The sequence below is a fragment of the Anabrus simplex genome, chromosome 9 (assembly GCF_040414725.1).
Source record: "Anabrus simplex isolate iqAnaSimp1 chromosome 9, ASM4041472v1, whole genome shotgun sequence".
In the NCBI taxonomy this organism is placed as follows: domain Eukaryota; kingdom Metazoa; phylum Arthropoda; class Insecta; order Orthoptera; family Tettigoniidae; genus Anabrus; species Anabrus simplex.
This window is the reverse complement of record NC_090273.1, coordinates 111,632,570-111,704,658: the sequence shown is the minus strand read 5'-3', so window position 1 is coordinate 111,704,658 and position 72,089 is coordinate 111,632,570. Positions and strand designations below refer to the sequence as shown.

Sequence of the window (72,089 nt, the reverse complement as noted above, 5' to 3'; positions counted from 1 at the left end):
GAACTTGAAGCATTGGCCGTCTCAGCGGAAGGAGTTAGATACGCCGATTCTTTGCGTGTCGCGAAAGAACCCCCGCCTTCCTTTAGTAATACTCGGCCTCCACCTCGCCGACCAGTCAATCCCCGTAAATGTTATGCTTGCGGGTCGCCTGACCATCTGCGCAACAAGTGTCCACTGATCAAGTCAAGTGGGACAAGGAATGGAGCCGGGTCATCACAAGGCTGTTTTAAATGTGGGGCTTTCTCACATATCGCCAAGAATTGTCCCAATTCGAATAGCACCCCCTCCTGCTCAACTTCTGGTGCAAATTCCACCCATGCCAATAATAAAAAGTGACTAGTGGCTTCGGCTGAGTCGACTAATCCATCTTCCCGAGACTCAGCCCCTGGTAAACAGGTTGTAAATTCAGGGAACGAGCAATTTTCAAATTTATCTTTTGAAGGTCCCAAAGAGTGTCTTAGGATTGCGGCGGATTCCCCCGCACCGGTTCCTTTTCTTAAGATCGAGTTAAATAACGAGCCTATAACAGCTCTCTTAGATTCAGGTAGTGTTTGTTCTATTATTTCGGCTGAATGGTATTCTAAATTGAAATCTGTTTGTAAACTACCTGACTATGTCTCATCTCCTGTTCAATATGTTTCGGCTAATTCATCCCCATTAGAAATTCTAGGTTCCTTACATGTCAAAATTCGTATTTTTCAATTCACATGGAAAGTTAAATTGTTTGTGGCCAAGCATTTGTCTTGCCCCATTATATTGGGAGCGGACTTTATTTCTCACACTGGTCTTGTGCTCGATCTTCAGAGTAGGTCTTGCACTTTAAATTTGCCTCTAGTTGTAATATCCCTCTATTAAAGTGTAATTCTGCATCATGTTCTTCTATTTCGCCTACCCAGGATGAGATGTTGTTAGACCTTAGACATCTACCTGAGGAGCAGGCTGATAGTATTCGCAAATTGTGTCAGTCGTTTCCCGAGGTGTTCTCTGATACTCTTGGTGTTACTGATCTTATTGAATACAAAATTGAGGTCACGGATTCGATTCCTGTCCGTTTTCCACCTTATAGGCTATCTCCACCTAAAATGAAGGCTCTAAAAGAAATCATCGATCAGATGTTGAAGGACGGTATTATTAGGCCCTCTAAGTCAGCGTATTCTTCGCCTATTTTTTTAGTCCCGAAACCCCAAGGAGGCTTCAGGCCTGTCATTGATTACAGGGCTCTCAATCGGAAGGTGGTGTTACAATCTGTGCCCCTTCCCGACCTTCATTCTTGTTTTTCATGGTTTCATAAGGCCAAGTTCTTTACTATCTTGGACTTGAATCAGGCCTATAATCAAATTCCCCTTGCCGAAGAGTCTAAACATCTTACAGCGTTCGCCACGGACTGGAATTTATATGAATACAACCGCGTGCCTTTCGGGCTCCCCACGGGAGCAGCTGTACTCACTAGGCTACTAGATAGGGTCTTCTCCGACATCAAATTTGAGTACTTATATCACTACTTGGATGATGTCGTCGTATTTTCAGAGACTTTTGAAGAACATCTAGATCATCTGCGAGAAGTTCTCGATCGCCTTCGTAAGGCTGGGTTAACTGTTAAGTTGTCCAAGGTTGCCTTTGCTAAGCCCTCTATGTCTTTCCTAGGGCATATTGTATCACCTGATGGTGTAGCGGTCGATCATTCTAGAACACAGGCCATCCGTTATTTTAAACCTCCCAAGGACATTAAAGGTATCGCCAGGTTCATTGGTATGGTGAATTTCTTCAGGAAGTTTATTCCTAACTTCGCTAATAGAGCGGCGCCCTTAAACCTTCTTCGTAGGAAAGGCATCAAATTCGAGTGGGGACCTTCTCAACAAGCCGCTTTTGAAGACCTTAAATTAGCACTTTGTAATGCCCCTGTACTTGCTATGCCTGATTTCTCGAAGAAATTCATTGTCCAAACCGACGCATCGTCGTCAGCGGTAGCTGCAGTCCTTCTTCAAGAGACTGAACTAGGGAGGCGCCCCATCGCCTATGCGTCTAGGACATTGTCGGCTCAAGAAGCCAAGTATTCCATCTATGAGCTCGAAGGTTTGGCAGTCTTATTCGCCTTAGAGAAGTTCCGTCTCTATCTGGAACATGTCAAATTCGACCTGGAGACAGATAATCAAGCCTTAAGCTGGGTCTTAGGTAGGCCGCGTCGTACTGGTCGTATAGCCCGCTGGGCCATTCGTATTTCCGCCTTCCAGTTTGATGTTAGACATATCAGAGGTACCGAAAATGTTGTTGCTGATGGACTCAGCCGTATGTTTTCTAACGACGTCGAGACCCACGAACCGGTCGACAGTTCATCACCTTCCGAGTCCATACTATCTAAGGTTAATGCCATCCTAACAGATGCCCCCATGCTCTTTAGGGATATCGAGAAATACCAACGTGAAGATCCGACGCTGGCTCCGATAATGGAAACCCTTTCTTCTGGGGAACATGTTGTCCCTTATGTTCTGAGGAATGGTGTTTTATGTTGCCCTTCGAGGCATGACAAGATGATGAAAGTTGTTGTTCCAGCGGTTCTTGTACCTATGATCTTCAAGTATTATCATGAGACCCCATTAGGAGGGCATCTTGGTATCTTTAAAACTCGTGAAAAGATTCGTGAAATGTTCATCTGGAAAGGTATGGACGGTGAAATCCGTGAACTAGTAAAGGCTTGTAAATCCTGTTGGCTTAGTAAACCGACCATGTCCACCAAGGTAGGCCTCTTGTCTTCTCAGCAAGCGTCGCGCCCCATGGAACGCCTGTATATTGATTATGTAGGACCATTCCCCCAGTCAAAGGGTAATGCCAACAAGTTCATCCTTGTGTGTGTAGATGGTTTTACAAGATTTTCTTGGTTATTTCCGACTAAGCTGGCTACCGCTCAGTCTACCATTACTTGCTTAAATTCTATTTTCGCCTCTTTTGGTCCGTGCCAATATATTGTGTCTGATAATGCTAAGGCGTTCACATCAAATCTTTTTCGTAAATTCTGTTTTGACTTTTCCATCTCTCATGTAACTACTTCTGCTTATTACCCTCAACCATCTCTGGCTGAACGGGTTAATCGTAATCTTAGGTCCGCACTTATTGCCTATCATCATGAAGATCATTCCAGGTGGGACACGTCCCTACATTGGTTAGCTTTTGCTTTGAATTCGGCGGTTCATGAATCTCATAAGTTCACTCCAGCTTCTTTGATGTTCAAGTTTGTTCCCAACTCGCCACTCTCTAACCTCTGGTCTCTGAGTGACATTCTACCCGAGACAATAGATCCGGATAATATTAAAGATCTTTGGAAGAAGGCTAAAGCCAATCTTAAGGTATCTCATGAAAAGGTTAGGGAAAAGTATGATCGTGGACGGAGACCCACCACTTTGAAGGTAGGTGACCAGGTGATGGTCAAGAATTTTGTTCCCGCGGGCAAGCTTGCCCCCAGATTTCATGGGCCATGCATCATTCTCGATTTTCTTACGCCGGTTACATTGTTAGTAAGCAATCCAGCCACCGAGAGGATATTTAGGATTCACCTGTCCCAGGTGAAACCGGTGTAAATTTTGTGTCAACTTGCTTCATATAATTTGATAGGAATATGAAGGTTATATTTTTTTTTTGAGTTCCAGTCTTAAGGCTTTCTGCTCCTTCTATTATATTTCTCTATATTTAAGCATTTCTTGTAAACCTCCCCCGATTTGTTAAACTGCCATCCTGTCCTTGCCACGGCCATTACCACGCTCCCGTCTCCTGCTCCACTACACACAGTGGCTGGCTTAGATGTAATGCCATGGATTTCTGCACGCCGCTGGCCCCTCAATCTCTCTACATGCCTGTGCCCTCAAAAGAAACATGATGGTCCAACACAATTCTGCCGCCTAGCTTTAATGTTTCAGTGCCCCCGCAGCCGCGCGGCGCTGTGCCGCGGCTGGGTTCGAGGACGGGCCCCCTCGGCCCCAGCGAGGACGACATGTGCACGGCGAGCCGGAGCTCTCCTCCCGGCCAAGGCTGATGTGCGGCGCACGACCTGCTACTTGCCCGCAGCCTGTATATGTTCACCGCGGGCGCGGCGTGTTTCAACACCTCTGCTCCCCTCATAGTGCGGGCGAGCGGTATCTCAGGGTACTTGAGGGGTCCGAGCGGCCTCCTTTGGACGCAAGCTGCAACGGCCGGTCTGGCCATCCAACTTCATCAACCTCAACTACATGGACAGTTACGATAAGCAATGACTACACTCGGGAATTCAACAGCAATATTTGGTGGACATTGCAAAATTTTTCATAACTTTTAAGTATTAAAAGTTTATCCTCAGAATTCTACTTCTACAAACTTAAAAACTATTCTTCATCTGCAACAACAAAATTTTGAAACTAAATCAAACCAAATTAAGAAAGTCTTATAAATTTTTTTGGCAATTAATCTCCGTATCTACATCAAAACTTGGACTTTGTTTTCAAACAATTTCATGTGTCACCCCGGGAGGAACTTTTGGGGGGGGAGGTCTGTACCGGGCGGTACACCTCCACTCCGCTAATTTAAAATGTGCGCCAGTTGAAACTCCTCTGCTGGAGGAAGTCTGAACTTTATCTACGCTATTAATTCTCTACTTTCTCAGAAGATGTCACCACGTGGAAAATTTTGAGTTTTTGAACTGTGTCATTTTTGATGTGGTTTTGTTTCGCTTGAAGTAAGAAGTGTGAACTTTCTCTTCTAGAGGACACTACTGAAGATCAACAATAGTGCAACCTAGTGCGAAGTCAAAGAACTATTTTGTTGAAGAAATTTTTATTTCAAATGTTTGTCTTTGCTAAATTTTTTTTCAGTTATTGTTTAAGTTGGCTGTATACCCCTCTATTTCCCCTTGTTTTGCATTTAACCAATCCTGAATTTCTTTGAGTTATTTCCGACCAATCCGATGTATCTTCCCCCAACTTGGATATGTTTCTGTACCCGAGCCAATAAAAAGTTTGTGGGAGGGTGTTTTCATTCCCCTAACGCCTAGAACCTTCCGCGAGAGGATATAAACTGCTGATTTTAGGGTCTCCGTGCCTCTTCTGTTCCATCTTTCAGTGTATTAAGTACATTGCAGGAGGCGGGAAGCGCCTCTTTCCTCGGCAGCGGTCATCAATAAGGTAATGGCCGATTAATAAATTCTTTCTTTGCTAGCTCAGCAGTTTAACTCTCGGGGCGGGTGCGAAGCGTTCCTCCATGTAACCTTTTCCTAAAATGTAACGATCTTTTCTTCTATTCTCTTTTAAGCTGCATATTGGGATAGAGAGTGCTAACCCTCTCGAGCTCCCACTCACATTGTCTTGAGGTGAACTTATTTTCTCAACCTATTCTTCGTTAATGTAAAACAAATTGCTCTTCTCTAAAGTCACCTCGGTAGTATGGGATTAGCCCTTGTATTAGTGGCCTAGAGCCAGATTAGGTTTTTTAAAAACAAGTGTATTAGGAGTGCAAGTTCGCCTCCTCTCAAATTGTTATTTTAGAGGTCATGTAATTGCCCATTTTTATTTAATAGACCTCAGTAGGTTGGGTATTTTACCCCTGTGTCTATGTCCAGTGAGGACAACTTGAAGGTGGAGTTTGGTTTAAATTTTGAGAGCGAGTGGCTCTTTTGAAAAGTGAGTGTTGTATGCCTCGTGGAGGCTTTTCTGTGTAATTTGGAGCAAGGGCTCCTAAGTATGAATGGGGTTTTCTGCCCCTCTGTTAAAACTCGTGTTTGGGGTAAAACTGAGCTGATTGCCCAAGCAGTGTAAAATCAGGGCGCGAAGCCCAATTCCTGTAAATATTGTAACTAACCTTTTGATTTGCTACCTTGTACCTGCCATGCTTGTTATTTCTTTGTTTTTGAAAAGGAAATATAACCTTGTTAAATTTTAAATTAATTTTGCTTTCGTAGCTGGAGACCTATTCACACCCGCACCTTCTTTCACCTCTACCTACCACGGAAAATCTCCGTAACAGTTACCATCACAAAAACCAGGAGAAAGCGGCACCTTGGACTTTCCTCTATGCCGATGATGTTTATTGCCATTTGTAATCAAGACTGAGCTCCAAGAACAAATGCAAGCATGGAAACCAGCCTGGAGGTGTTCAGACTAGTCTCAATATTAAAAAGGTTAGGTTAGGTTAGGTTAGGTTAGGTTAGGTTAGGTTAGGTTAGGTTAGGTTAGGTTAGGTTAGGTTAGGTTAGGTTAGGTCCGAATGTTATGGATACCATCCAAACTGACGACATCGACCTGCAGAGAATAAAGGCCTTCAAATATCTTGGCTCAACCATCACTGCCGATGGGAAGCTCAGTACCGTGACAGCCAAGCGCGTCAGTAATGCCTGGCAAGTGGTGGTCCATGACTGATGTGCTCTGTAACAAGTAAATTCCTGAGCGGTTAAAGTCAAAAATATATCGGGCTGTCAAAGGTCCACTTGCACTGGTGCAGAGTGTTGGCCTGCAACAAAGGAAGTAGAACATCGAGTTGCAGCCATGGAAACCAGAATGTTTCGCTGGACATCGAGCCTGACACTCCATGATCATATCACCAATGATAAAGTAGATATGGAATTGCACCAGTCACAGAAAAAATGAGGAAAACCCTGCTAGGAAGGTGTGGAAACGTGCTTCAAGCAGACAGCACATCTGTCACAGGAAATGGTTTGATCATGGAAGTTGCGGGAGGACGATCAGCAGGAAGATCAAAGCAGCGACAGCTCGACACCCTCCATAACGACCTGAAGATCGTAGGTTTACACGTCGATCAGGCATATGATAGTGGCATGTGAAGATACAAAGCCAAGAAGGCGGACCCCGCCACAGTGTGGGACAAACGCTGAGAAAGAAGAATTCGAAGAAGTGATTATTATTATTATTTTTTTGCTAGGGGCCTTACGTCGCACCGACACAGATAGGTCTTATGGCGACGATGGGATAGGAAAGGGCTAGGAAATGGAAGGAAGCGGCCGTGGCCTTAATTAAGGTACAGCCCACGCATTTGCCTGGTCTGAAAATGGGAAACCACGGAAAACCATTTTCAGGGCTGCCGATAGTGGGATTCGAACCTACTATCTCCCGGATGCAAGCTCACAGCCGCGCGCCTCTACGCGCACGACCAACTCGCCCGGTATTATTATTATTATTATTATTATTATTATTATTATTATTATTATTATTATTATTATTATTCAGTTGTTGACCATCTGTTAACATAGTTCGTTTATCTATATACACTTAAATACAAGCGAAATTTCACTGACTCACTGAATGATCTCTGTATCTCCGAAACTTCCTAATGTAAGAAGGTAACATTTTGCAATATGGCTGTCCTTATGCATTATGTGCTCACCAAGAAAGTATTTGAAGAAAATACACTCCTAAGAAGATGAAACGGGGAATAAACCCTGGAAACCAAACTGTTTTCCGTACGAAGTTGACATTTCACATAATCGTTATTTTATGTTCCAGATCTTGCTTGTCCAGAAGATCCTCCGTAGGTACACCAAGTTATCTGAGGACGGATTTTAAACACTGCATTTGTCATCCTCAAACAGCATCTCTACAAGGTCAGAAACATCTTCCGTGCTGAGTTTTCCAATTTACCGCACGACAAGTTGTGGCAATTCATTCATACTTGTAACTATACGCTCCCGGAATTCCCTTTCCACTGTAATTCGAAATAAACATAGTAGAAATGTATTACAAAAGATATGTTGTATATGATACATATACTGAAGGAATTAGTATATTAATGTAACGTTTCCTTGTATTATAGTAAGTGTCAGAAATTTATCTTTGAATTTTAGCTATTATTTAAGTTTAATTTCTTAATGAATTATATATAATCAGAAATCTTAAAAATCTATAGTCTGTACAATGTAGCACATATACGATGGTTTACACTGAGACACGCCGCACAAAATGTCAATAAATCAATAAATAAATAAATAAATAAATAAATAAATAAATAAATAAATAAATAAATAAATAAATAAATAAATAAATGTTTAAAAAGTCAAGATTTGAAAAGTGCTTACTCCTCGCGTGGGGTAAGGAGGTTAAATGGGGATTAAAACTCGAAAACAAAGATTCCACTTTTTTCAAAACTGTTTGATCTACGAATGGAATATTTCACGTGATAGTTGCTCCTTAATGTCCCAGAGTGTTATTTAAGAAACATTTTTGAATCTTCACTCCAAATGGGTTTAAATGGGGGTTATCTCTTCTTAGATACTAAATAAGAAATTACCTTAAAACTATCCATCCCATAGTGGTTGTAATGGGGCTGAGGCCCGATAGCAAAGATATTCAGTTCTCTTCAACTGTTTAACGTAAGTCAAAATTTCACATGATGGATGTTTTATGTCTCAGATAGTATTTTAATTTTGATTATTCCATCCCAGAGGGGGTTTAAATGGGGGCGTATAAATCAGTGGCAAGGCATTAGTTGGACTATGGCTCCAGTGTAAGTGGCCCTAACCAATATTACTTGTTCCGAGAACTAGAACTGGCCTTTCCTTCGTGTCTGGCGTGACCAATCAATCACTCACTACTGATCTACATTTAGGGCAGTCGCCCAGGTGGCAGATTCCCTATCTGTTGTTTAGCTAGCCTTTTCTTAAATGATCGCAAAGAAATTGGAAAATTATTGAACATTTCCCATCGTAAGTTAATCCAATCCCTAACTCCCCTACCTATAAACGAATATTTGCCCCAATTTGTCCTCTTGTATTCCAACTTTATCTTCATATTGTGATCTTGCTTCTTTTAAAGACATCACTCAAACATATTCGTCTACTGATGTCCTCCCACGCCATCTCTACTCTGACAGCTCGGAACATACCATTTAATTGAGCAGCTCGTCTCCTTTCTCCCAAATCTTCCCAGCCCAAACTTTGCAACATGTTTTTGACATGCTCCAAAGCCTCCTTGTTTCAATTTGTGCGGTATTGAAATCAGTCTCCTGCTCCTCATCATACACTAAAGGCTACCATTCTCCTCTCAATCTTGCTGTTCTTTTAACTCCCTTGTAGTTTTTACATCCCATCAAATTTCTTACATGCTCGAAGTATGTCTTCCTTGGTCTTCCTCTTCCTCTCTTTCCTAGTATTTTGCCTTCAAAGACATTTAGTATGAAGTCATTATGTTTCAGGATATAGCCCACAAGTTTTATCTTACTTTTTTCCATATCCTTTAACAGTCACCGTTGTTCATTGATGACCTTTAGAACATCTTGATTCTTTTTTTTTTTCAGTCTAGCACGTCCTCAACATTTTCCTCCAAATCCATATTTCAGTTGATTCCTATGAATGTCTTTCCTTTTCTCCAATAGTCCAGCTCTCACAATCGTAAGGTAGTACCCTCCAGAGAAAGTATTTTACACAATCCTTTCTTGTCTCTAAACACCGTAATTCGAAAACATCCACTCTGCAGGTATCTCTGTTTACTTTCTCTCGTTGAACTTCCCCTTAATAAAGAGCAATCATCTACCATCAGCCAAGTATTTCGATTTTTGGAAGGGGCAGGGGCATCCAGGATCAATTGTCGATGAATTAATGGTTTCCCTTAATTTCATACATTCTGAATATATATTTTTAATCCTGCATTGGTCGCACTGAGTGTGAGAGACCCGGTTTGATGTCTTCTTATTGTTCCTGCACTGAACGCTTCCCCTTCCCAGGCATATTCCTGACTCCCCCTCTCCCCCAACGCAACACAATAACCAATTCTCAGACCATGTTGAGGGAATCACAAAATGTAGCCCATTGTGCGGAAAAGGACCGAAAGTCGGATTTTTAATTCTTTTTCTCCTGCTTCTAGGTGCAATACTTCAGTGGATATTAATTATTGACTGTTGCTATTAAGAAAACTGTATTTAGAGAAAAATGTAATGCCAGCTTTCACTAATTTTCTTACCAGTTGTAAAACGTTTTCAAGGCATCGAGTGGTGAAGACCGGAACTGATGCGTAAGTTAGTTTGTTAAAAAGACCCATAGGCAGCGCAAGAAGTCGAAACATAGAAATACAATTTTTACACCTCACACTTGTTCATCTTTACTGTAAAATTTCCATTGCCGACTTTGGGTCCCTTTGTACGCAGTGGTTCACGAATGAAGACGTTCTAGGTGGAGATGAACGTGGTAATGTTACTGATGTGACCGATGAAGTAAAGATAGTCATCGTCAGTCTGTCCCAAGTGCCAAAATTACATTTGCAGAGAACATGGGCAACTTGTTTGCAATATTTCCATAGAAGTTGATTGAACTGATGTTGTCATGTCCATGAATGCGTTTCTAGCAGAATGTGACAGTTTTTAAATATTGTGCCACGAAATTCAGACATAGGAGAAACATTCGTATTTGTTTTCTATAATTTAGTATGCAAACATTCAAAGAACATCTTTTCAACTTGTCGAAGAAACTGAAAACCCGAAACAATATTATTCAGAAGCTATGTGGTACTACTTGGAGATCTACTGCCAACATCCTGCGCTCTTCAGCCTTAGCACTGGTTTTCTCTGCTGCTGACTATTGGGCTCCAGTGTGGATTAATAGCCCGTATACAAAGTATATTGACCTGCAATTGAATACCAGCATGCGTCTTATATCTGGCACCATCAGATCAACTCCAGTTCACTGGCTCACACTGCTGTCGGTAATAATGCCACCTGACTTACGAAGATCCAGTGCTCTTGTTCGAGAGTACAAAAAGATCTGCAAGAATCCTCTGCTACCTGTTTCAAATGACATACCAGCTCTTAGCCTCCAAAGACTGCAATCACGACATTCATCCGTTTGTGATGCTGTTCTGAAGACGTCCAACAACTTTGGAGGAGTGGAAAGGCCGCTGGAATAATTCTCCTGACTTGCCCCTGCATAACATCTTCCGAGGGGAAAAAATTGCAAATGGATCCCAACTGCCACGTGCAACTTGGTCCAGACTGAACAGGATCAGGACAGGTCATGGAAGGTGCAGGGAATCTCTCTACAAGTGGAACTTTGTACGATCTCCAGAATGTGAGTGTGGAGACCCTCGCCCGACTATTCCCCACATTGTAAGCGAGTGTCAACTACGGGCATATCCAGGTAGATTGGAAGACTTCCTATCTCCAACAGCGGAAGCACTACAGTGGATTGAAAAGTTGGACATTCAGATATAACAGATAACACTAATGCCTGGAGTGAATCAATGTTTTTTTTGTTACTGTGTATATATTGCATATTATGTATACAATTTCCTTGCCATACAATAAAATAATAATAATAATAATAATAATAATAATAATAATAATAATAATAATAATAATAATAATAATAATAATAATAATTGAAGCCAGAATGCCTATATGCCAGCGAGTGTCTGGCATTAAACTATAATTTAAATAAGCTAGAAATACTAGAAAGGCGAATCATGAGGAAAATATTAGGCCCACAAAACACAGCAGAAGGTTGGAAATTACGAAGTAATGCTGAAATAGATCAAAAAATAGAAAATATATCAGATGTAATGAGGAAAAGGAGACTTATGTTTTTTGGACATTTATATCGAATGCAAGATAGTAGATTAACCAGTAAGATTTTCAGATATTTGTGGAGTAAGAAAACAACGACAAGCTGGGTCAATGAAGTAAGAAAGGATTTAGAAAAAAACAATATAACAACAGAAGAAATAAATAATAGAGAAGGCTTTCGGGAAAAAGTATTGAAAATAGAAGGATTCCAAGGTAGGAAAGTAAAAAAGACTGGTTCAAAGTGGTCTGAAGACAGAAAGAAGAAACATAGTGAACAGATGAAAGCGTACTGGAAGAAAAGGAAAGAACAAAGAAGAAGGAATTGAAATTGGCACGTGGTCCTCTGGTGGCCCATTCGAAAGAATAATAATAATAATAATAATAATAATAATAATAATAATAATAATAATAATAATAATAATAATATAGTATGCAAATCACACAGAAAATGATTAATCAAAATAGTATAAAAATTAACTGAATAGGAAGACTTACACCTGTAGATTTGGGTAAGTAATATTTTTCCAAAAAAAAAAAGATAAATGTCTCTTTACATGTATAGGGAAATAGTTTAGCTTTTTTCGTATAGTTTTAAAAATACTGTAATTCTGAGCAAATTGCTTCAATATAAATTAGGATACAATTTCTAAATTGTTCTATAAACTAAATACGGTATTTTATATATTTCTGTCTTTCTTTCTTAATCTGTTCACCAACCAGGGTTGAATATTCCCTCGGACGCAGAGAGGGATCCAAACTCCACCGCCTCAAGGGCAGTGTCCTGGAGCGTGAGACATTGGATGGGGTATACAATTGAAGAGAAGGGCCAGTACCTAGCCCAGGTAGTCTCACGTGTTATGCTGGACAGGGGCCTCGTGGGGGGGGGGGGTGATCGGAAGAGACAGACAAGGAGGAGAGACCACACGGATTATTATTACCTCTGCCGGTTTTGAACTCGCTATCTTGGGATCCGGAGGAAACACTCTTCCTGTATGCAATTTGGAGTCGACAAGGGTAGAATTCAGCGCATCGACATTGGGGAGGGGAATTGCCTCAGGGCCTACGAAACTATCACGAGTGAAATAATCAGCTCTCTAGAGTATAATGAGATGAGGCCTCTCAGTCATACGATATATTTATATCAAATTCTCAAAAGGAAACGTTAAGGTATTGCTTCCGATTGATAACACTAAATACATTCAGATAGTTCGATATTCTGAGAATACCAGTGAGGACTGCGCTCATTAAATTGGAACGCCACCTCTGTAGGGCACACACCCTTGTGACAAATCGGAACCGGCGATTGGGAATTACAAGTGGGGGAGGGGGCGGGGGAAGGAGAATATACACACAACAAACAACAAAAAGTACCCGGATTTGTAGGATAGAGCGGATGGGGGGGGGGGATGAGGGACCTACATGGTAAGTTTTCTGATGCTCTCTGAGCAAATTTCGACAGAGAGGTAAAGGTTGACAATTTACCAACTCAAGTGCAGTACTAGTAAGTTTTTTGTTTTTTGTTTTGTTTTAGATTTTGATTGAATACTTCTTCGTAATCTGTTTAACCTCCAGGGTCGGTTTTCCCCTCAGACTCAGCGAGGGATCCCAACTCTACCGCCTCAAGGGCAGTGTCCTGGAGCTTCAGACTCTGGGTCGGGGTATGAAACTGGGGAGGATGACCAGTACCTCGCCCAGGCGGCCTCACCTGCTATGCTGAACAGGGGCCTTGCGGGGGGACGCGAAATTTGGAAGGGATAGACAAGGAAGAGGGAAGGAAGCGGCCGTGGCTTGAAGTTAGGTAACATCCCGGCATTTGCCTGGAGGAGAACTGGGAAACCACTGGGAGTCGAACACACCTCTACTCAGTTGACCTCTCGAGGCTGAGTGGACCCCGTTCCAGCCCTCGTACTACTTTTCAAATTTCGTGACAGAGCCGGGAATCGAACCCGGGCGTCCGGGTGTGGTAGCCAATAACACTAACCACTGCACCGCAGAGGCGGACTTGATTCAATACTATACAATAAAACTTTCACACATGCATTACAATTAAATAGAAATACGACGTGACTATAAATTAAAAGTTATTTAGTATTTGACTACACACTAAGAAACTAACAGACACTAAAGAAACTGCCAGGCTAACGAATGTGTGTTGCAAGCGTGTGAATCGTATATAACCTTGGTAAAATAATAATAATAATAATAATAATAATAATAATAATAATAATAATAATAATAATAATAATAATAATAATAATAATAATAATAATAATAATAATAATTGTACCGGTTGGTACACCTATACGCCGCACATTTGAATTTTCCGCCCGAAATTACTTTCTACCGGAGAAACTCTGATACTTTAACAACTGAATTAATCCAAAAGTTCCTCAGAAGATGCCACTGTGTGTATTTCGATTTGTTTTCGTTTTTTTGGTTGATCAAGAAGTGTGGACCTTCTCTGACAGATGTCTCTACTAAAAAACTATGATTATGCACCATGGTGCGAAGTGAAGGAACTTTTGTTGAAGAAATTTTGTATTTATAAGTTTTGGTCTTTACTAAATTTTGTTCTTTCATTTGTGGGTTGGCAATATTAAGCTTTCTTTCCGCCTGTTTTGAACTTAGCCAATCAGTAATTTCTGTAATTAATTTTCCACCTGTCAGAGGTTTCTTCTTCGAATTTCCATGTGTAACTCTTAGCTACCCAATAAAGTTGAGCGGGTGTGTCTTTATTATTCATGAAAGATCTCGAATCTTCCACGAGGGTTTAAAAACTGCTGATTTTCTCGGCTCTTCGCCACTTCAACAACATTTAGCTTAGTGTATGGAAGTATAGCAGGGGGCGTTTTGCGCCTCTTCCTTCGAGCAGCAGTTCTTCAGCAAAGGTAATGGCCTCTTAAAATCTTTATTTCTTTCTTGGTCAGCAGTTTAACCCCCGGGGAAGGTTCGAAACCTTTTCAAGTATCCTACCTGTTTAAAATGTAACTTAGTGCCGGCTTATGTAAACATTTTCTTATTACTTTAAATGTAAATCGGGGATAGAGAGTGCTGTACCCTCTCGAGCTCCCCTTCATTTCGACTTGAGGTGACTATGTTTTCGTAGCTGATTTTCTAATCTTTCCTAATGTGTTAAAACTTTCTTATGCAAGTCACCTATATAGTGTGGGAATAGCCCCTGTGTATCGGCCTAGCGCCACTTATTTTTTTAAATGTGTATTTAGGAGTGCTAATTCACGTCTCCATTCCTTTTGCGTTTTGGGCCGTTTTTATTAACCTAGTATTTGTCCACTAAGGCCCGGTAGAATGGGTACAAGATACCCCTGTTCGTTTGTAAGTGTACCTTGAGGGCAGTTTGTAGTAAAGTCCGTTTATGGCCTTTTGATAGGCTTGAAAGATTGAGAGCGGTCAGCTCTTTCTGGTATTTTGAAAGGTGCCTCTAGGAGGCTTGACATTACGAGGTGGGAGCAAATGCTCCATGTAATTAGGGGTTTTCTGACCTTTGGTAATTTGTGGTTGTGAGCTGAGAGCTCAGAAATTGTTAAACTTGGGGGCTCGTAGCCCAGAATTGTAAAAATCCCTTAACTTGTGCTTTCGTTTGTAAAGTCGCATTGTACCTGATTTTTCTTTGTTATTTCACCTAGTGAAAATTGTTAAATCTTGTTATCAGTTGAAACTATAACCTTTATTGAAATTTTAATTCATCTTTCGGACTTGTAGTTAGACCCATTCCAGCACGCACCTTCTTTCACCTCTGCTGATCCACCAAAACACGGTAATAATAATAATAATAATAATAATAATAATAATAATAATAATAATAATAATAATAATAATAATAATAATAATAATAATAGTACCGGTTGGTACACCTCTACGCCGCACATTTGAATTTTCCGTCTTAAAGTTCTTCTCTACTGGAGAAACCCTGAACTTTAACAACTGAACTAACTCTACTGGTTATCAGAAGATGTCACTGTGTGTTATGATTTGCTTTTGTTTTTCATTGATCAAGAAGTGTGGACTTCCTCGAACAGATGTCTCTACTAAAAAAACTATGATAACGCACTCTGTTGTAAAGGAATGAACTTTCTTGGAGAAATTTTTTATTCATAAGATTTGTCGTTACTAAATTTTGTTTTGTCATTTGTGGGTTGGCAATATTAATCCTTTCTTTCCGCCTGTTTTGAATGTAGCCAATCAGTAATTTCTGTAATTAATTTTCCTCCAATCATGACTTTCTTTTTCGAATTTCCATGTGTAGCTCTTAGCTACCCAATAAAGTTGAGTGGGTGTGTCTATATTATTCATAAAAAGTCTCGAATCTTCCACGAGGGTTTAAAACTGCTGATTTTCTCGGATCTTGGCCATTCGTATAACATATTTCTCAGTGTGTGAATATGTAACAGGGGGCGGGAAGCGCCTCCTTCTTCAGGCAGCAGCTCTTCAACAAGGTAATGACCTTTTAACACCTTTATTTCTTGCTAGCTCAGCATTTTAACTCGCGGGGAAGGTTCGAAACCTTTAATATGTAACCTATATCTTTAATAATGTAAGCCTTTTCTATTCTTGTAAAAACTTCACATAACTAGAACTGTAATTCGGGGATAGAGAGTGCTTTACCCTCTCGAGCTCCCCTTCATTTGAAATTGAGGTGACTACGTTTTCGTGACCGTTTCTTCTCTTCCTTAATGTATTAAAGTTTTCTCATACGAGCCACCTCCCTAGCTTGGGATTAGCTCCTGTGTATCGGCCTAGCGCCACTTAGGTTTTAAAATGTGTATTTAGGAGTGCAAGTTCACGCCTCCAGTCCTTTCTGTACTTTAGGCCAGTAACTTAACCTGATGTTTTTTTGTTTTTTTCTTCATGCGAAGGCCCTGTAGGTTGGGTACAAATACCCCTGTTTCTTTGTAAGTGTACCTTGAGGGTAGTTAGAAGTAAAGTTTGTTGTGGCCTTTGATAGGCTTGTAAAATTGAGAGCAGGTCAGCTCTTTCTGATATTTTGGAAGGTGCCTCTAGGAGGCTTGACATTACTAAGCGGGAGCTCCATGTAATTAAGGGTTTTCTGCCCTTTGCTATTTTGTGGTTGTGAGCTGAGAGCTCAAGGATTGATGAATGTGGGCCCGTAGCCCAGAATTTGTAAAGACCCCTTAACTGGTGCTTTCTTTGTAAAGTTGCATTGTACCTGATTTTCTTTGTTTCACCTAGTGGAAATTGTTAATTGTTACAATTGTTATCAGTTGAAAATATAACCTTTATTTAAATTTTAAAATACATCTTTCGGACTTGTAGTTAGACCCATTCCAGCCCGCACCTTCTTTCACCTCTGCTGTTCCACAGATACCTCGGAACAATAATAATAATAATAATAATAATAATAATAATAATAATAATAATAATAATAATAATAATAATAATAATAATAATAATAATAATAACAATAATAATAATAATAATAATACGGTAATTATAATAATACCGGACGAGTTGGCCGTGCGAACTCGCATCCGGGAGATAGTGGATTCGAACCCCACTGTCGGCAGCCCTGAAGATGGTTCTTCGTGCTTTGCCATTTTCACACCAGGCAAATGCTGGCTGTACCTTAATTAAGGCGATGGCCGCTTCCTTCCCATTCCTAGGCCTTTCCTGTCCCATCATCGTCATAAGACCTATCTGTGTCGGTGCGACGTAAAGTAAATAGCAACAAAATAATAACAATAGTAATAATAGGCCTAATAATAATAATAATAATAATAATAATAATAATGTTTTTACGTCCCACTAACTACTTCTTGACGGTTTTCTGAGACGCCGAGGTGCCGGAATTTTGTCCCACAGGAGTTCTTTTACGTACCGTACCAGTAAATCTACCGACACGAGGCTGACGTATTTCAACACCTTCAAATACCACCAAATTGAGCAATGATTGAACCTGCCAAGTTGGTGTCAAAAGGCCAACGCCTCAACCGTCTGAGCCACTCAGCCCAGCTTAAAATATATAACTTATATAAGCGAATATATATATTCCTGCTACCCTTCCTTGCAACACATACAAAGTCGCCACTGGCTGTGGTGCTATACAAATCGGTTAGTCATGTCGAGCGACGTTTTGTGCGTATTTCCGCTAGTAATGTTGTTAATAATTAAATATAATAAAGGAAAAATGTACCTGATAAGATAACAGGGCTTGTACATTCTTTTAATAATTCCTATAATTCCTAGTTTCAGCTGGCTAAATGGAATAAAAAGGTAAATTTTTCTCCACAAAGTGGGGGGTGGGGCAACCCCGCCCCCCGCCCCCCCGCTAATCGCCAATACTGGACACAATGCAGTGTCGATTTACACACTCTTTAAGCGGTGTAAGATTCATAATTACTTCTTTGCATTTTCCTTCAGATACATGCGCAAATATCTGCGTAACTAGCCAAGGCCGCTGACAGCAACATTGATTAAGTAGTGACACAGATTAATGGCATTTTGGCATGCGAAACATGTCGCAGATAAATCTCACACGAGGGCATCACCGACACGTGGCACAGAAAAATGCGCGGTGTAAGAAGAGAAACTGGTCGTAACGTTAATAGAATCATTGCTGTGGAAGTTCCAGAACTGAAGCTGTAAGTCAAATCCTGTCATTGTTCACACTTGCTGAAGAACGTTCTATTGTTAACCAAGTAATACATACGTATAACTATAAAATACATGACTCAGTGGACATCTTCACTAGAAGAGGTAAGGTGTTAATTAGTCCACCATGAAAAATTATCTAAAGCTATCCTCTTTTAGATGTCAAAACTATACAGTGCATGGACACAAAACTTGAGTCATATAATGGAATATGATGGAGTATAAACCAAAGAGATTTACAACGAAACTAGCAGCGCTAAGTATGGTGTAATGGACGGAAACCATGCTACGAAATGCGTTGAATTCTAGAGGAGAAACTGGGGAAAATATTCATTTCTAGGACGAGCAGTAAGGGTTGACATAAATTATCAAGGGAAATGTTCGAAAAATTTCGAAGATCTTTGAAAACGTTCAAAAAGGAGCTAGGCGAACAAGTGATAGAAAAAAGCCACCTTGGTGACAGCCCTAAATGCAGATCATTGATGATTGACTGATCGATACTGTAGAGCGTTAAAGTTTGACAACACTTGGAATCTATTAAAGAAACTATTTAAAATATTATCCGCACACGTTATCTTGGTGCATTTGTGTACGGGGGTGAGGAGTAAGGAGGGAGCTGTCCTGGTATCGATAGTGCTGCCTGGTGCTGCCAACTGAATGAAAAAGAAACCTGAATTGAATCGAGAATATGATCGATCGATATGAAATTTCTAAACCGTTATCATGTTAAGCCAATAACTATGTCACATACACATCATATAACATTATAAAACATTTCTCGATGCGAATCTTGTTCCTAGCATGAATTCTATACCTTGGCTTTGTTGTGTAAACAACAACAGTACTAGTACGTAAAGTGTACGCCAGATGTCGCACAACGATGCTTAAGCGATTCATAGTTTGTAGTTCAAAGGTTGCCAGTACGAATCTCGAAGATCGCCGAGGTCGACCGATTCAGCACAAGGGTGTAAATGCACCAAGATAAAGTGTGCGGATAATAGTTTTGTGTTGGGTCCACCTTGTCAATACACCTTAGAATGAATGAAAATTATTTATTTTATCATACATGCTCCTACGCGTGAGGAATTTTTCCTACAAGTTTGGTCTACAGTATTGCAACACCTTTCATTGTTTAAAATTTGCAGCGACAAAATTATGTCCCCGGTGTGGTGAAAGTCCTTCAATGGCAGAAAAATGGATGATTTTCCTGAAACATGTATGATAAAATAAATAATTTTTAATCATTATAAGGTGTATCGAACAGGTAGACCCAACATAAAACTATTTAAAATAGTTTCTTTAATATATTCAGAGAAGTCAATACAGGATCAAATAAAATACATATTTTGGTTAAGTTTATTAACTCTTAGAATGTTGTGATAGGAATGCGTTCAATATTTTGTCAAGAAACCTCCACCAACACAACAAGAACATCGCATCGTGCGTTGAATTGCAAAATGAGTTAAAATTGTCGACCTCCAACTTCGTCAATCATCAATCACCACTGATCTGCGTACATGCATAGGCCTTCCGGGGATACATCAGCTCATCTGGGATTCGATGCAACGGTGGGTTGATGCATGCATGAATGCTAACGGAAGACGTTTGACACTCCGTGTAAAGAATTTCATGTGGTACGCTGATACATTCTATTCGTGCGTGTTTACCACAATTAATGTACTATGTATAGTTGTAAAAAATGAGTTCTAACATGGAAATAAAATGTTTTCGGACCCATGTCCTTATAACATATTTTCTTCTTCTACGTGTGAGGAATTTATCCTACAAGTTTGGTCTGCAATATTGCTATACGCTGTATAGTTTAAAATGTTCAGTGACAGAATTTAGACCTGCCCCCGTGTGGTGCAAGTCCTTCAGTGGCAGAAAACGTGCCCCGTGTGGTGCAAGTCCTTCAATGGCAGAAACGTAGATTGCGGTACTTTATAATTAAATCAAATATATTAGACATGAACAGGCGGACTTAACCATACGTTCATTGATTTGGAGAAGACCTTTGACTGTGTGAATGGGAAGTTACTAGTCAGCACTATGAACAGAATAGATTGGGACAGGAAATATTGAAGACTAATTGTTCAACGGTATCGATGCCAGATAACAATTATAAAATGTCAAAGGAGACGAACAAAATACAAGAGTCCAGAAAGAAGTGAGAAAAGGTCGTCCCATTTCCCCTTATTTCTTAAATTTGTTCATCGAGGAAAGAACGAAAGCAAACCATAATGAAGGAAAAACAAAAGGAAAAAAAATGAACTGGGAAAGGATACATTGTACCAGATTTGCTGACGATATTGTAATAGTAGCAGATTTGTAAACGGAAACTAACAAAATGTTACGTGTTCTATCTGAAACTCTCACCAAAAAAATGCAAAATTAAAAGTGAATAAGAAGGAAACTAACGTAATGACTGCACAAAAGAACAATACCGACATCAAACCCAATATAAAGGTTGATGGAATCAAAATTGACCACGTTAAACAGTTCTGTTTTCTCGGAAGTATGATCACAGAAGGAAACAGATGCTTAGTGGATGTGCGCAGTAGAATAGCCGTGACAGAACATGCTTTTTCGCAAAGAAAAGTATTCTAAGTACTAAACATATTATTACAGAAGCCATGGATGGATGGATAGATGGAAGGATGGATGCACTTTTAGTAACTCAGCCTAGGAATAAGAGGAAAATTAAATTGTCTAATTAATTTGTGTTGTGGAATGCACTTTTATTAATTTTCAGCTTTTACTCTTGAATAATTTATAACACAATGGTTTATTTTAAATTCCTTATCCTATTTTAACAACAATCTTTCTCAACTAAGACAAGTCACTTGCTAGATTGTACAAAACTAGGAAAAACCAACCTCCTTTTTGTCATGTGTATATTAAACTATGATGAGAGGATTCCATTATTACAAATCATTTATCCTCAAACCACAAAATTTGATAATAAGTGAAGATATTTGATGGGGATTTAACAAGATATTTTTTGCAGTGGAGAATTATTAGTTTTGGTACAATTTATATATCTTTTACGAAATTGTAAAGAAGCCATAAGCCTATTATGACTACTTTATATAATTGATTGTTCATGTTCTTATAGTGCTTATTTAACCGAAAACTATCTTGTAACCTGTGCCAGAGCACGTGAAAGTGCTGCGTTGGTCATCATAAGCATAACTGTAGGCTAGAGGACACCGTTGTTTGAAGAATGCTGGATAGTTCTGGGGCCAGTCTGAAGATTTGCACTTGTCTGGAGTTCCATAATTATTTCGGCAGCAGTACTGGTCCGTGTTGAAAGCTAGACATGCGCTCTTACAACCCACTGTTGCTCCATTCGCTATCAGTCGAAGTTCATTTGGACAATCGGCGTTGAGGTTGGCTGTGCAACTCGCTGCCGTGCAGTCATATCCACTTCCAGACTTGTCTGTTGGCGTGAACTGCAAACAGAATACATCTATGGAGTAAGCAATCAGGGCCAAGAAGATAAAATATTCGTGACCTCGGCTCGAATTCGTATTTACCTTCTTGATAGCATCAGCAAAAATATGTACTTTATTTCACAAGAAGGTAAATGCCGGTACGAGTTGGGGTCACGAGTGTTTTGTCTTTTAACTCTTGGTGACAATAATAATAATTATTATTGAAGCGCTGAGTTCAAAAACGGGACTAATCATCATTTTCGTGGCATATGATTTATTACTGTAGTTCTTATCTTCATATGATTCCGCATCTGTTGATGCTAAAATGGGACTTGTTCAGTAACTCTTTCCTTGTCTAAACCAGTATTGAAATTTTGTGTCGTGCGAAATTGAACTTTGGGACAGTGATCAGTAATGAAATCTGTTATCCAAATCAAATTTGAATATAGTATTTTGACTAAATAACCTGGGTTGTTTAGTAAGAAAATCCTTTTGTGTTTTCCCTTCCATATTACAAGCCAAGATACTGGTAAGTTAGTGATTTGTCCTTCAGTGACAGCGTCAATTTTGATATGTATGCTTTTTTATATGACGCATATTTATACACTTATCTGGAATGCGTATTAACCCATTTGTTCCCAAATTATTTTATTTTTTATTTGTTTGAAAATTTATTACGCTTTTGCACATAGAGGGTCCCAAAACTACAGTAATGTAGTTAAAATTATCTTACGAATATTCGTAGTACGTTTTTCGGAATGTTCCAAAAATGGAACGTGACATTATAGCAGCTCAGGAAGGTTATTATTAACTCGAGTACTAGAGTTTTAATGCTATGTTCGGTTAACTACAACTCTAGTCTTTCTATTTCCATAACTACGTTGATGAGAATGCATTTCAAGTTTATGAAACAAACAAAAAACTTACCCTTTGCATGCTGCTGATGGGGAAGCCATGTTTAAAAGCACACATCTGTAAACAAACAGCTGAGAAACAATTGATTATCACTCTAAGCAACACAGTCTTGCCAACTCTAAACGATGTGAAGTAAATATTCCCTCAAAATGATGAAATATACCTACACAAGAGCTTTTAAGAAATGTTCCATTTTTGGAACAGCGGGAACAAATGGGTTAATATGCTTAAGTGATTAAAAACACATTTTGCTGTAAAATTGTAGGAATGTTTGAGTTAAAATTCATTTTTGGTAAAATGAGTGTTGTTCAAATCAAGAACGGGATTTGTCAGTCATATTCTATATAAATTTCCTAGTATGTGTGTCTATTATATGATTACATATTTTGGTATATGACTTTAATCGTCCTAATGAGCATGTAGGGTTAATTATAAGGTGTAGGAATATTACTATGCAGAATTATTTACAAAAAATTATATATCTCAAAAATACTACTCAGTGACATGTCCAGTTTTTTATCTCAGCACCTCAATTATAATTGCATATTAACCTTTTAACTGCCATATTTTTCCTATGTAATTTAAACTTTTTCCTACGTTCTTTAAAGCACCTAGTATCCGGTAACAATAAATTATCGTGTGTTGTGAGCCCCAAATAGGAATCAGTCATGAAGTATCTCACCACAACAAATGGAAATCAGCTGTGAAAAAAATGCTATTGAGTGTCATCTCTAAACTACAAGAAACAAAATAATGTCCTTGAATAAGATTATAGACGGTCTATATACCAAAATGAATTACAGGCTTTTACAAATACAGAGAAGAAGAAAAGCTTGATAAACCCATGATCTTCCTACAAGTAACACTTCACAATCATATGTTTTAAGAAATGCTATAATCACCCCTTGCAAAAGCTTGAGCAAGTTCTGGACAATATCGGAAAGAACGCAATGATTACTTCCAAATTTATGCAGTAAAAATCCCCAAATAGAGATCATGGCATTTAATAAGATTATTTTTCTATTTTACATAGAAAGGAGAAGTAGTAAGGATGATGCGGGTTGGAACATTTTTGAATACAGACATTTTCCTTAAATGTAACATTGGTGTATACGAAGTGCATTTAGACGTTACTGAAACCGCCTTATCAAAACCTGAACAATGACGACACAGTCAATGCCCCCAGCTAAGCCAGGGCGAACTGGTCAGGCATCCTGAGTCAGAGTTTACTTGCGGTAGGGAGGCCAGCTCCTTTCCGCCCATTCTCTAGCAAACAGCATGTGGATACCCAAAACCGTACCCAGAAATATACAGTAAAATGATTTGACAAATGTAAACAGCACATGAGTGTTTTAGACAATTCAACCCATTAAATTAAAACTATTATGAAATCAAGACTTTGGAAAATAATAATAATTAACGTTACTGTATTTACGTCCCATTAACTTTGGATTGCACTTCTAAATTGTAAAAAATTAACTTTAAAATGTCAAGAATTTTACAAAAAATAAACTTGATCTCAAAAACGATGCATCGTTTCATTTATATAAGAATAAGGTACTAGATAATTATAGAAAAATTGTGTTATCTGGATTGGTTCGGCACGCTTAACATTTAGAATATTTAAATAATTTGTGCATAAATATTGTAAAATAATTAATATATAGGAAATTAATAAAGCTACATTGTTGAAATTTGTTACCGATTTTCATACTATCACATACTTTGAGCCAACAAAATATTAAGATGGTACCTTGATAATTACAGAAATTAGAAATTTCAGGACCAGTGTCTCTTAAGAGAAATACACTCACCGTAACAGGAATGTTGAAGCCATCAACGTTGCTGATGTCGTAGAAATCTTTTCCTTCCCAGCCTGCAAGTGTTATCTCTGCTAGTGTGACTGGGGGAACACCACCGGCCCCATTACACTTGAGGACATTACCACAGTCTCCTGTGTCGCAATGTCCGCGCCCTTTGCCGTCGAAATTACAGCCTGTGCGTGCCCAAAAGCGACCAGCCCAAGATGCATCAACATCAAGACTTATCTGGAGAATGTGAAAATATAATTATATAGAACATGTTGAATTGCACATTACCAGACAATTGATCGTTTCTGTACCTGTGATCCAGGTGCCATTTCCCAGCCACCTCCATTGACGGGTTGTTTCCCAGCATTTCCGAGAGATCCTACCCAGATGGTTGAAGGATGATTATTCACGAATGTGAATTTCACTCCTTGGACAACGGTGAGCACTGCCGCGATGGAGTAAAGTAGAAGCATTTTGGATAGGTTTATGATCACTGGAAAGAAACATTATATACCGGTATTAATAATCAGCGTATCAATAAAAGAGCTCCGTGGTTTTTAAGTTTAATATTTTGATGAAATCAAAAATTAAGGATAATGTGTTATAGACGGTTTGAAAGGTAATATTGTCAAGTTTCTTTTAAGGTTTAGTGCAGTTCAATATACGACTCATTTGTGGCACGCCATACATCCAAATAATAATCCACCTCTTATCACGTCCTGGCCAGCACGTCTGGGGTGATGATTGCTACAGAAGAGTTGATCACAGCGAGCAAGCGGCATTAGTTAACTCAGATTAGATCATAACAATGACAATCATAAAATCCGTATCTAAAAAGGTTTTCTTGCACGACGTAAGCGCTGCGGAGCGTTTACCTTGACTTGTAGTGCAGTGCAATGACGAGGCCACAACAGAAAGCTGAGAGTGTTATATGCAGGACCTGGATTTTATTGACCTGAAGGTATTTAAAAAATTATCTATGAAATGACAGCAAAAATTCAGTAAAATGATCCGAAAACTTTAAAAAATGAATAATTTTAAATGAAATTTTACTAATCGAGTTGGTATGGCCTATATTTATGTTATAGACATTCTAATAATACACTGACTGACAGAGCAAATGCAACACCAAGAAGGAGTGGTTCGAAAGGGATGAAAGTTGGGGGAAAAACAGAGACGGCACGGACGAATAATTGATGTTTATTTCAAACCGATATGCAGGTTACACAATGCGCACGGCATCGACTCAGTAGGATGTAGGACCACCGCGAGCGGCGATGCACGCAGAAACACGTCGAGGTACAGAGTCAATAAGAGTGCGGATGGTGTCCTGAGGGATGGTTCTCCATTCTCTGTCAACCATTTGCCACAGTTGGTCGTCCGTACGAGGCTGGGGCAGAGTTTGCAAACGGCGTCCAATGAGATCCCACACGTGTTCGATTGGTGAGAGATCCGGAGAGTACGCTGGCCACGGAAGCATCTGTACACCTCGTAGAGCCTGTTGGGAGATGCGAGCAGTGTGTGGGCGGGCATTATCCTGCAGAAACAGAGCATTGGACAGCTTCTGAAGGTACGGGAGTGCCACCGGCCGCAGCACATGCTGCACGTAGCGGTGGGCATTTAACGTGCCTTGAATACGCACTAGAGGTGACGTGGAATCATACGCAATAGCACCCCAAACCATGATGCCGCCTTGTCTAGCGGTAGGCCGCTCCACAGTTACTGCCGGATTTGACCTTTCTCCACGCCGAAGCCACACTCGTCTGCGGTGACTATCACTGACAGAACAGAAGCGTGACTCATCGGAGAACACGACGTTCCGTCATTCCCTCATCCAAGTCGCTCTAGCCCGGCACCATGCCAGGCGTGCACGTCTATGCTGTGGAGTCAATGGTAGTCTTCTGAGCGGACGTCGGGAGTGCAGGCCTCCTTCAACCAATCGACGGGAAATTGTTCTGGTCGATATTGGAACAGCCAGGGTGTCTTGCACATGCTGAAGAATGGCGGTTGATGTGGCGTGCGGGGCTGCCACTGCTTGGCGGCGGATGCGCCGATCCTCGCGTGCTGACGTCACTCGGGCTGCGCCTGGACCCCTCGCACGTGCCACGTGCCACATGTCCCTGCACCAACCATCTTCGCCACAGGCGCTGCACCGTGGACACATCCCTATGGGTATCGGCTGCGATTTGACGAAGCGACCAACCTGCCCTTCTCAGCCCGATCACCATACCCCTCGTAAAGTCGTCTGTCTGCTGGAAATGCCTCCGTTGACGGCGGCCTGGCATTCTTAGCTATACACGTGTCCTGTGGCACACGACAACACGTTCTACAATGACTGTCGGCTGAGAAATCACGGTACGAAGTGGGCCATTCGCCAACGCCGTGTCCTATTTATCGTTTGCTACGTGCGCAGCACAGCTGCGCATTTCACATCATGAGCATACCTCAGTGACGTCAGTCTACCCTGCAATTGGCATAAAGTTCTGACTACTCCTTCTGGGTGTTGCATTTGCTCTGTCAGTCAGTGTATCTTGGGCTAGTGCCATGTTAAGAAAATGAAGTGAAATTCTTCACGTTTCTCAGAGAACTTTGCTCCACATCTTCAGAAGGAAATCTGGACTGTTCACGAGGAAGACTCCAATAGGAGGTGTCTCTCCCGGAATGCGGACATTTCGAAGAAGTAACTGGTGAACAGTTTCTTTATTCCCCAGACTGACAAAGCGTTGTGAATATTCTCAAGTCTCCGTATTCTTCCTCAGTTAAAGTTGCGATAATATCCACACGCGTAAATGCTTCAAAAACATCAAACATGTAATAAAATGACTCGTAAAGTATAAAATAGCCTAATAAACTCCACGAAATGACCAAATAATAACGTATAATTTTACAAAATGACCTAAAAATACAAAATGACAAAAAATGACAAAAATGTCCTAATAAATTAACACTTCTACAACGTGGGAACTACGATCAGGATTTCTGTACCAGTTAGCATTGTCTGTTGTGAACCAATTAAAAGATGACATATCATCAGAATCCTAACCCTGGTTATATGGCTCACAGAAACCCGGATCAGTTGCTACAGTACAGTGGAACTCATTATGGTCGTTATGCACTACGGAGAAAACCATCCCTAAATGACTTCGTGCTTTTGAAGAAATTGGAAGTGTTTTGAAACAAAAGTCGCCAGGTAGGATTCCGTGCAATAAATGAGGCACATATTGAACTGCACTGAGAACTTGACAATATTACCTTTCAAACGATGTGTAATACATTATCCTCAATATTTGATTTCATTAAAATATTTAACATCAATACCACGAAGTTCATTTATGGATACTTTGTATTTCTTTTGCGACTTCGATCGAAACAACATTAGAGCAAGAAAACAATGTAAATAACAAATTTAGGAGGCAGATTAGGAAAACAGTACCTTCCAACACCAGCTGGAAACGTTTGAGATGTATGGAATTACCAAGGAAGGACGTGATTACGTACTCATTACACGAGATTGGAGAACGTGCACTAGCATCGCAAGAGAAGAGGTGGGAACACATGAATAGAAGTGCCTCGTGTGTGAACAATGTTATAAATGCATTACAGTACTCTGTTTCGCTAACCAGTTTATATTTCCGAACAAGATCCTGTTTAACTCCAGTACTTTTGCTTCGCCTGAGAACTTTATTCTTTATGACAGATAAATTAAATGTGGAAATATGTGACGTAGAATTGAATTTCGTCCCTGTCAGTTCGAACTTAAGTTTGTTTAAATGTGAAAATCCTATGTTGATGAGTTTACAAGCACACTGAAGAACTCCTTTTGTGGGCAATATTTTGGCAGTCTGGCATCTATGAATATCGTTAGTAGTAGCATGACCATGATCATCTTCATCACAATTATCTGTATCTTTGAAACTAAATGTAATTTAATCCGTCAGGCTTGATAGTTATAGTTCTTTTCGGACAATAAATGCAAATATTAAATTTCAACGAAGTGTCTTAATACTGTTGGATTTCAGAGTGAAACTATCTTCTGCACCTACGTGACAATTAATACTCTGGCTATATAGCACAGAGCACAATCATTGCATGCAGTTGATTCACTGAGGTCGCATTTTTCACATTAATTACATATTTCATATTCATTGTCAAAAAATCGAAGCACAGCCATGTAATTGAATCGCCATTGATACGTGTCAGCCCTGTGATAGTCCCTTTTGATACTTCTTAGAAGGGACTAGTGAGGCAGCAGACAGGCGAGCTCCCAGCTGGCCTGGAGGGCATGGCCGGCCGTTCCGTGTATTGCTCTCGTTGGCTGGCTTACCCGTAAGTTTTGTGAAGATGCAACGAGAATGTTCAACTTCTAACCACCTCGCGAATATTCTGGTTCACATCACCAGAACTATGAAAAGGGAGGCTAGTCGCGGACAGTCTCTCAGTATTGGACTCCGTAGTGGAAACAAAGTGAGACTCAGTGTGTTGGGGTTCTGTGGCTGGGCTGAGGGCGAAAAAGACCTTGGCTGTCGCTAGTGTCCCACCGAGGTCTGAACGAGAAGCTGTTCTTGTTGGTATCGGAGTTTCCAGAGTGAGGCTGGACTGTAGACGGGCTGCGGAACGGAAGACGTTGTACAGAGAGTACTGGGTGTTAGTGTATTTCTGTGCACTGAGGATCGCCGTGAGTTAGCGAGGGAAGCCGCTATCGTGAGTCTGAGGGCAAGACGACCTGTGTTAATTAATATTCGCTGTTGTATCGTCCTGCTGTTGAATAATATTGAGCTGTTTAGTTGTTCACTGCATGTGACTGTGAATTACTGCACTGTCTCTGGAATCGAACAAAGAATAGTCATCGTGTGTTGTGTAGCCCTGTGTTCAAATCCAGCGGTCTATACACAGGTGTTGTATCAGGTGATCTAGAATTGGAGAAGTGAAAGTAATGATTAGCCGTCACCTGGTAATAACAACGGGCCGGACCGCCTGCTGTGCCATAAGGAGGAGAAACTTAGTAAGTGTGGCGATTCATGGTTGATTAGAACTGTGTGTATAAATATGTGTGTGTACATTTATTGGGTCATCCGGAAATAAATCAGAGTAATAAAATAGAGGTTGTAATATGTTCAATTCCCAGATCATGAATCATAATTTGTATGGCTTAAGAAACGAAAAATGCATGAAAATCGTAGGGTCAGTTGCTGACACCCGACTTTGGTCTTTATTGTTGTAACACTTAGCATCGGTAAGCGACTGTTAATTACGCCTCAGTTACAGTCACTGGCTACTCACCAAGGCCTCCGCGGTTCGAATTTCGGCCAATGTTTGTGGATTTTGATATAGAAAGTTACGTCCCGGTGGTTCCAAAACTACGTAATACCATGGTTACGGCCACATAAAGGTACAAACTTGCTTTCTTTCCTGAATGCACCTCGTTGTTTTGATTAACACACTTTACGCTGGAACATCAGTATCTTAATAAGGTAGAGAGGCCATATTTCGTCCCCTTAGTAGATTTGGACATGTAGAAATTCAGGAATATTATGGACATATATTACTGAATATATTCTCCATTTACGAGCAACTTACAATGAAACTGTTATAACGTAAGTCAGTTTATATTAGGCATAAAGATAAACACTACAGAAATTAAACTGCCAAAAATGTGTTCGTAATTTCGTCCCCTGCCAAATTTATGAAAAGGACTGACTGAAAACCTACAACCTGTTTTCCAGTCATTGACTGTAGGCTATTAGTATGATGGGGTCGCCACTCCCAAAGTGATTTATTAATGACTGATAGATGCTATGAAATGAGAATGGAGAGTGTTGCTGGAATGAAAGATGACAGGGAAAACCGGAGTACCCGGAGAAAAACCTGTCCCGCCTCCGCTGTGTCCAGCACAAATCTCACATGGAGTGACCGGGATTTGAACCACGGTATCCAGCGGTGAGGGGCCAGCGCGCTGGTGTCTTAGCCACGGAGGCTCTTATGAAACGTACCATTAATTTTTATATATTTTTTTCCTTTCAAACCTTACCAAACACTTTTCCTATAGGCCATTTATGAAAAAAATCTTGGTATTCCTTTTAACATAGATTTTCAGCGTTGCTCGTGGATGCTAAACGTTTTACTTGCACGTTTGTAACCCATTATCTTGTCCCTCACTGACTTAATAGCGTTTTTCATAGCCTCCTCATCCAACTGTTTGGGTTTTCCCATCTGAAAATAATAATAAACTGCATAAATAACAAATAAAATGAAGGGGGCGAAATTACGAACATTCCCTGATTTATTATAATGGTCGCTACAGTAACTCTTGCCAACCACCTCATTGTAGCGATTACATGCCAGAAACTACACCACACGACTGAAATTCAGTCCAGTATTTCACACACCTATCAGTGCTCACTCTAGGAATTAACAGGCTCTTAATTTGAATGCTGCACTAACTTAGCTAAGCATGAAAAATGTATCCCCCTTGTACACGGAAACTGCACATGATGCACACAACCAACTCTCAGAACAAGACAACGGGATAAGGCTACGCGGGTAAACATTAGGTACCAACCGCGAAAAGTAGAAATCCCTAGGGGGACAAAATTAGGTGTGGGGGGCAAAATTTGCTCCCCCCTCCCCCCCTACCTCATACAACTTGTGCGTTGATTTGTTCGGATTGTGACTAGTACTTGTGTCGTAGGCGAATTGTTATGTACCTACTGTACAAGTGTGTTCTAATTTAACATTTAATGTTAGACACTTCATTTTTCGAACTGTTCCGCCTGTTAATATATTGACTAGATTACCCTTAATAATGATAAATAACTTTTTTTGTATTAATATTGTTGAGCGTGTTCGATCGGTCAATGGGAACGGTATAAACATACTACTCCGGAGCAACTTCCAGAGACTGTTCCCGGTGTATTAGTTTTACAAGGGATCATGCAACAGTGCTCACACACAGAAAACTGAAGCATTAACCAAAACTGTTGTCTTTGTACTGGATCGTTTACAGATCTCTAGTATAAGCCCTGGTCTCACTGAACTCTGTATATTGATTCAGTATGGTGGTGGTAGCGATTAATGTTTTAAGAGGAAGTACAACTAGGCAACCATCCTCTGATTCAGTATGTTAGTGCGTTTGAGTCCCACTCTAGACTATACTCGAAATGCTCTACAGTGGTGTCTCATTTCCGTTCTAGGTAAATGTTCAGAACGTGCAGTTCTATATTAGATACAAACAGCTACTTCTGTATTATTATTATTATTATTATTATTATTATTATTATTATTATTATTATTATTATTATTATTATTATTATTATTATTATTATTGTACCGGCTGCTACACCTCTACGCCACACATTTGAATTTTCCGCTTTAAAGTACTCCTCTACAGGAGAAACTCTGAACTTTAACAACTGTGTCAACTCATAAGTTTGCTCAGAAGATGTCACTACCGTAAATTTTGTGATTACGAAGTTGTCAGTACTGTGTGGAGTTCAACTTGTTTTGTTTTCTATTGATCAAGAAGTGTGGACATTCTCTGATAGATGTCTCTACAAAAAATTATGACCATGCACCCTGGTGCGAAGGGGAAGAACTTTATTTGAGGAAATTTTGTATTCATAAGTTTGTTCTTTACTAAATTTCGTTCTTTCATTTGTGGGTTGGCAATATACATTTTTTCTTTTCGCCGGTTTTGAACTTAGCCAATCCAGAATTTCTGTAATTAATTTTTGACCAATCGTGTCTTTCTTCTTCGATTTTGATGTGTAACTGTAAGCTACCCATTAAACGCCTGTGGGTGTCTTAATTATTCATGAAAGGTCTCGAATCTTCCCCGAGAGTATAAAAACGGCTGCTTTTCCTATCTCTCGGCCACTCGAACAACATCTAGCCTAGTGTATGGAAGCATAGCAGGGGGCGAGTAGCGCCTCTTCCTTCGGGCAGCAGCTCTTCACAAACGTAATGGCCGTTTAACATCTTTATTTTCTTGCTAGCTCAGCAATTTAACCCTCGGGGAAGGTCCGAAACCTTTTTGATGTAACCTATCTGTCCAAAAATGTAACTTTTGCCGTTTTGATGAAAAATTTTCACATAACTTTAACTGAAAATCTGGGATATAGTGTGCTTTACCCTCTCGAGCTCCCTTCATTTTGAATTCGAGGTGGCTACGTTTTCGTAACCGTTCTTCTTCTCTTCCGTAATGTATTAAATTTATTCTGTATACGAGTCACCTCCATAGTTTGGGAATAGCCCCTGCTTCATCGGTCTAGTGCCTCTTAGGTTTTAAGAAGTTTCATGTAGGAGTGCATATTCACGCCTCCATTCAGTTTTGCATTTTGGACCATTAACTTAACCTATTATTTTCCTACTAAGGCCCATTAGGTTGGGTACAAGATACCTCTGTCTCTTTGTAAGTGTGCCTTGAGGGCAGTTGATAGTAAAGTTTGTTGTGGCCTTTGATAGGCTCAGAAAATTGAGAGCGGGTCAGCTCTTTTATTAGTGGTAAAAGCGCCTCAGAGAGGCTTGATATTCGAAGGTGGGAGCAAGTGCTCCATGTTATTAGGGGTTTTCTGCCCTTTGGTAAATATGTGTTTGGGAAATGAGAGCTCAGAAAATGTAAGGAGAAGGCTTGAAGCCGAAGTTCTGTTATACCACCAATCTTGTCGTTCCTAGACTTAAATTTTGTTATTGGTATTGTACCTGATTTGACTTGTTGTTACTTGTTAAAATCTGAAGTTTAATGTGAAAATTGTTTTGCTGTTTTTGAAAATATAACCTTCAATGCCATTTTTATCAATATCTCGGCTTTGTAGTTAGACCCATTCCAGCCCGCAACTTCTTTCACGTCTGCATTCCACGGGTAACCCCGTAACAATTATTATTATTATTATTATTATTATTATTATTATTATTATTATTATTATTAAGGCTAATTTCACAAACACCAAGTCAAAGGTAAAATACAGAGGGGATCTATCAACAAGATTTTGATGTCAGAACAGGTGTTAAGGAAGGGGAAGGTATGCTAGAGAAATTTATTCGTGAATGGACGATAACTCTACCAGACGACTCGGGGTTGAGAATCATTTTCAAGAAGGACAAGTTAAACATCAATTGCCCGGCCTTCGCATATGACCTCACACTCCTAGCATCAAGTACGGAGGAAGCTACACACCAACTCTCTTCTCTCAGTCAAATAGCTGCTAAAGTAGGGTTGAGGATTGCCATTAACAAAACGGAGTTCATCACCAACATCAGAGATGCACCCAACTCAATTCCACATTGGGATACAGTAATAAAGAAGATTAACTCCTACAAATATCTCGGAGAATGGATAACTTCGAATGTTAGTGAGGATCTAGCCATGAAAGCCAGCATTTATCAAACTAGAGAGAGCTTTCCATCTCTGCAAGAACGTTTACAAGTCCAAATCCAGTTCCCTTCGCCTCAAATTTCGGCACTATTGAACCGTAGTAAAACCTTCGGTACTGCCTTAGAATGCTTGAACATGGTCAAAAAGGGACAACTCAAGATTTGGAACTGAAAAAATGAAAAATCCTGAGAACAGTCATTGGCCCTATTAAAGAGGGTTGTGAATACTGAATTAGGCATAACAACGAGCTTTATCAGCAGTGAGAGAACACAACATCAGACATGAGAAAGAAGAGATTTGTCTTTTACGGTCACGTAGTCAGATGGACAACAAGAGACTAACCTCAAGAATCTTCAATACCCCTTCTAGAAGGGAGGGGACAAACGCTAAATGGACAAAACTGGTTCGAAAAGACCTAGATTATTTTTAATTGAACCCAAAGGTATATTCAACAGGAACAATTTAGAATGCTGATCAGAACACCCGACACTACAGTCACTGACAACTAAAATACTTTGTGCTGTAGTGGGAGTGAAGTAGATTCAGGAAAGGAAAGCAACCCACAGTGCAAAGATATACGAATATTGGGTTAAGAAGAAAGCTCACCAGTGTTAAGAAGCACGTGGTCCAAGGGAGCTCAACGAAACAAGAATAATAATAAGAAGAAATTACTGAAACATTCACAAATATAGACACTACAATGAACATTAACTACACACGGAAAGTAAGAAATTCTTGATGAAAATCAAAGAGTAACACCAACAGAAGTGCACCTGATTGATTGCAATTCTGGCAAGGTGCAACATTCGAAAACAGTGAAAAGTTCGAATTATTAAACCATATTTTTTAACACATTAATACCGACTTTAACAGTCCAGCTCTACGGCTAAATTGTTAGCGAGCTGGCCTTTGGTCACAAGGGTCCCGGGTTCTATCCCCGGAAGTGTCGGAGAATTTTAACCATTATTGGTTAATTCCGCTGGCACGGGGGCTGAGTGTATGTGTCATCTTCATCATCATTTTATCATCACGACGCGCAGATCGCGTGCGGGCGTCAATTCAAAAGACTTGCACCTGGCGAACCGAATCTGTCCTCGGACACTCCCGTCACTAAAAGTCGTACGCCACTTCATTTCATCGACTTTAACGCTTATCTCCTTGCCGGTGGACGAGAATGTCGAGTTGGAAACGTTAGCGATATGATTAACACCTGAAAAATAATTCTAACTATTTGAAGTTGCTGGATATTTGAATAATTTATCAAAATGAGAATATATCGCACACTCATTACATCGAAATATTTGTTTCAGAGCTACAGACCTCCACTTGTCTTTGGATTCAGTCAGGTTAACCAACTTCCGCTAGGACTAATAATTCCATTGTTTTGTCTGTTGAATCAACAATCACCGAGCTCGATAGCTGCAGTCGCTTAAGTGCGGCCAGTATCCAGTATTCGGTAGATAGTAGGTTCGAACCCCACTGTCGGCAGCCCTGAAGATGGTTTTCCGTGGTTTCCCATTTTCACACCAGGCAAATTCTGGGACTGCATCTTAATTAAGGTCGCGGCCGCTTCCTTCCCACTCCCAGCCCTTCCCTGTACCATCGTCGCCATAAGACCTAGCTGTGTCGGTGCGACGTAAAGCAAGTATCAAAGAAAAAGAATCAACAATCAGCATAATAATGAACTCCTGCAGGGCAAAATGTAAACGCTTTGTTATCAGTTAGGACGTTAGCAATTATTAGCGGAGATCAAAATGTTTCCTTCCGTTCGACAGCCGTATAGTCCTCAATCCGGATGCCAATCAGGCAAAATCGCCGTAAGCACTGAGGCACTCATAACACCGACGCACCATGTTGAAGATCCCCGTGTGGTAAAACACTGTGCCCTGCTGCGTGAAGAAGTCCGAAACCGCCTGCTGCACATCCTCGAACGACAGAAAGCGTCGACCCTTCAGTGCCTTTTTGAGGGGACCGACAGCGTGATAATCGCATGGGGAGAGATCAGGACTATAAGGGGGCGGGGGTGTTCAAGTGTCTCCCACTTGAGTTGTTTTCCGTGATAGATGAGGCTGGCCTCCCAGATCGACCGACGCGAAACGCGATCCGCACGGAATTTGGTGCACCGTCCCACAACGGTGGTTTCCGACAGACATGCTGCCCCCGTATACAATCTTCATTCTCCAATGGACGTCCACCGGTGTTTGTCCTTCGGCAGCCAAGAACAGAATAACAGCACGTTGGTCCTGTTTGGACGCATTCGATAATAAGGACGCCATAGTTCACGTGACCGCATTTAACGCACGCGCCTCGGCACGACACGATTGCTACAGTAATCCCTTCGCCTACATGTCCGTGCTTCTATACCCGCATCGGAATCACGCTACGTTGCATGTTCGCCGCAGCATCGTCCTCAAACGGAAATTTTTGTTCACGTCTTATAGATGGACATTAAGAATAATAATAATAATGTTATTTGTTTTACGTCCCACTAACTACTTTTTAAGGTCTTCGGAGACGCCGAGGTGCCGGAATTTAGTCCCGCAGGAGTTCTTTAACGTGCCAGTAAATCTACCGACACGGGGCTGTCGTATTTGAGCACCTTCAAATACCACCGGACTGAGCCAGGATCGAACCTGCCAAGTTGGGGTTAGAAGGCCAGCGCCTTAACCGTCTGAGCCACTCAGCCCGGCGGACATTAAGAATGAACTTTATCAACAAGTCGTAGTACGACAATCAAGACTGCTATATTTTTCGTCTGATAGCTCCTCAGTGAGACTCACGATACCCAGTCAATCGCTTTGTAACTCCGTATATCAAGTCGTAGAAAGTTTAACGGAGCCACGATTCGAAACCGAGGCCTTTCAAACAATCGTCAGCTGCTCTAACCATATAACCTGGGAGTGACTCGTAATTGCACATGAATGATCTACAAATACCTGCCACGCTGGGGCGAAACGCTGCTAATTTCGAGAATGAAAAGGCCTAATATTTGCAACTGATGAAATTAAATTATTGTTCCCATCTGGAAACTTAACTTTTGGTAATATCTAATATGTTTTAAAACTTTGGAGAAATACGTGGCATTTAGAAAATCAATTCCTGTAAGAGGAAATATTATTCCCATTTAATAACTGCCAATGTCCGCCTCTGTGGTGTAGTGGTTAGTGCGATTAGCTGCCATCCCCGAAGACCCGGGTTCGATTCCCGGCTCTGCTACGAAATTTGAAAAGTACGATGGCTGGAACGGGGTCCGCTCAGCCTCGGGGAGTCAGCTGAGTAAAGGGGGGTTCGATTCCCACCTCAGCCTTCCTCCAAGTGGTTTTCCGTGGTTTCGCACTTCTCCAGGCAAATGCCGGGATGGTGCCTAACTTGGCCACGGGCACTTCCTTCCCTCTTCCTTGCCTATCCCTTTCCAATTCCCATCTCCCCACAAGTCCCCAGTTCAGCACAGCAGGTGAGGCCACCTGGGCGATATACTAGTCCTCCTCCCCAGTTGTATTCCCTACCCAAATTCTTACACACCAGGACACTGCCCTTGAGGTGTGATCCCTCTCTGAGTCCGAGAAAAAGCCGGCCCTGGAGGGTAAACGGAAGAAAGAAAGAAAGAAAGAAAGAAAGAAAGAAAGAAAGAAAGAAAGAAAGAAAGAAAGAAAGAAAGAAAGAAATAATTACCGATGATGAGCTTTCTTCGCTCAATTCTACCATTCATTTATTAATTTTAACTATTTCGACCCTGAACTCCAAACCAACTTTCCAAGATCGTTTCCTTCCGTGTGGCAAAATTATTTTACAATTTGCTTAACGACGCACCGCCACAGATAGGTCTTATATTTACGATGGGATAGGAAAGGTCTAGAGTGGAAAGGAGGCGGCCATGGCCTTAATTAAGGTTCAGCCCCGGATTTTCCTGGTGTGAAATAGGAAACCACGGAAAACCATCTTCAGTGCTGCCAACAGTGGGGTTCGAACCCACTATCTCCCGGATGCAAGCTCACAGCCGCGCGGTCCTAACCGCACGGCCAACTCGCCCGGTAGCAAAATATTTTCATTTGTATATTTTCTTCACTGTATTGCTATAAGACAGAGCCAAATTTATATACTGGGGAAAACAGGTTCTCCTGTTCTGTGTGAAAGATATATTCTTGTATTATATATTATGATGCAGAAGTTTGAGTTAAAAACTATTTAACAATTCTTACTCCTGTGTTAAATTAAGAAGAAAGAGCAAACTGAAATACTTCGGAATTTAGACGAAAAACGAGTCGAAAATCAACCATAATTAATAACAATATATTTATGGGTCTTTGACGTCTAAAAGAGATGGCAGTGTGTTGGTATTTTACTCTGAAAGAGTTTTTCTAGTCCGCCTCTGTGGTGCAGTGGTTAGTGTGATAAGCTGCCACCCCCGGAGCCCCACGATCGATTCCCGGCTCTGGCACGATATTTGAAAAGTGGTGCGAGGGCTGGAACGGAGTCCACTCACGTTCGGGAGGTCAAATAAGTAGATGGAGGTTCGATTCCCACCTCACCCGTCCTCGAAGTGGTTTCCGTGGTTTCCCACTTCTCCTCCAGGCAAATGCCGGGATGGTACCTAACTTAAGGCCACGGCCGCTTCCTACCCTCTTCCTTGTCTATCCCTTCTAATCCTTTTATCCCTCCGCAAGGCCTCCTGTTTAGCATAGCAGGTGAGGGGGGTGGGTCACTTGGGCGAGGTACTGGTCCTCTTTCCCAGTGGTACCCGAAGTCTTACGCTTCAGGACACGGCCCTCGAGGCGCTAGAGGTGGGATCCTCGCTGAGTCCGAGGGGAAAAACATCCCTCGAGGGTAAACGGATTAAGAAAGAAAGAAAGAAAGAGAAAGAAAGAAAGAAAGAAAGAAAGAAAGAAGATATCACTTCGAAGAACTATCCTTCTGTAATAACACATAAATAAAAACACAATTACCGGGCGAGTTGGCCGTGCGCGTAGAGGCGCGCGGCTGTGAGCTTGCATCCGGGAGATAGTAGGTTCGAATCCCACTATCGGCAGCCCTGAAAATGGTTTTCCGTGGTTTCCCATTTTCACACCAGGCAAATGCTGGGGCTGTACCTTAATTAAGGCCATGGCCGCTTCCTTCCAACTCCTAGACCTTTCCTATCCCATCGTCGCCATAAGACCTATCTGTGTCGGCGCGACGTAAAGCCCCTAGCAAAAAAAACACCACAATTATTTCCAATAAATCTCAGATTTTACGGGGGATTTTTCAACCACCAAAATGTCACACACAAAAAAGTCCGACAAAGAATCACCGTTCAAAAATTTGTATCATTAATATTATTACCAAACCCATGGCGCAACAGCCCCAAATGGCCATGGCCTACCAAGCGGCCGCTGCTCACCCCGAAGGCCTGCAGATTACGTGGTGTCGTTTGCTCAACATGACGAAACTTCTCGGCCGTTATTCTTGGCTATGCTAAACAGGTGATGGGAAGATAGGAAGGAAAACGGAAGGAAACGGCCGTGGCCTTAAGTTAGGTACCATACCGACATTCGCCTAGAGGAGAAATGGGAAACCACGGAAAACCACATCGAAGATGGCTGAGGAGAGAATCAAACCCCGCTCTACTCAGTTTTCCTCCCGAGGCTGAGTGGACCCCGTTCCAGCCCTCGTACCACTTTTCAAATTTCGTGGGAGAGCAGAGAATCGAACCCGGGTCTCCGTGGGTGCCAGCTAATGACACTAACCACTACACCACAGAGGCGGACAGTTTCATTAAAGTTTGTAGCATAATTACAACCCAATATAAATTTACATATCGCAAAAATGCCTGTTTTCCAGGGACATGTACTTAAAAATGGCCTGGTAGTGAGAGAGTTAAATTGAAGTCAGTTAATGGCAGCAACGTAATTTTCTCCTTCCGCGGACTTTTGTGCTGAATGGTTCTGTGAAGCACGTTAGGTGTTCAGTGGGATGAACAAGGAATACTGAACATGCTGCTATTTCCTAACACAGTAACTTCACTTACCTTATTCTCTGGAAGATGTCTAGTTCACTGGTGAGCGGCTGAGCGCAGTAAATGGGCCTCTTATTATATTTGTCGGAGTATCAACGAGGAAAAGAGTTCCCCACGCGACGAGCGACAGTCCCATTGGCTGCAAGAGAAGCGCAAATGTTCTTGGAGGTCAACTCCTTAAACCAGTTGCGGAACAGGGTACAGCTGGATATTCGTGTTCTTCTTTCCTTGTTATGACACCACCTCACCACCAAATTCATGCCCAGGATGATAAAATTCATTTCATAGCTACAGTATATGGTAGACACTAATGTTATTGGCTTAAGTCCCACTAACTAATTTTACGTTTTCGGAGACGTAGAAGTTCTTTTACATGCCAATAAATCTACCGACACGAGGCTGGCGTATTTGAGCACCTCCAAATACCATCGGACTGAGCCAGGATCGAACATGTCAAGCTGGTATCACAAGGCCAGCGCCTCTTCTCTCTGAACCATTCAGCCCGGCTATATCGTAGACATGGGATAAGCATTGGTGTAATTTATATTTTAGACTGTGTGGAGAAGTAATTTAGCTAGGCAGTGCGAAGGGAAAGAGTTTGGCTCGGGAACAAATCTCGGTACCTGCTGTGGGTGGAGGACGCAAACGAAGAATACACCCACGGCCTGTCAAAGGGGCGACTCAACGGGGCAACCAAGGGATGATGACATTAGAACCATGACACTACTTGTGATTAGTATCATTACGTGCGGAAAACTATGGGTCGACGTTACTTGCGACTAGTAATGGGAAGAAGCAGTTCACCTGTGGGAACTAGTTCATTTACTCTCGCTCCCAAGAAAGAACTACTTCACGAACTACTTCGCGAACTACTTCAAAATGTTTAACTTTCCCGCTAGAGCACTCTGCAACCGCTGAAGTAGTTCGTCCGCGAACAAGTTCCTTCTCATTCCCTTCATACAAGGCTTCATCGCTTCGCGAGCTTTCCAGAACGAGGAAGTACACAAAGTGGACAACAGGTAGCACGCAGGTGCACTTCTCTATAACATTCGTAGATGCTACAGAAATGAACGTTCCTATTACCGGTAATATCAGTTCACACTCTCTTCCCCCGCCCCCAAACCCTCAGGAATGTATAGGAAAAATCTATTTATTTTCAAAGATAATAAAAATGTCTGTGAAATATTGTCGACTTGAAAATGAGATGTTTCAAACGCTGATCTGTTATCGCAAGAGCACCGTTTTCTTGGTGGTGATTTCATCCCCTGACTGAAACAAATTTAGAACATCTGAGCGTTGGTCAACTTTTTCTCGCCGGTGGCGCTAAACGTCAGACTCCAACACTCTCGCTCCCAAGAAAGAACTACTTTACGAACTACTTCGCGAACTACTTCAAAATGTGTAATTTTCCCGCCAGAGCACTCTGCAACCGCTGAAGTAGTTCGTCCGCCAACAAGTTCCTTCCCATTCCCTTCACACTCGTGAAGTTCTACAGTTCGCGAAGTAGTTCTCGAGAGACGAGTAAACACTTCACAGTTCGTGCGAGTGAAGTAGTTCCCGAGAACTAGTTCGTTCGCGAACTACCCATCACTACTTCCCATTCCCTTCACACTCGTTAAGTTCTACAGTTCGCGAAGTAGTTCTCGAGAGACGAGTAAACACTTCACAGTTCGTGCGAGTGAAGTAGTTCCCGAGAACTAGTTCGTTCGCGAACTACCCATCACTACTTCCCATTCCCTTCACACTCGTGAAGTTCTACAGTTCGCGAAGTAGTTCTCGAGAGACGAGTAAACACTTCACAGTTCGTGCGAGTGAAGTAGTTCCCGAGAACTAGTTCGTTCGCGAACTACCCATCACTACTTCCCATTCCCTTCACACTCGTGAAGTTCTACAGTTCGCGAAGTAGTTCTCGAGAGACGAGTAAACACTTCACAGTTCGTGGGAGTGAAGTAGTTCCCGAGAACTAGTTCGTTCGCGAACTACCCATCACTACTTGCGACTAGTACCAACTTGTCGCCCCTCCCCACCTCTTTGTGGAGAAAAAAGATACATTTTTATTCCATTTTAGCCAACTGAATTTTTTTAACTTTCGACAGACTGAAGAACCTAAAATCGCCTGAAAGTAGAAAGTACAACAACAACAAAATAATAATTGTATAACTGTCATTATTTCTTCAGCTAATTCCTTCCTTGAATTTCTTTAATTATTAAGAACAATATTGTCCGCCTCTGTGGTGTAGTGGTTAGTGTGATTAGCTGCCAAACCCGGAGGCCCGGGTTCGATTCCCGGTTCTGCCACGAAATTTGAAAAGTGGTACGAGGGCTGGAACGGGGTCCACTCAGCCTCGGGAGGTCAACTTAGTAGAGGTGGGTTCGATTCTCACCTCAGCCATCCCGGAAGTGGTTTTCCGTAGTTTCCCACTTCTCCTCCAGGCAAATGCCGGGATGATGCCTAACTTAAGGCCACGGTCGCTTCCTTCCCTCTTCCTTGTCTATCGCTTCCAATCTTCCCATCCTCCACCAAGGTCCCTGTTCAGCAGAGCAGGTGAGGCACCCTGGGCAAGGTACTGGTCATCCTCCCCAGTTGTATCCCCTGACCCAATATCTCGCGTTCCAGGACACTGCCCTTGAGGTGGTAGAGGTGGGATCCCTCGCTGAGTCCGAGAGAAAAGTCAACCTTGGAGGGTAAACAAATTAAGAAAGAAAGAAGGAAAGAACAATATTTAGTGGAAATACGAAAAATTTGTCGTTGTTTGCGGCTAACCGATTCATACAGCGCAGCGGCGTGTATTATATACTGTAAAGAAGGGTAGTTTAGTTTATTTGTCGTAAGTCTGTACAGAGTTCTCCTCCATTTTCACAGACACAATACATAGGTGTACATAAATGCCCGAATGAGTTTGTTTTTTCTTGTTTTTTGTTTTTAATTAATGATTCCATGACCGAATAAAATTGTCATGTATGCATAAAAGAATGAATGAACACTTTCTCCCAGTCACGGATAGCCACCAACTGAGGAGAGAGCATTCGGCTCGCAGGATAAATGCATGGATGGGATTATGCATAACTACTGCCCGGTCGTGTTATCCAACCCTGGTGAGAAAAAGAGCCACCTTCCCAAGGATAACACGTCCGGCCCTTTCTCTTGAGGCCCAAACGGAAGACCCCACCTGATCTAATAGCTGTCAAACACTAATTTCTCACCATTCCCTAATTTCTGCGAGGCACACGTAGGCGGAAATCCCGCTCCCGATGTGCCCCCCTAACTATTCTTCTTTCTCTGTTGCATTTAGGCCACTCTACATATTCGATTGGGATAGGCCCGTCCTATCCCGTCCTACTTCGGTTATATCTGTAAGGAAAGGTACCAGGGGTATATATTTTGCCGAGGTCATGGACACAGAGATATAGTTCACCCGCTTGCTGCGAGCATCGTCATTCTGTAAATGTCTGTGTTGTTCTCTCTAGTGTCTGCTAATTTGTTGGTGTGTAGTCAAATAGTAAATGACATTTTAATAGTACAATCACGCCGAATTTCTATTTTTTTGTAAAGTATGTATAATTATTGTCCCTTTGGTGATAGTTTTATAGTATAAAAGTGTCCGGCTCCATGGCTAAATGGTTAGCGTGCTGGTTTTTGGGCACAGTGGTCCCGGGTTCTATTCCCGGCAGGGTCGGGAATTTTAACCTTAATTGGTTAATTTCCCTGTCACGGGGGCTGAGTGTATGTGTCGTCTTCATCATTACATCATCCTCATCACGACGCGCAGGTCGCCTACGGGAGTTAAATCAAAAGACCTGCATCTGGCGAGCCGAACTTGGCCTCGGACACTCCCGGCACTAAAAGCCATACGCCATTTCATTTTTTTTTCCGCCCTAAAGTTGGTAGTCTCAACGTTTACATTGCTGTAGAAATTCGCACAGACAGCATTGAAAATACGTACTAATTTTTAGATTTTAATTTTCAATTTTTATGTCTTCCCTCCTCCCACCAACCCCTCTGCTTTACCCCTTAAACCCGGATACATTATGCTGTCTAAGAATTTTTTGCCCCCCGCCCCACATTTCTAACTCCCAATTACTGGGTCTACATTGCTTGTGATGAGTTTCACTATGTTAGGAACACAACAGGTCTGGGCGTTGCTTTTGATAAGTGCCATCGTCTGTATTCCACCGGTTCGTTCCACTGGGTTCAGACTGGGTCTGCGTTACCTATCAGTAGTACCACTTTATGAGAAATACCATGGGTCTACGTTGCCTGTAATTAGTACCACTATGTGACGAAAACCATGGGTCTGCGTTGCGTGAGTGTAGTACCATTATGTGAGGAACACCATGGGTTTGTGTTGTCTACGGGCGTTCCCGTGATGTGTGAGACACCGTGGATCTAAATTGCCTGTGATTAGTACCACTTTGTGAGAGACACCATGAGTATACGTGGCCTGTGATTAGTTCCACTAAGTGAGGAACACGATGGGTCTGCGTCGCATGTGAGTAGTACCCTTATGTGCAAAACACCATGGGTACGTATTATCTGTGAGTGGTGCACTTATGTGCAAAACACCATGAGTGCGTGTTACCTGTAAGTAGTACCTTTATGTGCAAAACACCATGGGTTCGTGTTACCTGTGAGTGGTGCCCTTATGTGCAAAACAACATGGGTGCGTGTTACCTGTAAGTAGTACCTTTATGTGCAAAACACCATGGGTTCGTGTTACCTGTGAGTGGTGCCCTTATGTGCAAAACACCATGGGTGCGTGTTACCTGTGAGTGGTGCCCTTATGTGCAAAACACCATGGGTGCGTGTTACCTGTAAGTAGTACCTTTATGTGCAAAACACCATGGGTTCGTGTTACCTGTGAGTGGTGCCCTTATGAGAAAAACACCATGGGTGCGTGTTACCTGTGAGTGGTGCCCTTATGTGCAAAACACCATGGGTGCGTGTTACCTGTGAGTGGTGCCCTTATGAGCAAAACACCATGGGTGCGTGTTACCTGTGAGTGGTGCCCTTATGTGCAAAACACCATGGGTGCGTGTTACCTGTGAGTGGTGCCCTTGTGTGCAAAACACCATGGGTGCGTGTTACCTGTGAGTGGTGCCCTTATGTGCAAAACACCATGGGTGCGTGTTACCTGTGAGTGGTGCCCTTATGAGCAAAACACCATGGGTCCGCGTTGCCTGTGAGTGGTGCCATTGTGTGCAAAACACCATGGGTTCGTGTCACCTGTGAGTGGTACCCTTATGTGCAAAACACCATGGGTGCGTGTTACCTGTGAGTGGTGCCCTTATGAGCAAAACACCATGGGTGCGTGTTACCTGTGCGTGGTGCCCTTATGTGCAAAACACCATGGGTGCGTGTTACCTGTGAGTGGTGCCCTTATGTGCAAAACACCATGGGTCTGCGTTGCCTGTGAGTGGTGCCCTTGTGTGCAAAACACCATAAGTGCGTTTTACCTGTGAGTGGTGCCCTTATGTACAAAACACCATAAGTGCATGTTACCTGTGAGTAGTACCCTTATGTGCAAAACACCATGGGTCCGCGTTGCCTGTAAGTGGTGCCCTTGTGTGAAAAACACCATGGGTGCGTGTTACCTGAGAGTGGTGCCCTTATATGCAAAACACCATGGGTGCGTGTTACCTGTGAGTGGTGCCAATGTGTGCAAAACACCATGGGTGCGTGTTACCTGAGAGTGGTGCCCTTATGTGCAAAACACCATGGGTGCGTGTTACCTGTGAGTGGTGCCCTTATGAGCAAAACACCATGGGTCCGCGTTGCCTGTGAGTGGTGCCATTGTGTGCAAAACACCATGGGTTCGTGTCACCTGTGAGTGGTGCCCTTATGTGCAAAACACCATGTGTGCGTGTTACCTGTGAGTGGTGCCCTTATGAGCAAAACACCATGGGTGCGTGTTACCTGTGAGTGGTGCCCTTATGTGCAAAACACCATGGGTGCGTTTTACCTGTGAGTGGTGCCCTTATGTGCAAAACACCATGGGTGCGTGTTACCTGTGAGTGGTGCCCTTATGTGCAAAACACCATGGGTGCGTTTTACCTGTGAGTGGTGCCCTTATGTGCAAAACACCATGGGTGCGTGTTACTTGTGAGTGGTGCCCTTATGTGCAAAACACCTTGGGTCCGCGTTGCCTGTGAGTGGTGCCATTGTGTGCAAAACACCATGGGTTCGTGTCACCTGTGAGTGGTGCCCTTATGTGCAAAACACCATGGGTGCGTGTTACCTGTGAGTGGTGCCCTTATGAGCAAAACACCATGGGTGCGTGTTACCTGTGAGTGGTGCCCTTATGTGCAAAACACCATGGGTGCGTGTGACCTGTGAGTGGTGCCCTTATGAGCAAAACACCATTAGTGCGTGTTACCTGTGAGTGGTGCCCTTATGTGCAAAACACCATGGGTGGGTGTTACCTGTGAGTGGTGCCCTTATGAGCAAAACACCATGGGTGCGTGTTACCTGTGAGTGGTGCCCTTATGTGCAAAACACCATGGGTGCGTTTTACCTGTGAGTGGTGCCCTTATGTGCAAAACACCATGGGTCTGCGTTGCCTGTGAGTGGTGCCCTTGTGTGCAAAACACCATAAGTGCGTTTTACCTGTGAGTGGTGCCCTTATGTACAAAACACCATAAGTGCATGTTACCTGTGAGTAGTACCCTTATGTGCAAAACACCATGGGTCCGCGTTGCCTGTAAGTGGTGCCCTTGTGTGAAAAACACCATGGGTGCGTGTTACCTGAGAGTGGTGCCCTTATATGCAAAACACCATGGGTGCGTGTTACCTGTGAGTGGTGCCATTGTGTGCAAAACACCATGGGTGCGTGTTACCTGTGAGTGGTGCCCTTATGTGCAAAGCACCATGGGTGCGTGTTACCTGTGAGTAGTACCCTTATGTGCAAAACACCATGTGTGCGGGTTACCTGTGAGTGATGCCATTGTGTGTGACATGCCATAGGTCTTCATTATCTGTGATTAGTACCACCATGCGAGAAACACCAAGAGTCTGCGTTACCTGTTATTAGTACCACTGTAGGAGGTACACAATTGTTCTGCTTTACCGGTGATTAGTATCATTATGAGGGGTCGGTGATCTGGATTTTGGACTCCTTTAGGTAATAAGCATCATCCCAGTAATTAAGACATTGTGAATTGGATCCACTGATTGTTTTTGTTTTACGATCATTTTTTCATCATCATCATCATCATCATCATCATTAGTTTTAGATTCTAGTCAGCGGATATATTTTCAAGTATTAATTTTTCTTTCGTTCACCTGGTACCTTTAGGGGCCGATGACCTAGCTGTTAGGCCAATTTATACAACAAAAATGATTATCATCATCATCAAATCTCGGCGGAGTCGAATGATGTTTAAAGGCGATTGACCTCTATTAATATATTTATTCATGCGTTGATGATCCCTCTCCCACAAGACCACCGCACACTCCAGACACAATACAATCCTCTACCACACAAACACTTAGATATACACGAAAGACACCACTCACCATCGTCAGGCTAGCAATTGCCACATGGTATTATTATTATTATTATTATTATTATTATTATTATTATTATTATTATTATTATTATTATTATTATTATTATTATTATTATTATCTAAAGTGTCTGACTCCTTAACTGTATGGTCAGCGTTAGGGGTCTTCGGTTCAGAGGGTCCCAGGTTCGATTCCCGGCTGGGTAGGCGATTGTAATCGCGTGTGATGAATTCTTCTGGCTTGGAGACTGGGTGTTTATGTTTGTCCCAACGCTGTTTTCTGCATGTTCAGACAAGGTACCATACTACCAACCACCACAGAAAAACGCAATAGTGAATATAAGGTGACCGAGGCAATACTTCACGGAATATTTTAGGTAGAGAGGTAATAATGGACAAACATAATTGGCATGACATGGGGTTTTACTGACAGCAACAACGAGTGCATAAACAGGCCAACTGGTGGCGCTGGACAGCAACCCTTCAGGTTCAAATGGCCACACATGCCAGGCATGACATGGGGTTTTATTGACAGCAACAACGAGTGCATAAACAGGCCAACAGGTGGCGCTGGACAGCACCGCTTCAGTGATGCTGAACGAGACCCGTGTACGTTATAAATGGAGCTGTCGTGAGAGAGGAGTCAGGTACTTGGCTTTCCCGATCCCGCGACCTCAATCCGTGTGATTATTGGTTGTAGGGTTACCAGAACTCGCAAGTCTATCGCGATCGTCCGACCTCAATAGGGATGCTAAAAGACAACATTCCACAGCAATTTCCTGCCGCACCTATGGATATGCTGTACAGTACTGTTCACAACATTGTCCCTCAACTACAGGTACGGCCGACATGTTGAGTATGTGTTACAAAGAACATCGGCTTCGCTAAACCTCGATTGTTATGCTAGTTATTGCTTGTACATCGTTTGAAGCGCCATCTGTTGGCCATGTTGTGTAATTTATTTTGGTGTCAATAAAACCCCATGTCATGCCAATCATGTGTGTCAATTATAACTTCTCTATCTCCAGTATCCTGTGAAGTATTGCCTCGTCGAATGTTAATGGAGTTCTGAGTGATCCTGTACATCCCACCACATAGGGTTGGCATCAGGAAGGGGATCTGGCCGTAAAACAGGATCAAAACCAGACACCGTTCGCACCCGCGATCCCAAAGGAGTGGGAAAAGCGGTAGTAGAAGATGAAGAAGAAGTCACTCAACAATTTATGCGACTCTGATATACTCAAGATCCCGAGGGAGTATTTTTCTTTCGAAACAGTCAATAGACCATCTGATGAATTGGTCTCTCTTCTCGGACTGGCGTAGATATTGTAGTCTCCTTACGAACTCATGGTCATCTGGTACCAAATCTAAGTAATTGATGTCTGTCGTATTATCCTCAGGATTCCTGTTCAAAATATCAGCTAGAACATTGGCTTTACCTGAACAGTGCTCAATCTTGATACTGAACTGTTGGACAAATAAGGACCATCGTGACTCTCGTTCAGCAGACATAGTAGTTTTAAGCATGAAAGTCGATTCTTTATCGTCTACCCTGAGCCTAGTGGAATATCCATAAATAATTTCCCTCTAGACCCTTTAAAATAACTTACAAAGTCTGGTTTAAATTTTATGCCCTGAGATAATTTATAAAATAATCCGATGCATTGACTTCATTAGACCATTAACCGCTCAGTAAATAAATGCAATTACCTCAGCCAAAAAAAAAAAATCTATTCGCTTCACCATTCAGCAATAAAATTGGACAAGACAACGTTGACACATTAAAAGACATCAACGCTGAATTACGCATTCAGCACAAAAATCACAACAATCAACTGCTGAAATATAAGAACGTGACATAAAAAAATCTCAACTAACTACATCCATACCGACAAACTAAATAAGACTACAATCCATGCAAATACCAAATCCTAGAAAAATGTACAAGATATTCGCATCTTTAGATCTCCTTTTAGTTCAAATAATGAGTCACATTATGTATAATTATGATTATTATTAGTTAGGGGAAAATTAACTAACAACCTTGAGTAAAACTTGCTTGGAAAGAGGTATATTCCATCCATATTTGTTCATTTCCAAAGCCAAATATCAGTGAGTCGTGACCGACAGATTCAAAGGTCATTCTTTAAGAAATATCACCCGACTATGACTAACTTATTTAATTTCGTGAAGAATGAATTTATACTTGGCATAGGTGATAAGAAGATACTGGTGGCGAATCATCCCAAAATAATTAAATTCACATCCAATAAACTTTCATTAAGAATAAATTATCGTGTTCGATGCATCATTACATTCCCTGGGTAACATAAATGAAGAAGTTCCTCAATTCTCCAAATATCCCTGCGCTTCACATGAGAAAATTTCACGAACTCTAATTTAATCATAAGGATAGCGCAAAAATCCATATAATATGGGATTCCAATATCGCCTCAAATTTTATACAACAAATTATCACTCTCTGTCTTAATTTACTCTCACAGTAGGAAATAAAATAAACCGAAGTTGAATATCACGCACGATTCAACACATATCTCAAAAGACTGCACATAAATCACAATAAGTCACCAACTTATCTTTTATAAATAGCCCTATGAATGCATTTCAGTTTATTATTATTAAATCCTACCTTCTCCCTAATTAAATTGAGATTAATTTGGGATAACCTTGAAGATTCATTTCTAATTAATAGACATAAATAACTGATATTCCAAGAAATAAATCAATCACACGCATTATAACTTTACACAGTTGGGACAGATTGTGTTTAACTCGATTAATCAAGGGCCGATGACCTCGATGTTAGGCCCCTTTAAACAACAAGCATCATCATCAAGCGATTAATCAAGCACCACTTATCAGCAATCTAGGATTTAGTTTGGTGTCTTGACTATCTTCGTGACTTTTCCTTCCATCTTAAGAACATTATTAATAAGAAAACGCGAAAATATACTATAAATTGGAAAAATATTCAGAGGAATTACACGTTGGATTAAGCTATGAATCACAAAGTATGGAGATAAAACTCAGCCGTGTTTATGAAAATTGAACGAGAGCTCGAATCAGCAAAATATTACAAATATAAAATGAATAATGAGTCAACCTACCTAATCAGTAGACTGGAACATGTAGATCCTCTGGGCTGGTGATGTTGATGGCTGGTAAAGGCGTTATTCTTCACATCGTGGACTCTGTGGGGACTGGCTCTGCATTTAGACGGTTATGGTGCTGGCTTCGATGCCGGGTGAAGTATACATTTCAATTCCAGCTGATCCCAAGTCGAAATCATGGAAAATGTCCTCTTCATATAGTAATGTTGCCTTCTTTCGTGATGATATTTTTGTAGAAGTATCCGGATCTCGAAAGAAAGACTTGGACTGTGTTCCAATATCACACACCGTGTGCTAACTTTATATAACTTTACGATTTCTACAATATCGAGATGTCCAACTTGTCGTTCAGGCGAGAAGTGCGCTGTTCACTAAGGAAGAAGTCAATCAACCAGTCAATCAATCAATCAATCACTACTCATCTGTATTTAGGGCAGTCACCCCGGTGGCAGATTCCCTATCCGTTGTTTTCCTAACCTTTTCTTAAATGATTTCAAAGAAACTGGAAATTTATTGAACATTTCCCATGGTAAGTTAGTCCAATCCCGAACTCCCCTTCCTATAAACAAATATTTTTCCCAATTTGTCCCCTTGAATTCCAAATTTTTCTTCATATTGTGATCTTTCCTACTTTTAAAGACAGCACTCAAAATTATTCGTCTACTAATGTCGTTCCACGCCATCTCTCCACTGACAGCTCGGAACATACCACTTAGTCGAGCAGCTCCTCCTCTTTCTCCCAAGTCTTCCCAGCCCAAGCTTTGCAACATTTCTGTAACGCTTCTCTTTTGTCGGAAATCACCCAGAACAAATCGAGCTGCTTTTCTTTGGATTTTTTCCTGTTCTTGAATCAAGTAATCCTGGTGACGGTCCCATACACTGGAACCATACTCTAGTTGGGGTCTTACCAGAGACGTATATGCCCTCTCCTTTGCATCCTTACTACAACCCCTAAACACCCTCATAGCCATGTGTAGAGATCTGTTCCCTTTATTTACAATCATATTTATATGATTACCCCAATGGAGATCTTTCCTTATATTAACACCTAGGTACTGACAATGATCCCCAAAAGGAGCTTTCACCCCATCAAAGCAGTAATTAAAACTGAGAGAACTTTTCCTATTTGTGAAATTCACAACCTGAGTTTTAACCCCGTTTATCATCATATTATTGCATACTGTCCATCTCACAACATTATCGAGGTCATTTTGCAGTTGCTCACAATCTTGCAACTTATTTATTACTATGGACAGAATAACATCATCAGCAAAAAGCCTTATCTCTGATTCCACTTCTTTACTCATATCATTTGTATGTATAAGAAAACATAAAGGTCCAGTAATTGTGCCTTTAGATATTTCCCTCTTAATTATTACAGGGTCAGATAAAGCATCACCTACTCTAATTCTCTGATATCTATTTTATAGAAATATAGCCACCCATTCAGTCACTCTCTTGTCTAGTCCTATCGCACTCATTTTTCCCAGTAGTCTCCCATGATCATCGATGAGTGCTAACGAAGAAGTGAGCGAGGAAGTAGTATCATCTCCCATTTGTATGTTTTTAATTTACTTCCTGTAAATGATTTTAGAATGTCGTCACTTTTAATGCTCGAAAACTGTGTTAAAAATGTGGTATTAATTTGAAATAATTTAATTATTATTCACTGTCACCAGTATTCTAATCTAGTTCATGCGCCTGTCTGATCACCATGGCTCAACTTTTTATGTAATATTAAAGTGCAAAATACTTACATTAAATTTAGTAACACACTGAAGGAAATGGAAATTGCAACACCCAGAAGGAGTGGTGCTACATTGCTGCAATTGAACATGCAGGACGAGTGTTTGGTTGTGATTCGATGTTTACACTTTCAGGTCCCTCTGACCGCAAGTTTGGACAACAATCATTACAGGATGTGCCCACCACGAGCTGCAATCCATTGATGAATTCGTGGAGGCATGGAGTCAATAAGGCCCTGGATCGCTTCCTGAGGAATCATGGCCCATGCTGGCTCCACTTCACGGGTCAGTTGTTCCAGAGTTGTGGGAGGCTGAGGACGGTTGGCCAGTTGTTGACCCATCATGTCCCACACATGCTGAATAGGACTGAGGTCCGGGGATCTGGTGGGCCATTCTAAGGTTGTGATGTCATAGTTTAGTTTATTTGTCATAAGTCTGTTCAGAATTCTCCTCCATTTTTACAGACACTATACATAGGTGTACATAAATGTCTGAATGAGTTTTTTTAATGAATGATTCCATGACCGAATTAAATTGTCATGTATGCATGAATAAATGAATGAACACTTCTCTCCCAGTCACGGATAGCCACCAACTGAGGAGAGAGCATTCGGTTCGCAGGATAAATGCATGGATGGGATTATGCATAACTACTGCCCGGTCGTGTTATCCACCCCTGGTGAGAAAAAGAGCCACCTTCCCAAGGATAACACGTCCGGCCCTTTCTCTTGAGGCCCAAACGGAATACCCCACCTGATCTAATAGCTGTCAAACACTAATTTCTCACCATTCCCTAATGTCTGCGAGTCACACGTAAGCGGAAATCCCGCTCCCCATGTGCCCCCTCCCTATTCTTCTTTCTCTGTTGCATTTAGGTCACTCTACATATTCGATTGGGATAGGCCCGTCCTATCCCGTCTTACTTCGGTTATATCCTTACATAAGTGTATGAATTAATGAATGAATTAATTAATTGGCTATTATTCCCTGCCTAAATTAGTGCCTCCTTGCACAGGCGGATCACCATTCCACATGCAAAGGCCACGCCTACGATTATCTACATGAATGTATGAATAAATGAATTAATTAATTATTTACTGATTCCCTAACTGTATTGAGAAAACATGTATGGATGGATTTATGAATGGGTATATGAATATTCATGCATGCATGATAGGGGAAAAAACTCATCCCTCCCAGTACGGATAAGCAGTAACTGGGAGAGAGCCCTTATTATGAACTAAATAAATGATTGAATGAATAATATATGTGGAATGAGTAGTGAATGAATGAGTGAATGTTATCAGCCTACAGCTACGGATCGCCAGCAGCTGAGGATAAAACATTATATCCATTGGGCCCTGTCTCATTACAAACAGTTTAACAGTTAATTACGTTATGGCTTACTAACATATCGACTTTACAATGCTACATATACTAATATTCCTTTTACTACATATCACTATTGGCAATTTCTTAACTAACCGGTTCGTTACACAATCATCCATCCGTAATATGACCTACCCTCATAGTAGGCTCTTTCAACACTCTTCTACATGAATTTCTAATTACAATTAACAGTTTACTGAAATTACCAGGCTTATACCATTCTTTGCTTATCTTAATAATCCTATAGCCATTCTCATCCTCATTTATCATATATTGTTCCTTGTTATTCAAAAATTTCCTTCTCAGCGCTATGGTTTCTTTACATGATTTCAACATGTGAAATTCTTCTCTGTTTTCACCACAGAGAAGGCACCTTGTTGCATCTTTCACCCTAATCCATCCCCTGTTCTTGTAAATTCCCATTAACCACCATATCAAACCCCGGATTTCTCTTCTATTTACACTCACAATATTTATGTTCATATCCTGCCTTATCCTATTAAACTCTGAGAGGGTCGCCTTGCTTCTACACTCGGATACCAACCACTGTCTTTGAATATCTCTGAGTCGTCTAATGATTAGTTTATTCGTTGATCTTTCCAACCTCTCCCAATAACTTCCATATCCCAACCTATCTAATATACTTCTGATTTTCGTTAACCAATACTCTCCCTGGATATTATCTCTCTGATGTTGATATGCGATCTGCAGAAACTCGCCACCCTCTCTTCCTTTCAGTCTCAACAGATATTTCAGAATTCTCTTAAGAATATCTACTTGGATATTTTCTTCACATATTAATCTTACTCCACAATTTGCTGTACAACTTGGTAACCCCATTACAATTTTACAGAACTTACTTTTAACCTGATTCAGCATCTCACACTCTTTCTCTACACCCCATAGCTCAGCTCCATATAGCATTCGATTTTAACTACGGCTTGCAGGACATTTCTCTGAATCTTATAGTCTATATTTGGGAAATTATATTCAAGAATTCTAATTACTGATAATGCTGCAAGACCTTTCCATTTAGCCAGTTTTATTTGATGGACCCACTTTCCGTTATTTGCTATATATATTCCCAGGTACTCTAATTTATTTGTGACCTCCACTTGACATCCATCTATCGTCCATTGTTCATTCTTCGCTCATTTACAGCCTTTCTTACAGAACTTTCGTCTTGGAAATGTTAATTTTTAATGACCACTTTTTAGCAAACTCTGTCACAGCATTAATGCTCTTTTGCATGCCTCCGGCCGTTAACGTCATCAGCAGGACATCGTCCGTGAAAATTAGGCCTGGTATTTCTTGATTTACTAAAACTGGGCTCATCCAATTATCACCTCCATGTCCATTTAATATATCGTTTATAAATAACAAATAACAGCGTTATGGGAGGCTGAGGACGGTTGGCCAGTTGTCGACCCATCATGTCCCACACATGCTGAGGTCCGGGGATCTGGTGGGCCATTCTAAGGTTGTGATGTCGTGGAGAGCTTCTCTGGAGATGTGTGCAGTGTGAACCCGGGCATTGTCCTGCTGAAACATCCCATTACCAATGTTCGCCATCATAGGGACAACCACTGGATTTAGTACCCTATCAACGTACTGTCGAGCAGTTATAGTCCCCTTAACAAGCACTAATTGTGATTTTACATTAAAGCCAATAGCTCCCGAGACCATAATGCTTGGTGTTAGCCCTGTGTGCCTCTCGACAATAAGATCTGGGCAGCCCCTCTCCCCGGTACGTCGGCGCACACGATTCCGACGATCACTGCGGGTAAGACAGAAGCGCGATTCATCACTAAAGACGACCCTATGCCATTCGTCGATCTTTCTCGACACCAGGCCAGCCTTACACGTTGCTGTTGTGGGGTCAATGGAACACCTTCTGCAGGGACACGGGCTCGTAAGTCAGCTGCACGCAGGCGATTACCAACTGTTTGTTGTGTAACGTGGGGTGCCACAGCTGCTGCTGTTGCACGGGGTTCCATCCTGGCCATCCGAATGATGCGGCGATCCTCTCTCACAGTTGTCTGTCGCGTTGGGCCTGTGCCAGTTCTACGAGTGTGGGTACCTTCATTTGACCACTGTTGCCATACACGTTGTGCCGTAGATGCCTGTCGGCCAACACGTGCAGCGACAGTCCTTAGCGATAATCCAGCCTCACACAGCCCAATTATCCGAGCCCTCTCAAACGGCGACAGTTGTTGATAGCATGCTCTTCTCTGTCGTCGAGGCATGTTTGACGGGGAACACTTCACTGCACAGACTGCAAGTCAACTACGCTACGCCAGAGTCCGTATACTAGAGTTGATTCCTCCACGACCAATCACGTGGGGAGACCTGTAGCAACAATCCGATGGGTCTGAAACTTTGATCGTGTACATACCTACATGGCATCGTTCCATATCTTGAAAATCAACACAAAAACGATCAGTGCCTTCATGGTGTTGCAATTTCCATTTTCTTAAGTGTATTTAGTAGTGAAATACGTAATTAAATGTGTGATATTCGCAAAATATGTAATAGTCAGAAAATATAACACAAACATCACAAAAAATGATCATATATTCCTTTTATTATGGTTATGATATGAGGCAATATGTTTTTAATACCTCCATATTTTATGACAAGGGGCTTGCCTGGCCGAGGCGGTAAAGGCGTGCTCGGTCCGTCCGGAAGGACGTGGGTTCGACTCCCCGTCAGGAAGTCGTACAATTTAAGAAACGAGATTTCCACTTCCGGAGGTGCATATGGCCCTGAGGTCCACTCAGCCTACACCAAAAATGAGTACCAGGTTAATTCCTGGGGGCAAAGGCGGCAGGAGGTAGAGCTAACCACTCTACCCCATCACGTGCCGCGGTTAACAATGGTGGAAACCTTTACCTTCCACTCCTCCAAGGGCCTTCATGGCCTGTACGGAGATAATTTTGGTATAGTCTAAAGTTTATAATTTCGACAGTATTAAATAATCAAATTATATGAATAATCAAAATACTTCAAAAATAATATTATGCACTGCAAATCCTGGAGTGTATCACGCAATGGGCCCAATGGATCACGCAAAGCTCTAACGATTCTGTTTTCTGAGTTGCCAAACAACTCTCATCCTTTCTCCATGGATCCTTTTTCGTTCTTCTGTCCACTTTGCTCCAGTCTTCTTTTTCACTTCGTTCTCTGGTTACACTTTCCATCCATTAATTTTTTTCCTGTAGAGGTTTATCTCCGCGGTGTCAGTTGAGTTCATATGGACTTTTTCCAGATCCTTCTTCACTTCCAGTACCCATGGAATATTTTTTAGATGTTCTATACAGGTGAGAATCTTGTGTGTCAGTCTACTTGCCGGCAGTCTGCGAATGTGCCCATAAAATTTCAGACGTCTTTTGCGGATGTCTGCTGCAATGTTGGAAAGCTCTTCTGTCACTTTGCGTGACCTCAGTCTATATCCATCTTCTGTTTTTCGGGGGCCGAGAATTTTCCTCAGGATTCTTCTTTCTTCTTTTAAAATGTTTTCTAGGTCACCTTTCCCATTTAGTGTAAGGGTCTCTCTGGCATATAAGACTTCTGGCTTGATTACTGTATTATAGTGTCTGATATTTGCATGGCGTGACAAGCACTTTTTATTGTATATGTTGTGAACCCTACCGTAGGCTTTCCGAAATTTTTGTAGGCGAATTTTCTGGGCAGCCTTCTCGCCTCCCGTTGGTTCAAGTATTTATCCCAAGTACTTATTATTATTATTATTATTATTATTATTATTATTATTATTATTATTATTATTATTATTATTATTATTATTATTATTATTATTATTATTATTATTATTATTATTATTATTATTATTATTATTATTATATAATTCGCTGTGGCCATCAAGGACCACGTTAAGTCTTGTTGCATTTGACACTGAACTTGGCCTTCTTTAGAGCCCAAATTTCCCTCATTCTTTGTCAGTGGGCCTGCTTACGCTCCTCTGTCCAAGGGGCACCGTGTCTTCTCTTCGGTTGCTCGTCTTGGTTTAGCCCGTTCGTCAATATTTTCTTGCGGAAGAGATCTGTGTTAAGGGCGTCTTCAGCTGAGATATGTAGCATTTGTACGTCTTCTTTGGTATTTCTAAACCAGGGACTTGAGGTTTTGGGGTTTGAATCAAAAAAGTGAAAGATTTCTTTAGTTAACTTTCTTCCGTCCATTCTTTTCAGATGACCGTAAAATCGTGCCCGTCTTTTTCTGATTGTGTCGGTAATTTTCTCTATTTTGCTGCAGACTTCCTTGCTGGATCTCTTTTGATGGATTCCTTTTCTGTACTTTGATCCCATGATTCCTCTTACAATTTTACGTTCTCTTTTCTCCAGTTCTTCAAGGAGTCCTTTGTTGGCATTTAGAGACAGGGTTTCGGCTGCATATAGAACTACTGGCTTCAGAACTGTTTCATAGTGACGTATCTTGGTCTTTTGGGAAAGGCATTTTTTGTTGTAGATTGTGCGGGATGTTTGGTAGGCTATTTCCAGTTTGCGTACTCGCTCCTGAAGTGCTTCTTTGTCCAGTCCATTTTTCATGATGATCTCAACCAGTATTTGAATTTGTCTACTCGGGTGATGTCCCCGTATGTTGTATGGAGTTTTGGTGGAGCCTCTTTGATGTTAGTCATTACTTCTGTTTTCTCAAACGATATCTTCAAACCAGTTTGTTCGGCAATTTCCTTTAAAAATTTCAATTGAGCTCTAGCGGTTTCTATGTCGGTTGAGAGAACAGCAATATCATCGGCAAATGCTAAGCAGTCTGTTGTGATCCCCTTGGATTTGGTTCCTATTCTCAATGGACTGTAGTTGGCTTCCTGTAATCTCACCCGCCAGGTTGAACACAGTTGAAGAGTATCGGGGATAGCCCATCACCTTGTCGGACTCCTGTTTTGATGTCAAAGGAATGCGAGAGACATCCGTGGAACTTCACCTTGGATTTTGTATCGGTCAGGGTGGCTCTAATTAATGCCAGCAGTTTCACATCAACTCCAAATTCATTTAAGATGTTTAGCAGGACTTCCCGGTCAGTGGTTTCGTACGCTTTCTTAAATTCCACAAAGACAGACACATGAATTATTATTATTATTATTATTATTATTATTATTATTATTATTATTATTATTATTATTATTATTATTATTATTATTATTATTATTATCATATTAACAAATTCATCGCAATTGGGAAATATCTCGGTGGCAACGATCACCTAGAGTAGTGTGATAATAAATTTAAAACAACAACAAGAGTACAACAAGCAACTCCATGGAAAGAATCAATTACAAGAAATACCACTAGTTTAACTTTCTAAATCCAGCATCACTCAACTAAAGTATTTCCAGTACTTAACTCTACGATCACTGTGATCGAAGAGAAACTCAGAAACATTTTTTGTAACGCTCTCATACCCTAGTAGCCGGGCTGAGTGGCTCAGACGGTTGAGGCGCTGGCCTTCTGACCCCAACTTGGCAGGTTCGATCCTGGCTCAGTCCGGTGGTATTTGAAGGTGCTCAAATACGTCAGCCTCGTGTCGGTAGATTTACTGGCACGTAAAAGAACTCCTGCGGGACTAAAGTCCGGCACCTTGGCGTCTCCGAAAACCGTAAAAGAGTAGTTAGTGGGACGTAAAACAAATAACATTTTATTATCATACCCTAGTATGCTATAGGAGCAATGGATTTTTTCCTGCGTCAAAATATGGTTATTAAGTTCACATCTTAACTTCGCGCCTAATTTCTTTCATATTACGAAAATTAATTTTCTATGTCCCTGAGATTCGGGAATGAATGAAGATATTCCATCTGATGTATTACATTTCCCCATACGAACTCTAGGATGGCTTTATGGTTATATTTCCATGAATGAAACTGAATCTCTTTGATGGCGCATTATTACCGATTCACGATAATGTTTCACACATGAACACGTGCTAAATAATGTAGGTACTCCGCCAGACAGTTCTCGCTAACGGAGACAAAAAAAGAGCACCATACTAGAATAACAAGGCCGCTGGTGGCGCCTGCCACCTCTTCAGCACTTCCTAGAATGCATTTCACAATTGCGACGCCTGTGTTCTAGGTGGCACGGAAATTGCATTTCATAGTAGACTCTGAACGGACATCGAGAAGCCCATTTTACTTTTTAATACGATTCGTCCTAGATTACAAGTAGTACAAATGTGAACCTGTAGCGATAATTTTATTTCCATGTTATTTCATTTTAAAAATATAAATTTTTATCCATCGTTGATGGGTTAGTTTTTGCCATTGTAGCGGTAATGCCATCTAACGGGGATGAGTGGTAACAGAAGAGACAAAGCACTCTTCAACTAACAATCGCTAATATTTCCGTTATTATTCCTCGTGAGCTAAGAATACATAGGCCGCGAGGTGACTGAAATTATATATTAGAAAAATGTTATTATGGACAATTTTAATTTATCTAATATTAATTTGACATTTGCTGGTTTGACCGCCTTAGTATTGCTCCACCACTGAGCGCAAATAAAAAAATATACAGCTTAGTGCAAGACCCAGGTATCCATGAACCGAAATGCTGAGATTCGAGAAATAAAGCTGTTTCGTCGCGATACAGGGAAAAACAAACAGACCAAAGATTAACACACTGATGAAGTATTGCATTGGCTAGAAATAATAATAAGAAAACATAAGTTCCCACTTTTCCTAACTTAGTGAAAAGTTTATCCGAGGGAGGAGCTTGAAATACAGTGCGATGTTTGCGACCCGGATAGTGACTTCGTTTGCCCCTCTGCTTATACCACCCTCCGTACCATACTTCAGGCAGTATGCGTGCGTAATTTGAAGGAAGTCATTCTAACTACATCACTGCACTGCAGCTTCAGATGAGTATCCAGGATTTCTCATATAAACTAAGACCGTCGAAGCAGCGTTTTTATTCTCCGATACGTAAGCTACAGTATAGGGGAAGCGCATAGTTCTTGACCTTGCAAGCAGCCTGTAGGTGTTCGACCTCGCAAGCATCAGTCGCCAGCCTGAATCTCAGCTGTTAACATGGTGAGGCAGTCATCATTGCAAAGCCGTATTTTCGTATGTAAAAGTTGTGGTTTCATCTTAATGGTCGTGTGAACAGTCATAAGTATCGCTATTGTTGTGCAGAAAATCCTAATGGTGTTTATGAAGTCCCTCATTATGATAGGAAGATTCGTGTTTGGTGTGGTCTTAGTGCAAGACGAATAATTAGGCCTTTTTTACCTGAGACGACAGTAAATGCTTTGAGGTACCAAGATGACTATGCCTTTGCTGGCAGGACCTAGTGTTTACAGTGCACTATGTCTTTTGGTATAGGCTAGAGCAATTTTGTTACTTTCATAGATCTGTCTCTGTCTTATCCTTGGCTTTGACAATTATGAAAGCGACTGAGGTATGAGTGATGCTAGTAATGCCAATCTTTATGCAGCCAGTCCCTGCTATGAATGGTGTGAAAATGTTGCTCATAGGGTCAGTTGATGTATGCATTTCAGTGGGCTTGGCAGACGGATATGTAATAGCAACTCTGGCTCGGTGAGGAAAGCAACGCCTCTTCAGTGATGTCTAGGCCATCTATGACAGCTGATGGCAGAGCTGTTGAGGATCCCACCAGCGGAATCGCTGACGGACTGAACATACATACCAATATGATATTTTGACGCACTCGCGTGGGTGTTTCCAACAAGATTCAGCCCCTCCTCCCTTCGTACAATCTCGGAAGTGTTTGCAGACAGAGTGATCAGTGCTGGTCTACTTCCCCCTCGTTCTCCAGATCTAACAGTGTGTGATTTTTACTTGTAGGGTAAACTGAAAGAAAAAGTGTATCGAACAAATTCTCACACATTGGAGGAGCTGACAGAAAACATAACGAATTAAATCAGAGATATTACAATGCCAGAACTCACTCGCGTCATCCAGAATGTAGTTACAACATACAATGCCTGTATAACCCAGGAAGGACGACACTTTCGGTATCTTTTATAACGTGTCCGACTCGGATGAACGGTCAGCGTACTGGCCTTCGGTTCAGAGGGTCCCGGGTTCGATTCCCGGCCGGGTCGGGGATTTTAACCTTAATTGGTTCATTCCCACGGCACGGGGGCTGGGTGTATGTGCTGTCTTCATCATCATTTCATCCTCATCACGACGCGCAGGTCGCCTACGGGAGTCAAATAGAGAGACCTGCACCTTGGCGAGCCGAACCCGTCCTGGGATATCCCGGCACTAAAAAAGCCATACGACATTTCATTTCATAAGGTAAGATTTCACGAGACTGCATACACGCTTAAAGCAGGGCGGCCGCGCGCAACGGAAGTTCGGCTGAAGCAGCTGCCGTAGCGCAGAATACGAACACCGTGGTTTCGGTCTTCGTTTATATGATGATGATGACGACGATGCTTGTTGTTTAAAGGGGCCTAACATCGAAGGTCATCGGCCCCCTTCGTTAATATAAGAGAGACTCTGTACATATGCTTGGGTAAGTTGTTTGAGAACGTTCTACGTACTAGAAGCGAACGTTTTCGTACTGGGAAATATCGTAATGTATGTCAGCAAAGTCCTAAGTCTTTCATCATTATATACTACCTGAGCTACAAACGTTAACTTTTCAACTTCATTTCTTTTGAAATAGGACATTATTTTGACATAATATGTATTTAGGGCCCCATTATTAACCAGCAAAAAGAAATACATTTTCTTATCTCCTAAACACCATGCAGATTGTGTATGTTAAAACTATAAGTAACGTGCATCCCTGTTTCAAAAAACTAGGATATACACTACTACAACAGAATGGAAGAAATGCTAGACATTACGAATACAGTAGAAAGTCGTGAAGGTGTAGTACGAAGTGAGCTTCATTCCTATCAACCTTTTACGTTCGGATTAAATAACAATGATGAAATTCATTTTATTATTAATCAACAAGATGTTTACACCTTACCACACGAAAGCTACCTCTATATTGAAGGACAACTAGAAAAGTCTGATGGAAGTGGACCAAGCACTTCACAACTAAACAACCATGCTCTAGCTTTTCTCTTTTCTGAAGCGCGATATGAAGTAAATAATGTTGAAATAGATCGAACGAAGAATGTTGGTATTACAAATGCAATGAAACTCTACCCTTCTTTCTGTGATGAAGAAAGTAATCTTTTGCGGATGGCTGGATGGTGTCTAAAAGCTACTAACAACTGGATGATTAATGAGGATGGAACTTTTACGGGAATGTTATCACTGAAACATATTTTTGGATTCGCAGAAGACTTTACACGTATTATAATCAACGCAAAACAAGAGTTTATTCTAATCCGTGATCGAAGTGATTACAATTCTCTTAAAGCAGTAGAAACACCAGTAGAATCGAAAATAACACTGCATCGTATACTGTGGCGGATTCCACATGTAACCTTATCTGATCGTGAAAAACTTCGATTGCTCAAGATTGTAGAAAATGATACACCATTACCTATACGTTTTAGAAGTTGGGAGCTGCATGAATATCCTGTGTTACCACCTACAAACAAGCATAGCTGGGCTGTTAAAACATCACGTTTTACTGAGAAGTCCTTGTACATTATTTTTGGATTTCAAACTAATCGTAAATTCAATCACGAAAAAGATAGCTCACTGTTTGATCACTGTAAATTAAGATACGTTAGAATATATCTCAACGGAATTACGTATCCCTACGAAAACATCGACATTAACTTTGAGAAAAATAAGTTTGGGATGCTCTATGACATGTTTTGTAAATTTCAATCATCGTATTATCAGAAAGAAGATCGTCCGCTCTTTACACCTCAAGAATTTAAAAATAAAGTACCGATTGTAGTTATAGACTGCTCTTATCATGAAGAATCTATAAAAGAATCTCCAGTTGATATTCGTTTAGAATTTGAAACATCTGAAAACATTCCTGCTAACACAGCAGCCTATTGTCTTATTATTCATATGAGTGATGTTACTTACCATCCGCTAACGGATATTGTTACGAGACTATAAATAAGAATAGATCTTTATCATTTTCATTAGTGTGTGCTTCGACATCGTACGCTATGGAACAAAACTGTAAATGTGCATGCTGTTTGCATGCTCATACGCAACATCTTATTTATCTTTCACGAGTGAGTGAGGCTATTAAGATGTTCCATAAACATAGATCGTCGATGCCGAAATATCTTATTCAATACTTACCACCAGGATTTTTATATACGTACGCTGCCTCTTACGTACATAATTTTTGGGACATCCTTCCTCTACACAGTAAGATGTCGATCGAAGTAGCTTTATGCAGAACTTGTGAACGACATTACAAGCATCGAGGAGAAAATGGTGATGATGATGGGGATGGACCAAATCTGAGGATTGAACACTGTACACATTGTATGAATGAACTTTCTCTAGTACCTCATGATGATGATGATGATTCCGAAAAGGAATAACAGCAAGGTAAGAAGTATATGATCTTCTCTGTAAAGCATAACATACTTAGTATAATATATTTCTAAATGTTTTGTTTAATTTGAATGTTGCAGGAGGCATTTCAGAAGCATACGTTGTTAAGAAGCACACCAACCTTGTCAGCAGCAAAAACGAACACTGTTGTAGTGCATTTGTAAATAAATACTTGATCGCATTCAAAAAATGTTGTACTTATTGCATTGCTTTACACCGACTTAAACTTAAGAAAAACGATCAGGTCTAAACATGCACAATGACGTCATCACAACAGCACGTGCTTACTCTAGCTTTCCTGATGCATGTTTAAACTTGTTCGAATTTACCGCTACCACATTCCTTTACACCGACTTACTCTTAAGAAAACGGACAAGTCTAAACATGTATGATGACGTCATCACTGCAGCACGTCCTTACTCTAGCTTTCCCGATGCGTGATTAAACTTGTTCGAATTTACCGCCACCACATTTCAACTAAAGAGTGCAGCAGCGAGGTAAGCGATGTAAGATGGCGGCAGCTAAAGATGGCAGCACGGTGCTCTGTTGATTAAAGATGGCTGCTTGTCAAAAAGATTTTTTCAAATTATCCGCCACCACATTTCAACTAAAGAGTGCAGCACTGAGGTTTGCGACGCAAGATGGCGGGTGACAGCTTGTCAAATAGATTTTTTTCAAAGGTAAGTAGCTAAAGAGGGCAGCACTAAGGTTAGCAATGCAAGATGGTGGATGACAGCTGTGACGTAAAATTTACCCGCAAGATAGCACCACGATGCTCTTTTCATTAAAGATGGCAGCTTGTTAAATAGAATTTTTCAAATTAACCGCCTCAAAGGTAAGTAGCTAAAGAGGGCAGCACTGTTCTCTCTGGATTAAAGATGGCTGCTTGTCGAAAATTTTTTTCAAATTAACCGCCTCAAAGGTAAGTAGCTAAAGAGGGCAGCACTGTTCTCTCTGGATTAAAGATGGCTGCTTGTCAAAAAAGAATTTTTCAAATTATCCGCCACCACAAAGAGGGCAGCACGGTGCTCTCTTGATTAAAGATGGTGGATGACAGCTGAAGAGCACATAAAATTTGTTTCCAAACAAGAGTACGTGGAATTTGCCGCCACCACATTTCAACTAAAGAGTGCAGCACGGTGCTCTGTAGATTAAAGATGGCGTATGACAGCTGACGAAATTACCCGCATGATAGCAGCATGGTGCTCTGTTGATTAAAGATGGCAGATGACACCTGTCTAAAAAAAGCACATGGCTTTGTTTCCAAACAAGAGCACGTGGAATTTACCGCCACCACATTTCAAACTAAAGAGGGCAGCACTATGCTCTGTTGATTAAAGATGGTGGATGGTAGCTGTCAAAAAAGCACGTGAGTTTGTTTCCAAACAAGAGCACGCGGAATTTTTCAATTTGCCGCCACCACATTTCAAAGGTATCTAGCTAAAGATGGCAGCACGGTGCTCTCTTGATTAAAGATGGCGGATGGTAGCTAACAGAACTTTTCAAATTGCCCGCTACTACGTGGTTAAGGTAGTAGCCATAAAGAGGGCAGCACGGTGTTCTGTGGATTAAAGATGGCGGATGACAGCTGACGAAATTGCCCGCATGATAGTAGCACGGTGCTCTGTTGATTAAAGATGGCGGATGACAGCTGTCAAAAAAGCACATGGCTTTGATTCCAAACAAGAGCACGTGGAATTTGCCGCCACCACATTTCAAACTAAAGAGGGCAGCACTGTGCTCTGTTGATTAAGGATGGCGGATGACGGCTGTCAAAAAAACGCGTGAGTTTGTTTCCAAACAAGAGCATGTAGAATTTTTCAAATTGCCACCACCACATAGAGGGCAGCATGGTGCTCTCTTGATTAAAGATGGCTGCTGTCATGTGGAATTGCCTGCCACCACATTTCAAAGGTATCTAGCTAAAGAGGGCAGCACGGTGCTCAAAGATGGCTGCTGTCAAAAAGCATTTTTCAAATTATCCGCCACCACATTTCAAAGGTAAGTTGCTAAAGAGGGCAGCACTGTGCTCTATAGATTAAAGATGGCGGATGACAGCTGTCAAAAAAGAACGTGGATTTGTTTACCGATTCAAATCTCACGCTAGTGAGGTTAAGTTGGTAGCACTATGGTTTAGGCCCGTTAAGATGGCAGCACTGCGGATGACAGGTGACGAATTTGCAGCTACTGCGATAAAGAGGGCAGCACGGTGCTCTGTAGTTTAAAGATGGCGGATGACAGCTGTCAAAAAGCACGCGGCTTTGTTTACCACGCGCTAGTTAGGTTAAGTTGGTACTACTGAGGTTTAGGCTTGTCAAGATGGCAGTACTGAGGTTAGCGATGCGTTGTTGTCTGTCAAAAAGCACGTGGCTGTCAAAAACACGTGGATTTGTTTATCTCGCGCTAGTTAGGTTAAGTTGGTACCACTGAGGTTTAGGCCCGTCAAGATGCCAGTACTGAGGTTAGCGATGCGTTGTTGTCGATGACAGCTGTCAAAAAGCACGTGGCTTTGTTTACAAATTCAAATTTCCCGCGGGTGGTGGAGGAGACCTCTGGGAGGCCTCTGGCTGTGGTGGTGGTGGAGGAGGCCTCTGGGAGGCCTCTGGCTGTGGTGGTGGTGGAGGAGGCATCTGGGAGGCCTCTGGCTGTGGTGGCGGTGGAGGTGGCCTCTGGGAGCCTGCGGTGGCGGTGGCCGCAGAACCATCCAATTATACTACTTTCAGTGCTTACAATGGGGAATATTTTCAGACAGAATACCGTATAATTTTCCAGCTGTAGTACTTCCAACGACGTAATTATTTATTAGCTCTTCAAATGACCTCATTTTTATTTAATAATGCCAAGAGTTTTAAGCGTGACAAACTACGAGGTTTTAAATTTAATTATACCCAGTCCTTCTTCACGTTACCCCGACTAATAACGGCTGCATTCTAATTAATACTGAGCTGTCTTCAAATGAAGTGGTCATTTCTTAAACTTGGTGGCTTCATCACTGTAATCAGAGTCATATCCATTGCTTGGAATTTAAACGATTATCACGTGTGTGCTTCAAATTATTCGATTCGTTGAAATTGATCTTTTCGTGGCTGTTTGCCGTACCATAGCGGGAGAAAATGAGTGATTCACGACAAGGCTTTGTTCTCAAGCAGAAAGTTAAGTAAAGCGATGTAATATTGAGAGAAGAAATTAGTGGGAACTTCACAAATGAGCATGAGCTGATCTGTGTGGCTGGAATATGACGAGGTAGTGCTTTGAATGTTAAAAACATTTCTTAACAGACATAGTAGACGTCCCCATACTACGAAAAACTTTCAATTTAAGTAATTTCCTCCATTGTGCCGAAAGTTGAAGGGCTAAAGCGCCCAAAAATGATTCAAGTTGTGAGACATGGATAGATCTATCAAACTAATTTCGAAAATCACTTCTGGCCAGTGTTGCCAACTTATATTTTCAAGATCCGCTAAATACCACTAAAAATCCGCTAAAATTCCGCCAAGAAATTCGATCTCAAATAATAATAATAATAATAATAATAATAATAATAATAATAATAATAATAATAATAATAATAATAATCTGAGGAAAATTCTCGGTCCCCGAAAAACAGAAGATGGATATAGACTGAGGTCACGCAAAGTGACAGAAGAGCTTTCCAACATTGCAGCAGATATCCGCAAAAGACGTCTGAAATTTTATGGGCACGTCCGCAGACTGCCGGCAAGTAGACTGACACACAAGATTCTCACCTACATAGAACATCTAAATAATATTCTATGGGTACTGGAAGTGAAGAAGGATCTGGAAAAAGCCCAGATGAACTCAAATGACACCGCGGACAGAAACCTCTACAGGAAAAAATTAATGGATGGAAAGTGCAACCAGAAAACGAAGTGAAAAAGAAGACTGGAGCAAAGTGGACAGAAGAAAGAAAAAGGATCCACGGAGAAAGGATGAGAGTTGTTTGGCAACTCAGAAAACAGAATCGTTAGAGCTTTGCTTGATCCATTGGGTCCATACGCATATAATAATAATAATAATAATAATAATAATAATAATAATAATAATAATAATAATAATAATAATAATAATAATAATAATAATAATAATCGTAAATGGCTGTACTCACCTGATCTGTGAGTTCCACTGGGATTAACCACCTGTCTGCGAGCCGGCGAGCTAAACTTTGTAGGCGTTTTACTGTCGGGTGCAAATTAGGTGAATCTCCTACCTCAAGGGCCACAGACAGAACAGGCCAGTTCATTAAATGGTCTTCCTTTATAGCATAAATATAAATGCTACTGTCTCACAGTTTCATTATCTGTCGTCATTCGTCAACTAAGAGATAAGTAACCTTTCCCCACGCATTACAAATTTATGATACCACGATCTCATAACATCAAATCCAAATAACATGTTTTCCTCATGTGACTGCTAGCTCCTGATAAGAAATACGGAATGACTCAGAGGCAGACTGGAGTACATATTTTTTTTTAAAAGTAAAATGAATAAAACGCTAAATTCCGCTATAATAAATCTAGAATTCCGCCAAAAAATCCGCTGTCCGCTAATTGGTATATTTCTCCGCCGACAGTCTTCTAATTCCGCCAAATTTAGCGGAAAATCCGCTAAGTTGGCAACACTGCTTCTGGCCTAAATGCACTTCCGTAAAAACAGCCTAAAATCGCTTGTTTCTTTACTCGTTTTCTTTTTGGTTCAAATCCTATCCTATTTAACTTATTTACATTTTTCTTTATGTATTGTATTTATTAATGAACAAAACAGGCGTTCAGCCCCGAATACACGTTCACAATAATAATAAATAAATAAATAAATAACTAATAATAAAAGCAGTCCAACCCAAGCCACCACTCTCCACCACATACAAAATAAAATGAAATGAACACCTCATCAGCCTGTTCTATGTTTACAATCTGCTGCTGGTGTTGCAACTTGCTGCTTGTTATCACTCACACGTACCCACTCATCACGCGACCTTCTTGCTTCAGCATTTCCATCACCTCTATTGTTCCCCGACCTACTCCAAAATAAGCTACACCAGCAACATTACACTATTGCATACCAAACCAGCCATGACACTAACATTGCATTCAATCTTTCAGATTCCACCTCCTATAGTACAAGTCTAAATAATAACAACAATATTCCGTCATAACATTCCAATCCATCATACCACAGCTTTTACCAATCAGCTTTAACATTGCTTCATATCATTACAATCCGCCATAACACTCCATAATAAAATTACCTCTCCATCTCCCAAAAATTTCGACCATGCATAACAAATACCAATCTCGCCTATACCAACACCTCTCCAACATTATACTCCTTCCTCCTCTCCATACAAACAAACCACAATTTACAAAATTGTAATAAAATCACCTCTCTCCAGCTCCAAAAATTCAATACTCATACCAGACACCAATACAATAATACCCCCTCCCAACTTCCACGAATTCGGCCGTAAATAAACCATCTCAATACCATACCATACATCACCTAATCATACATACTAAGCCTCCAATGCTTCCGACACCATATCTCAGCAATACAACACATACCAACACCTCTCCAACACCATATTTCTTCCTCCTCTCCATACAAACAAACCAAAATTTACAAAATGACAATAAACTCACCTCTATCCAGCTCCAGAAATTAAATACTTATACCAGACATCAATACAATAATACCATCTCCCAACTCCCACGAAGTCAACCATAAATAAACCATCTCAGTACCAAACCATACATCACCTAAATACTAAACCTTCAATACTTCCCACACCACATTTCAGCAATACAGCACCAACTCCACATTATATACCACCTCTACTTATATCACCACTTCTCCCACACTACATTCCAACGATATAACACTTTTCCAACACCACATTTACCACCACTCCTCCAACTCCAAATATCACAATAAATATATCACTTCACCATTACCACATCTCAGCCTTCACAAATTATTTACCATCATAACCTAATGAAATTACAATGAATAACCAATACCAGTCACGCATATACCAACACCTTTCCAACATATTTCTTCATCCTATACCACTTCTCCATTACCATATTTATACCACCACTCCTCCAACTCCACATATCAACAATAAATATACCACTTCACCATTGCCACATTTCAGCCTTCACAAATAATTACCATCATTACCTAATAAAATTACAATGAATAACAATTACTAACATATCATAAAACAAACAGACCATGCAATCCTGTCCTCTTACCCAACTCCACCTAACTAAGTACTCAGTCCCTATATTCCCTGATCCATTAGAATTTTAACATACTATCCCCTTCCCTTATACAGATAACTATTCCACCCCCCTATTCCCCTGCCCACCCTCTAACTCACTCTCCTTCATTTTACTCTCGCAGGCCTTTTTTGTCGCACAAAAATACCTGTTCAATTCACCCCCTTTTTCCCATTGTTTAATAATCCATCTCAGTATTGCGTTCTCATCCCCTCTCCCCAGTATTTCCCGATGCTCGGCACTCAATAATCCATGTCTTAACCCCCTCGTTACCTCACAGTCTCTTAGCAAGTGAAACACATCATTCACATCTCCACAAAGTACACACCTTGTCTTATCCCTGCCCTGTAACCAGCCTTTATTCCTTGGCAGACCTAAAAGCCACCACATCATCCCATATCGTTTTGACCTATCGACGTATCTAATATTCAACCCTGCTATCTCCTCTATTTTCGTCAAAACAGTCAGCGAATTTCTTAGTCTGCTTTCCCCCAATAATTTCTGCCTATGGATATCTCTAATTCTCCTTTCCAGTATATTCATCCCTCTCACTTCTGTCTTTGACCAAACCTCCCCCCACAGGTGTCCTAATCCTATCCTCTCCAAATATCCCTTTATTTTTTCTAACCATCCACCCTTATACATGCTCTTAAATTGCTGTACATATGCTGCCTGTAAAACTCTCCCACCTTCCTGTCTTTTTAAATTCATCCAATATCTAACTATTCTTTTCACACCCTCTGATTCCAAATCCTCCCCACACATTAATTCCGCCCCTACATTTGCTGTACACCTCGGTAAGCCCATCACTAACTTGGCAAAACTACTAACAATCCTTCTTAGTTCCTCTCTTTTCTCATCCAGCCCCCAAACTTCTGCTCCGTATAATACCCTCCCCACGATTACCGACCTGAACACGAGTCTCAGTGTTTTGTAACTGATCCCCGGGTACTTGAGTAGCAAATTTCTGACTGAGGCTAAGGCTGCCAATCCTCTATATTTCATTCTTTTGATCTGGTCACTCCAAGTTCCTTTATCATTAAAAATAACTCCTAGATATTCCAGCTTCCTTACCTGTTCCAATCTTTCTCCCTGAATTACCCAATTCCCTTCTATCTTTCTTCTTTTGTTCACCTGTACTACCAATATTTTAGACTTATTTCCATTAATTTTCAATCCCCATTTCCTCGCAAATAGCATCACTGACTCTAAGGCCCTATTCATCGCCCCTGAAGTTAACGTCATCAATAACACATCATCCGCAAATATCAGTCCTGGCACTTCCAAACCATTAATTACTGGTACAGCCCAATTTTCTGCCCCAAACCCCTCTAAAATATCGTTGATAAATAAAATAAACAGTATGGGCGATAACTTGCATCCTTGTTTTAAACCCACCTTGGACTCTAATGGTCCACTCATTCTCCCTTCTCCCAATTTTACACAAAACCTGACGTCCCTATATATTCCTTCCACTGCCCTCAACATCTTCTCCGAAATCCCTAACCTACCTAATTTCTCTAGTAGGGCCTCTCTATTTACCTTATCAAAAGCTTTCTCAAAATCTATTGCTGCTACATAAACCGTACTTCTATCCATATTCTTATACTTTTCTAAAATAGTCTTTACTATCATTATATTATCCACTGTTCTTTTCTTTTTCCTAAATCCCCCTTGGTAATCTGTCAAAATTTCATTTTCTTCCGCCCACCCGCTTATTCTGTTCGCTAGCACCCCAGTATATATTTTACTCAAAGAATCCAACAGAGATATACCCCTATAACTGTTCACATTGTTCCTACTACCCTTTCCCTTGTATATAGGGCATATAATTCCTGTTTCCCATTCCCTAGGGTAATTTCCTCCC

At 41.2% G+C, this 72,089-nt stretch overlaps 1 protein-coding gene across 1 annotated transcript; it reads right to left on the bottom strand.

Moving 5' to 3' along the window:
* Nucleotides 1-20,857: 20,857 nt before the first annotated feature.
* On the bottom strand, nt 20,858-39,802 carry LOC136880985 (uncharacterized). Its single transcript, XM_067153557.2, has 4 exons — nt 39,679-39,802; nt 24,616-24,797; nt 24,308-24,541; nt 20,858-21,596 (listed from the first exon to the last, which is right to left on the bottom strand). Exons 2-4 carry the CDS (start codon nt 24,775-24,777, stop codon nt 21,267-21,269), a joined length of 726 nt encoding a protein of 241 aa, XP_067009658.2. The 5' UTR covers nt 24,778-24,797; nt 39,679-39,802; the 3' UTR covers nt 20,858-21,266.
* Nucleotides 39,803-72,089: the final 32,287 nt, after the last annotated feature.

Excerpts from the sequence above, each read along its gene's own strand:
- LOC136880985 (XM_067153557.2), bottom strand. The coding sequence starts at position 24,777 with ATGCTTCTACTTTACTCCATCGCGGCAGTGCTCACCGTTGTCCAAGGA. Across the intron at positions 24,542-24,615 it reads AAATGGCACCTGGATCACAG|ATAAGTCTTGATGTTGATGC; the intron begins GTACAGAAACGA and ends CACATTCTCCAG. Across the intron at positions 21,597-24,307 it reads GCTTCAACATTCCTGTTACG|TTCACGCCAACAGACAAGTC; the intron begins GTGAGTGTATTT and ends TTCTGTTTGCAG.